A 60,334-nucleotide genomic window follows, 5' to 3' on the forward strand; every position below is an offset into this window, starting at 1 on the left:
TAGGCCCTTCACCAGCACCAAAGACAGCACTCCCATCAGCACTCCCATCAGCACTCAGCGCCGGCCCACAGCCCAGCTGCCTGCAGACCACCTGAGCCTCCATGATGTCCCACTGATTATCACAGATGGAGCCCCACTCAGCCTTATGATACACCTCCAGCCTCCCAGAGCAGCTTCCATTTCCTCCTCTCAGCCTGAGATGCAGGTAATCTACATCACATAAATCAGACAAGAGAGTCTCCAAATTCTCAACGATACACTGTAATATGCTGAAAATCTAGTTTCCCAAAATGACATGCCACAAAGTTGATCTCAGCTATATAATTCACATGAGAACAAACTGATCATGAAAATTGTGGCATAATGTAAAGCTTTTTTTATTAATTAATTAATTGATTTTTTTAATTAAATTAGAGAACACAAAGAACATTAATACATATAAAAAGTCAAACTGCTTTGCATGTCATTTAGAAAAAAAATAAACCTCTAAGCAAACAAGTAATACTCTGTTCTGTAAATTCATGAAATAAATTATCTTACTTGAGTACTGTTTCTGGGAGAGAGATGAAGTGCATGTCCGATGAGTGTATTGCCGGCTTTGGTCTGCCATGAAATGAACATTAAACCAAAAATAAACCAATGTTCTAGATCACTCTGTCTATAAGCAAACTGATTCTCATTCGAATACACACTCAAAAAAAGGACAAAGCATTAACCTTTTAATAGCCTTAACAATAATTTCAGTTAGTAGATTAGCAAGACCAGACCAAAACCTTCAGTAAAAATCATTATATATTACATATTTGTTGCATAATATAATCTATAGAGAGGAATTGCCTACGTGAACAGGTAATGCGAGCCACTTCATTGTTTTTATCACATTTGTTTTGTCCCCAGGGTGAAGATGCACAATGCCACAAAGTGGAGTCATGCTTCCTACATTTGACATGATCCAGCCAGTTAGGAGCTGATTCCACTCTTGTTCTGCCCCAGGACTCACTGCCAGATCTTCCACAGTTCAGCTCTCGACAAATCACACTTGCTGTTTCTTCAGACATTTCATTTACACACACATTACCCCAGGATCCATTGTAGAACACTTCCAGATTCCCCTCACAGCCCTCAGTGAGTCTGATCTCTTTAAACTCTGGTGAGAGAAGAATGATTTATTTAAATTAATACATTGCTATGTAGCATTATTTCTAATAGTACATGGTATTGAAATATGCTACTTTTAAAGTTTAACATGTGTTACTATGCATTTGAGCAACTTGTCACAGAGTTCGCATCTCAGTAGATTGAAATGTGCTGTATGTATCTATATAACATTTTCAAAGATCGTGTAACTTTATTATAAAAAAAGAATGAAAGATTATCAGTTTCAGGGTTATCTGTCAACTACACTCAAAATTTACAGTATTGAGCACACAACTCCTATGTCCTCCATGTGTTCACATTCATCCTTTCCGCACAGCTGAAATCTGCAGTTCCACAGGGACGTCTCGTTCCCCTCACACTCCACCTCATTCAGCCATATGGGTCCTGTTCCAGGTCCAAACCTAGCTGGTACCAGAGCACTGAGGGCCACTCCACACTGCAGCTGTCTGCACACCACCTGTGCATCCTTAATATCCCACAAGTCATCACACACTGTCCCCCATGAGCCGTTGTGGAAAACCTCCAGCCTTCCTGCACAGTCTCCCCCAGAACCAACCAGCCTGATAGAGCTGTGAGCTGCATTAAACTGACCTACACACAAACACACACACACACACACACACACACACATACACACACACACAGCAGTTCACCCTAAAATTACTCAAACATTACAGCTGTATTAGTATGAGACCAATGGATTGCTCAGCGCTCCTACACATAATGAAGAAAATCAATGTCCTGATTGTGAAGTGAACAACTAAGATTACAATATTTTTTGGGAAGAGTGTTTTTTGGAAGATTCTTAGAAATTTTTATTATTTAACTGATGCAATGTTTACCAGAGCAGGTGATTGAGATCTGTTCTCTGGAGCTGCAGTTGACTGCTTGTGCGCCGCTGCAGTTCCCCAGATGAGCTTCACTCCCAGAACAATTGAAACCCGTCACACACATGTGTCTGTGTTCAGGACTGAATTGAGAGAAGTTGGAGAAGCTGAACACAGAGCCACAGCCCAGCTGTCTGCAGACCTCAGAGGCCTCAGACTCACTCCAGGAGTCCAGCAGAACTCTCCTCCAGTCCTGTCCGAAGTACACCTCCACCTCCCCCTCACACTCCATCCCTCCAGACAACCGCACTCGCCCCTCATGAAACGCCAGAAAGGAACCTGAACAAGAATTATACAATGAAGAACCTTTTTTTGTTGTTTTGACAATGGATGAAACAGACTTAGTTAAACTATTTTATTTTTTTGAATGGCACAATTTAATGTAATTTCAACTGCTCACCACTGCAGATGACTCCAGCATCCTGTTCATGAGAGCATGCAGTTCGACTCCATGATGAAATGGGACATTTTGACAGGTGGGTTTCGTTCCCCTGACAATCAAAAACATCAGCCCAGATCTGGCCACTCCCCTCCCCAAACCAGTCTGACCCCAACACAGCCACAGCACTCCCACACTCCAGCTGACCACAAAGGACACTGGCAGCTCTCATATCCCAGCTTACATCACACACTGTGCCCCACTCACTGAGGTACTGGAGCTCCACTCGACCAGAACAGGAGTCAGAGCCGTTCACCAGCCGAACCCCTGTGTGACCTGAATCAACATCACATTACAGGAATGGCCATGAATAAGAGCAAATCACTGCTTATATAATGGGATAAATAATGGCATGTTTTACTGAAAGGTTTTAATCCTTTTAAAGGAGAGCTTAAATTTTAATACTTTACCGGCACACACCATGATGTTGGACAGAAGGAAATCTGAGATTCGTTGCCTCTACACTGAAGCTCCTCTGACCACACCTGACCCTCCCCTCTGTCAAAAGCAGCTTCTCCCAGCACCTCCACAGGAAGCCCACAGCCCAGCTCTCGATACACAACCTCTGCATCCTGCTGGTTGAAGTCCCCATCACACACTGTGCCCCAAATTTTCCCATGAAGCACCTCCACTCTCCCAGAGCACATATGGAAACCTTCAGTAAGTCTGGACTTTCTGTGACCTGTGAGTATAGAATTTCATTAAGAGTGTGCAAAGCATGAAAAAGTTTACTTAATTGGTTTGTGACATTTACTTAAAGCTGAGTGGTTCCAAATATTTTTTTTTTGGTTTCTGTATCAATTCTTGTGAGGCTCTTGTGAGGAAGACATTACTCTTCCTATCTTTATTTAACCAAAAATGTTTTAGGTGGTTTTTCATAGGATTCCAGCTCTGTGGTTCACTTTCTGCATTCACATTTAGTTGAAACTCTGTTTCAGTGTTCAGTTGAAGAAAGCAAAGTTCACTGCATCACTTCAACTGGATGCTTAAATAAGCTGGACAATGAAACTTGCGCCTAGATGAACTGATCTAATCTGATCTGATCTAATTAACTGTCTGTAGGGACTAAACTTAGAGAACTTGCTATTTATTTACTTATTTACTTACTTACTTACTTACTTACTTACTTACTTACTTACTTACCAGTATATGTTCCAGAACACTTAAACAAACAATATGCAAGCACACATAATAGAATAGCAATGCCACCTTCTCTTCATATATGCATCTTTTCTTTTTACTTCATCTTTTCTACATGATTTACTCAATAGTATATTTATATTATATATATTGACGAGAAGTGGGGGAACTTTTGGCTCTGCTTCCAAAACACCTAATCTAACTCATCTGCTAATTTACAGTCTCTTCCACCAAGAAAACACTAAAATGTGCAGGACAGGGGGTACTCCTAGATCAGGTTTAGGAACATCTGATTTAGAATAAACCTTCATGGTTACTTGATGATAAAAATTGTATGCTTTTTTTCACATTTTTGCATGAATTCTCGTATATACCAGTTTTTGGAGTGCTAATGCAAAAGATCCAATTTTAATACATGCAACATTTTATATTACATGTACAACAATAGACTGAATGTGATATCGTGATAATGATAATATTTCAGCAGGCTATTATACATTGATATGATGACTTACCTGAGCAAATGACTCCAGCATCTCGACTATGATCACAGTTATGTTTACCCCATCCTGTTGATGTACACTTCTTCAGTGTAGACTCTGACCCACTACAATCCACATTATCCATCCAGATTTATCTGGTACCGCGTCCAAAATGAGCACTTCTCGGAGCATCTACAGCGTCTCCACAGCCCAGCTCTCTACACACCACTGCAGCATCTCTCATACCCCAGTAATCACCACACACTGTTCCCCACTGTCCTCTAAGAAGAACTTCCACTCTTCCAGCACAGTGACTGCCACCATCCACCAACCTCACACTGTCTGTAAAGACAGAGAGAAACAAAGAAAGGGACAGACAGAGAAAGACAAAGCTGTCAACATTTTAAATGCAGCACATCAGTCAAAGAATATAAGAATAATGGGAAAAGATGCCCTTCTTACCAGCACACACCAGACCCACATCACTGTCATAGGAGCAGTTGTGATTAAGCGAAGATGATGTTGGACAGAAGTAAATCTGAGATTCATTGCCTCTACACTGAAGCTCCTCTGACCACACCTGACCCTTCCCTCTGCCAAAAACAGCTCCTCCCAGCACCTCCACAGGAAGCCCACAGTCCAGCTCTCGACACACAACCTCTGCATCCTGCTGGTCAAAGTCAGCATCACACACTGTGGACCAGGTCTCTCCATGAAGCACCTCCAGTCTCCCAGAGCAGGGAGAACAACCAACCAGCCTGAATCCTGAAACAAGAGTGGAGACACTACATCAATACAACAATTTAACAATTCATTAAAACTTAATATAATGTAAACTACAAACAGCTGTGAATCTTTTCATTTTCTAAAGGCAGTATTCAGAATAGAAATAAAAAATAATTTTTACATTTAAAAAAATACTTTTAAAATGCTTACCTGCTAAATAAAAAAATACAATCTTAATAAGAAACATCATCAATGCTTGATTATTAAGTATTAAAATCAATGCAAACATCTCTCAAGGGAACTCTACTTTCAGTCACTATCTTCTCAGTTGGTACTCGGAAGAGGCAAAGACTCTGATAGATCCCACTCTGAACTCAATCAGAAAATGAGACAAATCATGCAAAATGAACTTATGGAATAACTGAAATTTGGGAAAAGATGATACTTAAAACTCCTCCTTCTCACTTCCTACATCATTTAAATACCCCTTCTTCACTCCTCCCTTGTGACCTCTCCTTCTCCTCCTCTTTCTCCATTAGCATCCATTATACAGATATACGTATCTCTGTAGGTAAAACCAAATCAGGTAGTACTATTTATTCTAACTGTCTAACTTAAAAAAATATTAATGTTTTTTTTGAGCAAATAAACACTTACTGACCAGATGAACAGCTTTTTAAGTATTATTTTCTCAGGTCAGAAACTTTTGTACAGTACTACATATAAACTGTATTGGTATATAAGCAAATAATTAACAAAAAAGAAAAATTGATAGCAAAAAGACCAATAGAACATCATGGAAAAAGTAAAGCAAAGACTTAATAATGACATTTAAATTACACACTTTTTAGCAATACTTACCTGAGCAAATGACTCCTGCATCACTAGAGTGATCACATTTATGTTCACTCCACCCTGGTGATCTACAGTTCTTCAGTGAAGACTCTGATCCTCTGCAGTGCATGTAATTCATCCAGATTGGTCCTGATCCTGGTCCAAAGTGATCATCACTCAGTGCATCTACAGCTTCTCCACAGCCCAGCTCTCTACACACCACTGCAGCATCACTCATATCCCAGTTATCATCACACACTGTTCCCCACTGTCCTCTATGAAGAACCTCCACTCTCCCAGCACAGCGACTGCCACCATCCACCAACCTCACACTGTCTGTAGAATGGGAGGAGAAGAAGAGGACAGATACAGAAAGACAGACAGAATCAAAGCGAGAATATGTTAAACATAATTTATCACACATCAGACATAATAAATAAGGCATCATACATAACACATTAGTTTAGTTGAGCCAAAGCTTTTCAATGAGAAAGAAAAACACTGAACTAAATTCAGTTAACGTTTTATTGATGCGTTATTACCAAAGGCATCGTAGTGAGGATTTCCTGAGCAGATGACTCCAGCATCTTCACTATGATTGCAGTTATGTTTGCCCCACCCTTTTGATTTACAGTTCTTCAGTGTAGACTCTGACCCTTTACAGCCAACATCATCCATCCAGATTGGTCCTGATCCTGGTCCAAAAAAAGCTCTGGTCACTGCATGTACAGCCTCTCCACAGCCCAGCTCTCTACACACCACTTTAGCATCATTTCCACTCCACTCATCATCACACACTGTTCCCCACTCTCCTCTATGAAGAACCTCCACTCTCCCAACACAGCGACTTCTACCATCCACCAACCTCACACTGCCTGTAAAAAAAAGGGGGGGGGCAGAGACAGGCAGAGACAGGCAGAGAGAGAGTAAGAGAGAGAGAGAGATCTGAAACATACATTGTTTTCTAGCTCTAAAAACACAGAATTTTGTGGAAGCTGTCTTGACCACACTGATACCCTGTCCTTATTTTTTATCAAGCCAATAAATACATACATAAATAAAAATAATTCTCTCATGAAGAAACATGTAATCAGAATATTGTTGAAAAAATTATGAAGCATATTTATAATATAATGTAAGACAAATTTCCTCCCAGTTTTGTGAAAGAAATCATATGCAGGACAATATGTATGTGAAATTTTGTGACAATTTTGGTAACGCTGGAAACCAAAGATATACATAAATTGAGGGCGAACATCCAAAGCCATGTGATTAATTAATTGAGGATTTTTAGAGCACCTGTCTAGAGTTTGTTTTGTGAATCTCACTGATGTAGGCACAAGCATCGAGATTTTTTGTCCATAGTCATGTTATAATAAAGGCTTTTGTGTAGTTAAGAGTACCACATGTTTTTCATTTTTTTCTAGATTTTGAGTTTTTAATCAAGATTTCTAGAGATAAAATTATTTGATTACATATAAAAGTTATCTTACCAGCTGTAGTGAGTGTGATTGTGGAGGACAGAAGAATGAGAGCCACACAGATGTCCATCTCCCTCTGACCTGTACACAGTCTGTTCAACTCAGCAGCAGAACAAGCTTCACATCCACTCCTCCAGAGAGACTGAAGAAACTGAGAGAGAGAGAGAGAGAGAGAAAGAGAGAGAGAGAGAGAGAGAGAGCTCCCCACAGCCGCCAATCACACTCACTATTACTTTATTAGAAAGAGAAGAGGAAATCATCAAACATTTTCAGTGACAAATCAGAGGAGGCTTTTTTTTCTTTCTCCATATTTATCAAAAGAGTGTCAGCACTGATGAACAGAACTCCACCTCCGTCTCTAGAGGTGCGTGTGTGAGGAGAGACGCTCGCAGCAGTGTGGTGAGAAACACACCAACATACAGGAGACTGACTTCAGAGAGAGGAAACACTCCAGTGTAATACAGCATTAATGCTGCACCTGCAGAGAGCTGATCCACACACTGATAACCAGCTCACACACACACACACACACACACACACGTATACATACACACACCGCTCTGAGTTAGAATACAAATGCACAGGAGCACTACTTTATTACTCATAAATGTTTAAAACATATATATGTAAAATAGTATTATACTGATCTGAACTGAGCAGCCTTTTAATTATTTTGTAATAAACGCAAGAAATAACATAATAATTGAGAAGAATCACAGAATACACAGAATAATTTTATAAAAATAATATATTGTTTATCACAGTTCAATTGTTTTACACCAGTCATTTAGTTTAACTTTTCCACAAAATCTCAGATTGTTTTAGTCACTCTAATACATTTTATTCTCCACAAGATGGCGCGCAGCTTTGCATACCACACCTCCAAATTCCCCTCTGCAACATGGAGCAAGAGGTAGCCGCAACAATACCTTTTTATTGGAATGAGCTAAATCACTCTGTGGTCATGGCAAATAAACAAGAAACGTTGTTTTGCTTCTTTTTTCCCGCCTTTGAAAACTACATCACCTAAATGAATGTCACAAACTCCATCTGCTGGGCGTGTGAGGTAGTACACATAGTACTACCATGTACCATGTACTTTTGCGTTCCTCTTGGATTTTACTGTCTCATTTAACACACCTGCAGCTCATTCTCAGTGGGGGGTATTCTGCAAAGCAGGGTTTCTCAGTTTAGCCAGATAACTTAAACCCAAGGTCAACCCTGTCTAATAAGAAAAGAGCTGCGGGACATTCCAAACGGATAGTCCTCATATTTGGGCTTAAGTTATCTGGCTAACTGAGAAATCCTGCTATTTGAAATACACCCCCTGGATTACCACCCTCATATATACTCCTCTGTCTGTAGCTTTTATTAGGGCTTTACTCTGTTCTGTTGTGTTTACTAAACTAGTAGCTCATTAGTTGTTTAGTTCTCGGCTCATGTTGCAGTCCATCTGATTTAAGTCTGTGTTTTCTATACTTTGTTTTACTATGTACATGCCTACTGGACTCATGAGCCCGAGCTACTAGTGATGGTCATCAGTTTCCTACAATGACTGATTTCTGTCATATGTTTTTGTTAAAGCATATTCACACAAATAAACCTCTATCACCATGCAAATATCTTAATTTGATCATTTTAACACTAAATAAACATATCATTAACATTTGATTTTCTACACAGTACTCGGCAAGCGCGGAGCACCACGGGTATCTTAAAATCGGAAGAGGGGGTTCAGTCCCGAAGTGGCATCTGGCAGCAGGAAGTGGCAATTCCGCCATCCGGAAATGGCACGTACTGGCATGTGCCACTTAGCGAATGACACCTGTCACCGATAACTGGTAACGAGTGGCACATGCCGCTCGTGCCACTCGGTTAGTGGCACTCGCCAGTGGCACCTGCCACCCAGAAACGGCATGTGCCTCTCAAAACAGGCACAGACCAACAGCTCCTGTGAGTAAAGCAAAGGCTCTGGACAGCGGCTACTCGGCTCGGCTAACTAGCAGCACATCATTGCTCCACCATCGGCCATCAGAACCTGGGAACAGTCATGGAGGAATATTGACCTAATGACCTTGTCATTTTGTTGGTTGTGCTGTTGGGTGAACGATTCTAAGCGAACTGAGACGCTTTAGCCGAAGGCTATGCAACAATAGCAGTAACGCTATCTTGAATACAGACTCTTTGCGGACTTTTGTTGTGGCACGGAGAGCCGAGGAAAGCAGCTCGTGTTACAGATGTGCTCAAACTAATTACTGAATTCATTGTGGTGTTATTCATGCTAAATCTAAAGTATGTATAGACTATTCATCAGCATATTTATTAAACAGGACAAGAGGAACGCAGGCTTTTGTCTTGTTTTTATTGATTATGTTTTCAGGAGTGGCACTAGCCATTTACTGAGGGTAAAGCCATTGGCATGTGGCGCTCAGGAGTGGCACTAGCCATTTACTGAGGGTAAAGCCATTGGCATGTGCCGCTCAGGAGTGGCACTAGCCATTTACTGAGGGTAAAATCATTGGCATGTGCCCCTCAGGAGTGGCAATCGGTAGCAGAACTAGCTGCTGATCACACAGTGGACAACGTTCTAAGGTTTGAAAATAGTTCTTGATTAGCCTGCATCACACAGGTAAATGCACCAGTTGAAGGTTTGATCTCAAACGTAAGCAATATTGATGAATAACTGTATTCAGTAATTCTTGTGAATGTGTTCCTGTTACTAATTTCGGAGTTCCTGAGCTATTGCGTAAAACATTTACAGTTACAAATCTACCTCGCCACATTTGCAAGTATTGTACAGTGTTGTTCTCATGGTATATGGGGTCTTTAAAGTTTGAATTATGTAAGTAATCTTAAAGCATGTGCAATGTAAAATAAGAGGAACTGTAGTGCATTTTTTAAGGTACAATGTAAATTTAACCAATTGTGTACCTTAAATATGCTTTTCCCAGGTAAAGGTTATACATTTGTTCATTTGCATAATCTAAAACAGAACAATAAAATAAAAAAGCATGGAGACAAGACTGGGTACTGGGATTACGCTCCCTAAATAAATGGTACTCAAGACGTACCTTGAGGGTACCACCCCTGTGACAGTTCAGTATAAACCCCTGTGTGTTTAAAACATTATCCCCACTTTAACTGATGTAACGTCGAGAGCTCTTGACAGTATGGATGACCACGGTAATACATTTAATACATTCTACATTTATGTATTAATAAATCAATGAAATTACTTTGCTTCAATTATTTTTAAGCACACATTACTTATGTTTTGTTTATGTTTAAAGGATGACAAAGTACAATTTAAACTACAATACATAATAGAATACTGCAATACTTTAAACTACAATGTTAAGTTAAATTTATTGTTAACATGATAACCATGTGAACTTTATGATTAAGTAAGCATAATTTTTATAATGCACAGATAATTTTTAATAATAAGTTTATGTTGACATGAAAATTAGATTTACTTTTGTTTAGGTATAATTTTGTATGTGAAAAAATATATTAATGGAAGTGTACTTGTGAAGTTATATTAAAACATACTTTAAAATGCATTTCTTTAAAATATACAACACACTAAAGTATACTTTTAAATGTATTTCTTATAAATATATTTTGTAGAAATACAGAAAAAGTATATTTAATGTATATTTTCACAAAGAACATGAAAAGACAAAATTACTTTACTGTTCTTTACACAATTTGAATATACTTCTAGTGTTCTTAAGTATACTTCCTTTTCACAAGGGAAATCAAAGACTGTAAATCATCTCTGCCCAAACTGGGAAGCTACTGCAAGCTGAAGACAGTGGGCAACAATTTTATTGCCAAACTGATCTGAGGTCAGCTGAGAATCAATGTGTCACAGATTATTGAGTAGTTTTGGGATGAAAGCTTTTCTGCCTTGTAGGCTACAACATAATTAGGCCATTGCTGTGTCCACAATCTCATGACTGGAATCATGTAGACGAAAAAAAAAAAAAATTAGTCTACTGAGGTTCAGAACTCAGTGTTTTCATAGTTATGGCCATATGCATAAATATCTGTCTGTTCTGCCGTCTGTTTTAAAGACAATGTGAGGTTGGTTGATGGTGGCAGTCGCTGTGCTGGGAGAGTGGAGGTTCTTCATAGAGGACAGTGTTGTCATTTGTATTTCATTTAATAGTCGTGAATGTTTTTTTGTCATAATCATTTATATTTCAGAAACTGTCTTTTTTATTTAATTTGTTCACTTGTCTTAAAACTTTCAAGGACAGAGGAACAGTTTATCTTACATCTCTTTATCTTTAAAAACTTACGTGTTTCTAAACAAAATATTTCAAATTTTAAATTTTGCCTTTTAACAAAATAATTTTATTTAAACAGAATTAATTCGCTAATCAAAAATTTCATAATTTCTATTTTCAAATGTAATATATTAGGAGTCAGGCTGAATGGTGGTTCTCGCTGCTCTGGGAGAGTGGAGGTGCAACATCACCTTCACACAACTGCACCCATGACAGTGATGCAGGATTGGTGTGTACTGGTAAACAATGCATTTTTAATTGAGATTCACTTCAACAAGATTTATTTTTTAAATATAAATATTTTTCCACTGCTTGTCAAAGTAGATGGCATTGAATTACCTTTATCTATGATCATGATTTTGATTCAGGTCACACTCAGGCTCAGCTGGTAACCGGCTCTGACTCCTGTTCTTGTCGAGTGGAGCTCCAGTACCTCAGTGAGTGGGGCACAGTGTGTGATGTAAGCTGGGATATTAGAGCTGCCAGTGTCCTCTGTGGTCAACTGAAGTGTGGGAGTGCTGTGGTTGTGTTGGGGTCAGACTCGTTTGGGGAGGGTACTGGCCAGATCTGGGCTGATGTGCTTGATTGTCAGGGGAACGAAACCCACCTGTCAAAATGTCCCATTTCATCATGGAGTCGAACTGCATGCTCTCATCAACAGGATGCTGGATTCATCTGCAGTGGTGAGATCTCAGAATCATGTAGTCCATCTCACAGTAATATACACCATGTCAAAAATGCCTGTTGAAGTCTGAGGAACCTCCAATAAAATATGAAGTGTTGAGGAGAAGTTCAGAAAGTTAACTGATTATTTCCTCTGCAGGTTCCTCTCTGGTGTTTCATGAGGGGCGAGTGCGGTTGTCTGGAGGGATGGAGTGTGAGGGGGAGTTGGAGGTGTACTTCAGGCAGGACTGGAGGAGAGTTCTGCTGGACTCCTGGAGTGAGTCGGAGGCCTCTGTGGTCTGCAGACAGCTGAGCTGTGGCTCTGTGTTCAGCTTCTCCAGCTCCTCTACATCCAGTCCTGAACACAGACACATGTGTGTGACGGGTTTTAAATGTTCTGGGAGTGAAGCTCATCTGGGGAACTGCAGCAGCGCAGAAACAGTCAACTGCAGCTCCAGAGAACAGCTCTCAATCACCTGCTCTGGTAAAAATTACAATCAGACATCACTCTTATCTAAATCTGACATGTTCCAGTATTATTGCCCATTATTTATTGTCTGTACTATAGTATTGTTACACTCTGGGAAGAATTTCAGTTCTCTTATATCTGTGTTAATCTATGTCTGTGTGTGTGTGTGTGTGTGTGTGTGTGTGTGTGTGTGTGTGTGTCAGGCTGGTTGGTTCTGGGATGAGACTGTGCAGGAAGGCTGGAGGTTTTCCACAGCAGCTCTTGGGGGACAGTGAGTGATGACTTTTGGGATATTAAGGATGCACAGGTGGTGTGCCGACAGCTGCTGTGTGGAGTGGCCCTCAGTGCTCCAGTACCAGCGCGATTTGGAGCTGCAACTGGACCCATACGGCTGAATGAGGTGGAGTGTGAGGGGAACGAGGCGTCCCTGTGGAACTGCACATTTCAGCTGTGTGGAGAGGATGAATGTGGACACAAGGACGATGTAGGAGTCGTGTGTTCAGGTAAAGTGATACTAATGTTTGCAGAACTGCAGGTTTTAATGAAGTTTTTCAAAGAATGCTAGATACTGAATGAATGAACATACTAAAATATGCTCTTTAAAAACTGAGGATTAGACTTAGTTTAATCTTTCTCCCACCAGAGTTTAAAGAGATCAGACTCACTGATGGCTGTGAGGGGAATCTGGAAGTGTTCTACAATGGAACCTGGGGTAATGTGTGTTTAAATGGGATGGATGAAGAAACAATAAGTCTCATCTGCCAGGAGCTGAACTGTGGAAGATCTGGCAGTGAGTTCTGGGCCAAAGTAAGAATTGAATCAGCTCCTAACTGGCTGGATGATCTGAAATGTAGGAAACATGACTCCCCCTGGAAACAGAACTACTGTGATCAAAACAATGAGGTGGCTCACATTACCTGCTCAAGTAGGCAACTTTTTATGTTCTTATGAATTTTCCCTGTGTGTGCTGAAAATAAATCACATCAGGATTCATTAGATAAATTAAAGCACCAGTTGAACAGAATTGAAATATATAAGCAAACAGCTTTATATATTTAGTGGCTAATGAAAGACCTTCCGATATTCATAGAAGATCATCTGTTACGAAGCCATCTGAAAAGCTCCTCATCTCCTCATCACAGAAAGTGCTCAAGTAAGTACACTTGCAAACAAACACAGTCAATATTTCAATAAGTAAAATATGAAAGTGTCACACGTTAGACACGTTACTCCTTCACACAAATATTAATGGCCTTTGAATCAGTAAATTGTACAGAGAGTGAAAATGTACACTTTATAGCTGTATTGTTACTCTGTGTGCTTATGCTGGTTTATGATTGTCATCTTCTCTTGTGTTGTATGTGTGATGTAGAGCACCTCCCTCTGAGGCTGAGGTGAGGAAAGGCAAGTTGCTCTGGGAGGCTGGAGGTGTATCATAACACTGAGTGGGGCTCTCTTTGTGATGATCTCTGGAACATAAAGGATTCTCAGGTGGTCTGCAGGCAGCTGGGCTGTAGGCCGGAGCTGAGTTCTGATGGGAGTGCTGTCTTTGGTGTGTTTAAAGGGCCTATCTGGCTGAACAGAGTGAAGTGTAGAGGGAATGAGATTCACCTGTGGGACTGTCCTCATTCCCTGAAGAACCACACTGACTGCTCCCACAGTCAGGATGCTGGAGTCACCTGTGCAGGTCAGAGGAGTCTGCTGGATTTTTTAGTTTTTGACTTCAATCAAAACTCTTTTGTTACAGTTTTAAACATCTGGAAGTCTTTGTTAAATGATGCATTGATTAAATAATATACAATTATATTAAACTTTAATTGAAAAATGTATTGAAACCTCTGTTTCTGCATTTACAGACATATCTGTGCCTTCTACCTTTATACCCATCACAACAGCCACTCCTTGTTCCACCAGTTGTTCCATCTATCTATCAAGTGTCTCTCCTGGTTCTGGGAGTGGTGCTCTTCCTGGCCTTAGTGCTTCTGGTTGTGCTGTTTTACCAGAACAGAGTGCTCAGGAGAGGTAGAGAGATTCAGAGATCATCTACAATCCACTTTCTGTACATTCTCTAAACATCATTAGTCCTTCAATCTGTCATCAGTCTTCTCTTCTACTGAACTGGCTCCATGTTTCTCCCTGTCTCCCTCACAGTGCTCTCCAAGAGGCGTAAGGCTCTGACTGAGGCAGTCTACGAGGAGATCGACCACAGATCCATCACTAAGAGAAATTCCTTGATTCAAAAAGGTGAATGATATGAAGAGTGTTCTACAGGAAGCATTAGCATTCATGAAGTATTAAAATATATTTACATTTGAGATCCCAGAACACACTGCAATGCATGCTCATTTGTCCATTGATCTAAGCTATATGTAATCTTTTCAATGAATGATTTCTTCAGTATAGCTGAATCAGTTAAATAGGAGTTAAGTGTATAAGTGTATAGACAAAATGTGCAGTTAGAGTAGGTCTACATGTAGTGTAGTGTGCTTGTTCTGTGGATAAGCATCTATTATGCAGCTGAAGTTATGTATGTTGACTGACTGAGTGTCCGAGTGACCTTGTTTGAGACAGTGTCAAAGTGACCGAGTAAGTGTTCAAATGAGCAAGTCACATGTCTTTTGAACATTGAGATCTTTGCAATCAATTTAATATCATAATATAAAGATTGCAATTTGTTTGTAAAGTCAGTCTGTTTTTATTTGATTTAGGTGAATCAGCAAAAGAGGACACAGCAGAGAACTATGATGATGTCATCACTACTGGACAGATCTCTGATAGCGTAGCAGGTGTGTTTCTGTTTTGGTTTTAGTTTAGAAAGAAGTAGAAATTAAGTAGAGATAAAAATTCTTTGAGAGTAGAATAATCAAATGCATGTGATTGTATTTACTTTATGTTGGTGTTTACAGTATATGTTTATCATACCTGTGGAATCCAAAATTAATTTGTTTTATTACTTATTGAATTATCAGACTCTAAACCTATTCAAAGTCAATAGTTCTGAGTGCTAATGTTAGCCACAAAAGCTTATGTTTGTATTAGGCTTATATGATTATATTATTTAATGATCATAGCTGAAAAACCTGAAACAACTGTGTATAATTTGATTGTTGATCCTTGATACACGTCTCCATGTTTTGGTGTAGAGGACGTAGCAGAGAATTATGATGACGTCAGCACTGCTGATCGGAACCTAGCTTTTGTAACAGGTTTGACTTACAGGGCTACTTTTCCAGACATGGATTAAGCCTAGTCTTAGATTACATTGCAATATGAATGGTGAATCACTGTTGAAAACTCTTTTAGTCTAGACTTGGGCCTAATCTGTGTTTGGGCAACTGGGCCTTCATGTAATAGTACTGTAATTGCATGAACACAGTCACTGATGATACTGATGCTGATTTAATGATATTTATCTCTACATTTTCACAGAAGACATAACAGATATCTATGATGATGCTGTTACCACTGAACCAAACTACAACATTATGACAGGTTGTTTTTTTTCTTAATATTGACAATTCATTTTCAACCGCAGTGTCAGCACAGAAAAAACATCAGGTTTGTTGGTTATTAATATAATTTGTTTTCCCATGTCATAGTAGTGGACACACCAGAGAACTATGATTATGTAGGAGGGGTAAAAGGTGAGTGGCTGATCTTGTTGTGTGTGTACATGAGTGTGGGAAGTCTGTTTACATTATCTATAGCATATGATGGAAATGCCAGTGTCCTCAATATTGTGATGTGGGGCAGAGGTTTTATTTACTTCTATACTCTGAAGTACAAACTCTTACACAGCAGAGTTTAAAGGTTCTTCCTGAAAGCTTGAAAATGACTAGTGCAACCCTGCCGTCTAGACAGGACTGGAAGTAAACTTTCCTCTCTACCTGTTTAAGGGAGGTTCACACTGCATTTTTCTGTTGTCGGAAGACTCTAGCTTTTCTAGCAATAGGCAAGCATCAGTATCAATACTGGTAACAAACTGTCCAGTAGGTGAATATAGCATCCTCAATTCACATTTTTTTAGGTTTGAAGGAGATAATATTCTTAAAATACAACAGAATGCACATGTGCTAAAAGAATTGCTAAAGCTCGTACATATAGTCTATAACTGTGCATCCATTACGTATCATGTAACAAAGAGACGGATACAGACGAGGCTCACTTAATAACTGTTACACTGAACTCAAAAAGTAAAACATACTCAAAGTGCTAATAGCTGGCGCTATTAAATCTCTTAGAACGTCTCTTACATGTAAACACATTTTGATACTCATTCACACTGTCAAAATAAAATTATAGAACTCTCTCAAACAAGTTTTAACGTTTTCTTCACAGAGTTTAAGATCTAGGAGCTTAGCTAAAACACAAGTAACTAAAAAGTAAAAAAAAAACTTTGCACGTCTACATTTCTATAACCTACTAAACCTCGACTCAATGCACGCAAGTTGACACAAATGTACTAATATATGTACCCGTATGCTGTACTAACTAGTTCAGGAGAATTTTAGTCCATTTTTAAAACAGTGCTCACCTGAAAAACGGTTAAAAAGGATGAGATGGAAGACATGGCTTGCTTTCACAAATGCCTCTCTGGTCTGAGAGGAAATTTCAAGACTACCGTAGATAATCATAGCACAGCCAGTGCACTGCCCCCTTCTGGTAGCATCACGGAATAGCAGGGGTACCTGCATTCTGTTACCAAGCTTAGAATGGGAGTGCATTGAGAAGAGGATAAAAATGGCAGATTTGACTAAATTTAACTAACAATAATAATATAAAGGAAACACACAAACACAAAAGTAACCACACTTTGTGGGTGTCACATATAACATAAGCCTAGTGTACTCTGCTGCACTAATGAGCAAACAACACAAGCTGGAAATGAACGATGATCTGCTTACACAGCGAAGTATTGCATCTGATTGCCCCAGGCATACATATCGCAATAGTAGCCTGTTTTTAAGCACACACAAACACAGCCACTTCCCCTGATCATGTAGACTAACAAAACAGAGCCAAAAAAGTTGACATTTGCAGTACTAAAGTCTGTATATGCCAACTTTACTCTGTTTGACTCAAAAGAATTGACAGGTAAAAACATAAATATATTGATTTTACAAATTGTCATCGCAAAATAGGCTGTAGAGAGGGCATGTCATCCTACCAGTGCAGCACCACCTGGTTTTAGTTTCAGGGCATCATGTGGCACAAGTTAGTAAAGCCACTGTAGCACATTTTCTCAGTGTTTTTGCCCGGAACTCAGGTGCACTGTGTATTGTTTTTAATAAAACACCTTTATTGGGAATTGTCCACAGACAAGTCTGTCTGTAGAGGCTGCGTTTCATGTGCAGTGTGAGCACCCAAGTTACAGCATTTCAATCATAGCTTTTTTGTATTGTGTGCATATAAATTGTAGGCTCTGTCTAAACATGATGGGCTAAGAAAGGTAACAGAGGTACACTTGTATGGTAAAGTAAAAATCAGTACAAGCTTTACTAGTATAGGAATTATATGAACACAAGGTAGTAAGAACTGCTGCACATTTTTTTTGCACATACTGAAGTGTCTGAAGAAATTTTTCAGGTAAACCAGCATAAAGACCTTTACAATAGTCCAACCTGCATGAAATAAATGCATGTACAAGTTTCTCAGCATCAGAAGGTGATCGAAATGCCCTAAGCCTGGCAAAATTACGAACATAGCCCATGCTATATTTCCTAATAATATTCCCCAGAGGTAAAATTTAAATACTGAACAATAATGATCCAAAGATTGATCCTTGTGGGATACCCTGACAGACTTGTGTGGTGTGAGATGTATTACTGCCCAACAGCACAAACTGAGAATGAATAGAAAGGTATGATTCAAACCAAGTGTGGGCAGTACTACAGGGAGATTCATTCGAAAGCTGTAATGTATGCTGTAATAACTCTCGCTATGACGAAGCAATCTGAATGAAACAGTGTGCAATGTGCTCCTCAGTATATGGAGCTTTAAACAAGCTGGGATGCCCCTGCGTCGGAGCGATGAGGTAGGCGCCGGACAGCCATCACAACGTTTAACCTTGCCCCCGTACCCCTTATGTGTTAGGCAGAAAATGGAGATCACTTCCAGCATCACCTATAATGCAAATGATTGTACATACATGAAGGTATGTAGCATATTTTTTTGGTTCAGATTACTTCATCCTAACTGGAGTTACAGCAAAATATTCAGGGCCTCTTTCAAGTGAATCTCCCTGTATATATTTCCAATCAAAGGCAGTGCTTAGGTCTAACAAAATGAGGATGTCAATGGGCACCAAGAGATCATTCATAACCTTCACCAAGGCAGTTTCAGTACTGCTCTCTGCTCTAAAATCTAATTTAAATGGTTCATATTGTAGTATGTAGTATGTCTGTAGTATGTCCTGTGGAACATGAGTGATGACAGCTAGTTTCAGTTCAGATGGGACATAACCATAACAATAGATGTACTATGAGGACTAAGTGAAGACAGACATTTTTAAAGAAATTTATAGAAATGGGGTCAAGAAAACAAGAAGTGGACTGCAATTTGGAGACATACTGCACAGTTACTGTAGAGAAACTAGCAACAGTAGCCAAATGAGAACAAGAAGGGCTAATATCTATTAAGCAAGAAAAAAAATGCAGAGCAAATGAAAGCATTGATATAATCCAATTTATCAGTGATCCAGTTTATCAGAGCCGATCAGCAACAGAGTGAAACATAACAGCCTTCTGAGCCTCTTGGAGTGCTAAACTACTATTAACTAGCAAATGTACTATTAGCAAAAATAAGATACATTTTAAAAAATGCTTTTTGTTTGTCATATGATTAAGATGTCAGCGCAGAACAAAATACTGATGATGCCCATGACTGCCTCAAGTTTAACCTTTTTCAACTCAGGGTGCCTATAATAATGATCCAAGGATTGATCCTTGTGGGATACCCTGACAGACTTGTGTGGTGTGAGATGTATTACTGCCCAACCATTTAGGAACAATTTAAATTAAACCAGACAAGGAGAATCTGTGAAACAAAGTTGGTTGAAGCCCTCAGGGAGCTGTAGCTGATCTGTTTCAGCAGCACAGACATCAAGGAGCTGCAGGACCCTGGACAGCGTCCAGTAAAAAGCTGGTGAAGCTGAACATGGAGACACTCCTGAACTCAGCTAAGTCACTGATTTCCTCACAGACCAGAGAAGAAGAAGAGCAGCTGTTCTGAAGAAGGAAATGCTCTTACATTGTCCCTCTTTTTCTCAGAGACAGAAAGCCTGGAATATAAGAACCAGGAAAGCAGAACCACACCTATAACATTCTGCCACACACCACCTCACACACACCCAACCAGCTCTACCACACACCCCCTCACACACACACCTAACCAGCTCTACCACACACATCCTCACACCTCTAATCAGCTCTATCAAACACGCCCTCACACACATCACACATGCCTAACCAGCTCCACTAAACACATACACACACCTCACACACACAACCTGCAATACCATACACGTCTTCACGTACACCTAACCAGCTCTACCACACACCTCTCACACACCCCTAAGCAACTATAGAACACACACCCTCACACACACCTAGCCAGCTATACCACACACATTCTCACACACACTTAACCAATTCTATAATACACACACTCACACACACCCATATCTAACTAGCTCTACTACACACACTCAGACACACACACACAAACACTTAACCAGCTCTACCAAACACATCCTCACACACACCTACCAACTCAACCACACATACCCAACCTGCAATACCATACACACCTTCATGTACACCTAATGAGCTTAACCACACATACTCTCACACACCCCTAAGCAACTATACAACACACACCCTCACACACACATAGCCAGCTATACCACACACATCCTCACAAACACTTAATACACTCTATAATACATACCCTCACACACCCATACCTAACTAGCTCATCCACACACACCTTCACACCCACCTAACCACCTCTTCCACATACACTCTCATACATCCCCACACACACACACACACATACACACACACAAACACTTAACCAGCTCTACCTGACACACCCTCACACACATACACCTACCACACAACCCTCACACAACCTGAACCTGTTTAACATCACTGAGCTTTAACCAATTTTAGCTCACTGACAGCTGAAGTTGTCATCCTGTTTCTCTTTTGTAAAAGTTCCAGCTAAATGTTTTTTGTTTTGTTTTGTCCTCATGGAATATTCACACACATTAAAAATTTCAAAATATAACATGAAAGGGAGGATTATTTTCACATTCAATATCAGTCTGTGTGTGTGTCTGTGTGTGTGTTTGATATCATGATAAACAATACTTCTGAGCGTTTTTTGAATATCATCAATACTTAAAGAACACTGATGAACTGTATGTTTCCTTACATAGAGAGTGTCATCAGTCCTGTTTAACTTGATTTAATGTAGTGCAATATGTGTAAGGCTGAATAAAAATCAATCGTAAAAAAGATCTATATAAAGAGATTTTTTACACATATCGTATGAAAGATTGTTTGATTTTTTAAAGTTTTTGATGCCAGTTTTTATTATATACAGCACTTCTGATACGTTTTGTCTGTGTTTTCAAATATTGTGCTACTTATCATGCATCTTGATATGATATTTTTGCTATAAAGCCCTCATCTAAAAATAATGATAATGATACGCAGATCTGTTTATCTGCTTGATAAGCATCTGTTTGTTAGTTCTAGCGGTTCTGTAAAAAATGCAAGAACATGACTTCATTGGTTAGGTTTACATAGTTTGCTGTAATACTGTACACAGTACATGTACTGTAACATCAATATTATATTACATGTGCTTCCCAGAACTATGCCTATGTTTTGTATTCATTGAGGAACACAGACCTAATATTGTTGGACTACATTCTGTTGTACTTGTTCTTGTCCTCATCCTGCTCCTTCTCCTCTTCCTCCCACTCTCACTCTCACTGCCTCCATGTTTGCAAAGTTCTCATAAAAGTGGTGAGCTTACCTGAGGGCTATCTGCAGTGTGAAGTCTCAGAACCATTGGTGTTTCATTACTGTGCGAGTGTATTCAGGTGTCTGTGGGTGTTGCAAATGTTTTTTGTTTTTAAATAAAAGTGTTTTCCCAATGATTGCAAGAGCTTCAATTCTTGAACGCAGTGCCTAATGTAAGAAACTGTGTATAGTGTTTTGCATAAGTGTGTTGGAGAACTGCAATCAAAGTGCAAAGCAGGAAATGCTTTTGTACTTTTGGTGCTTTTGTTTAAATCATGGTTACAAAAATTAAGGTTTTGATGTTTTGTCTAAGCATTTAATTTCAGTGTGTAAGCATTCAGCAAAAAATGTATTATCATGTACTTTCTTTCATTTATTACAAAGTAATTACAAATTAGCTTGTTCCTCAGTTCAGATCAGTATCATTACATATTTAAATTTTCTTTGTTTTTAACCATTTTAAGTGTAGTATTCTTGTGTATCTGTATTTTGACTCTAGGCATGTGTTATTAGTTTATCAGTGTGCGTGTGTGTACGCATGTGTGTAAGAGAATGTGTGTTAGACAGAGAGTGTGTGTGTTCGTGAGTTGTTTATCAATGTGCTTATGTGTGTGTGTGTGTGTGTGTGTGTGTGTGTGTGTGTGTGTGTGTGAGTTGTTTGTCAATGTGTTTGTGGGTGTCTGTGTGTTTGAGTAAGTGAATAATTGAATGAGTGACAACAATGAAACTTTCATTTAAGTACTCAGACACAGCCATAGAGTTAGTAGATCAGTCAGTAAGTGAGTAAACAAGTGAGCAAGCAAGTGATAAAGGAGCAAGAGTGCAAATGAGTGAGTGGGTCAGTGAGTGAGCAGATCTGTGAGTGATTGAGCGAGAATTCCAGCATGATGGCTAATTATTGAGTGGATGTGTAAGCAAGTGAGTGACTGAATGAGTAAGTGAGTAAATAAGCAAATGTGTGAATGACTGATTGGGTCAGCAAGTCAGTGAGTTAAAATCATTTCTTGATCATTATTTTCTCAGTGTATTAATATTAAGAGTAAACCAGTTAAATGAGAGTTTAGTGCATATTATGTAATATGCAGTTACAGTAGATGTACATGTAGTGTAGTCTGTTAATTCTGTGTAAACTATGTAATTCCTGTAAAACTTCCATTTGTGAACATACAGAGAAACCACACAGCTGCAGGTGTGTGTGAGTGTGTGTGTGTGTGTGTGTGTGAGAGAGAGAGAGAGAGAGAGAAAGAGAGAGAGAGAGAGAGAGAGAGAGAGAGAGAGAGAGAGAGAGAGAGAGAGAGAGAAAGAGAGAGAAAGAGAGAGGAAGAAGGAAAGAGAGTGTGGGGGATGACACTGTATGTGCATGTGTGTGTGTCTGTGTGTTTATGTGTATGTTTGTGTGTATGTGTGTGTGAGAGAGTAGGTTATCAATGTGTGCCTGTGTGTATGTGTGTGTGTGTGTGAGTAGGTGATTAGAGTGTGAGTGTAAGCAGTGTGTGTGTGTATGTTTGAGAGTAGGTTATCAGTGTACATGTGTGTGTGTCTATCTATGTGGGTGCATGAGTAGTGTGTGTGAGTGTGAGTAGGTTATCAATATGTGTGTGAGTAGGTTATCAGTGTGTGTGTGTGTGTGTGAGAGAGAGAGAGAGAAAGTAGGTTATCTGTGTGTGTGTGTGTGTGTGTGTGTGTGTGTGTGTGTGTGTGTGTGTGCATGTGAGTGTGTGTGTGTGTGTGTGTGTGTGTGTGTGTGTGTGTGTGAGATGGTTATCAGTGTGTGGATCAGCTCTCTGCAGGTGCAGCATTAATGCTGTATTACACTGGAGTGTTTCCTCTCTCTGAAGTCAGTCTCTTGTATGTTAGTGTGTTTCTCACTACACTGCTGCGAGCGTCTCTCCTCACACACACACCTCTAGAGACGGAGGTGGAGTTCTGTTCATCAGCGCTGACGCTCTTTTGATAAATATGGAGAAAGAAAAAAATGCCTCCTCTGATTTGTCACTGAAAATGTTTGATGATTTCCTCTCCTCTTTCTAATAAAGTCATAGTGAGTGTGATTGGTGGCTGTGGGGAGCTCTCTCTCTCTCTCTCTCTCTTTCTCTCTCAGTTTCGTCAGTTTCTCTGGGGGGAGTGGAGGTGAAGTTTGTTCTGCTGCTGAGTTGAACGGACTGTGTGCAGGTCAGCCGCAGATGGACAGCTGTGTGGCTCTCATTCTTCTGTCCTCCACTATCACACTCACCACTGCTGGTAAGTATTCACTGTCACTATTAAAGAATAATTAAGATCAAATTTTAACTCTCATTTGCTCTCTCTCCATTTGTTGAAACTAAAAGACTTGTTACTAGATTAGTTACTGATTTCTTAATGTATTTCTACTTTTTTGTGTCCCCTTAAGTAAAGTGGAAAATATACAAACATTAACAATTAATGTGTATTCTAAATATTTCTATACAATAAACAAACCGAAATCAGCTGTTGCTTTGTGTGTTTATGCCAGCAGCTCTATGTCTAAGATCAAGATTCGTTTGCAGGACAATGTGTTTTTACGTAGTACGGATCTATTTAGTGCAGATTTATGGACAAACTTCAGAACACAGCAACTGCTGAATTGTTTTTGGAAAATAGTAACTTTGTACTATTGGTAAATTTCACTGCACTCAATTTATCACTCAGTCCTATTCCGAAGTATGTCTACTGTATGACACAGAAGTAGGCTCCATTACATGTTTAACCAAAACAATTTTATAGGCTGGCCAAAAGCTACAGACAGGTTGCTATTGGAACTGAGGCTGATGAATTTAAACTACACTGACTTTTTCTAATCATGCGTTGAGATGAATTCAACTGTACTGAAACTCTGAACACTGATGACTGAATGCAGTGTTAATATAGTTTTTGCTATTTATTTTATTCTTTCATTTAGAGCTTGTGTGTGCATTCGTGAACTACTTTTAACTATATGTAGCATTGCTATGATGCTGATGTGGGATTTAATTTAGTAAACCTTGAGTTCTTGAAGTTCTTGATCCAAGTGAGATAACCCAACTGAGAGAGCTGATACCAAACTGTCAGAAAATGATCATTACACTGAGTTAAAGAAATGGCTCAGCGTGGTTCCACATTAACATTACAGCTTATCAATGGAGAGAAGGGGTCTTAATAGTGGAGAAATATTGGTTATAGTTTATGTAGATCTTTTCTTATACAAACAAAACTCACATACAGTTTAGCAATTAAGTTGTTGGTTGGACATTGGTGCGAATATCAATGAATAAATATCAATCAATAAAATTAAATTAAATTAGCTATCACTATCTCTTCCTTCACTCTATTTCTACTTCTTGTCTGTCCTGTCCATTAAATCCGCTCTGTTGTTTCATATGTTTTGATTGGTTGGAGGTGGGATTATTTTTTAGATTTGGATTGAAGATCTGACAGTGGCGTGCCCTGCGCTAGATTATTTACAATTACAGGCTTTTTTGAAATTATGAATGAGCAAATAAACTACAGCAGTAACCACGATAACACAGCTCTGATTGGTCAGACTGCTTATTAATGAATCCAAGAAAAATAAATCTAACTTGCTCATTTTAAAACTTTATGCAGTGTCACAGTCAGTCAGCTTCATGTGATAGACGGTGTTAACGTGCATGTGTACATTTTCAAATCTTGACTTGTTTTATCATATGTAAAAATCAAACTCATGGACTAAAACACATCACACTCTTCACACTTGTGCAAACGTACTGATACATATTCTCCAAAGTGCGGTGAACCAGCACAAATACATCCACATTCAGTGCCACAACAGAGTTCAAGAATCACTGCAGTGATATAAGTTGTTAATTTTTTGTATATTACACTTAATGCAGAAAGCCTGCTGTTTTCATCTGTACTGACTCTCCTCAAGTGGCAGCTGTACAACGTCCCGTGTGTGCTCTCAGCAACCTGATTGGGAAACTATGGAGAGAGTCATATCTCAAGATTTCTTGAGTAATTTTTTCCACAGAGGGCTTACACATACATCCTGACTAACAGCAAAGTGTGTGTAGCCTGATCCTAAACATGAAATCATAGTATAATTAGTGTATTTGTAGTGAAGATCATTGCTTTACTTGGAGGGACACATAAAGTGGTAATTAATGGTTATGGGAAAAGGAGTAATTAATACTGAAAATGTGAAGACAGATCTGAGGATAGTGAGGCAGTTGAAAATGTGGAGGTGAAGAAGAGTGTCCAGAAAAGACCGAGGACTGTGTTAGACACAACATTGCAGTGGACAAAAAAAGGGGTAATAAATCATTAGATGATGATGATTAACAGATAATTAACGGCACTAACACATAAGCACTCTTTCATTCTGATGTTACTTTTTGTATATGAGTAAACACACTCATCCACTTATTAGCCACCACCTAAATAATACCTCCTTTGTGGTGGTCCAGTGGGGGTCCAGGCCATTGAAGAACGGGGTGAAAGGGGGCTAACAAACTGTGCAGTGAAACAGATGGACTACAGTCTGTAATTGTGAAAGTAGCTACATGGAAACTGACCTGATACGTGTGTGTATGTGTGTGTGTGTGTGTGTGTGTGTGTGTGTGTGTGTGTGTTTAGGGTGAATTTCAAGTATTATTATGTGCCAGTTTCATAAAATGTCTAACATGTATTTCCCACACATGCTACAGTTCCTTTCCGCTCACATGTTTATGTATACAGAGCTGTGAAAAAAGTTTCTTGCATTTTTGCTAATTTGCCACATTTAAATGTTTTAGATTATCCAATGAATTTAATATAAGATGAAGACAACAAATGAACACAAAATGCAGCTTTTAAATGATCAGTCCATTTATTGAAGATTTATTCAAAACCTCTATCACCCATGTGAAAAAGTAAAAGCCCCCTCTAAACCTAATAACTGTTTTGCCACCCTTGGCAGTAACAACTGCAATCAAATGTTTGCAATAACTTGCAATGAGTCTTTTACATTGCTGTGGAGGAACTTCGGCCCACTCTTGTTTGCAGATTTTTTTTAATTTGACTACATTGGAGGGTGTTCAAATATGAACTGTCTGTTTAAGGTCTTGCCACAGCAACTCAAAGGGATTCAAGTCAGGACTTTGACACGGCCCCTCCAAAGCCTTAATTTTGTTTCTTTTGAGCCATTCAGAGGTGGACTTTCTTATGTTCTGCGGCATAACCCAACTGTGCTTGAGCTTTAGGTTACGAACTGACGGGTGGACATTCTCCTTCAGGATTTTCTGATAGAGCAGAATTCATGGTTCCATCAGTTATGACAAGTCATCCAGATCCTGCAAAAGCAAAGCAGCACCAGACCATCACACTACCACCACCATGTTTGACTGTTGGTATGATGTTCTTATGGTGGAATATGGTTTTAGCTTTACATCAGATGTAACGGGACCCATGTCTTCCAACATGTTTGACGTTTGACTCAGTCCATAGAATATTATCCCAAAAGTTTTGGGGGTCATCTAGATGTTTTTTGGCAAAAATGAGACGAGCCTTTGTGTTTATTTGGTCAGCAGTGGTTTGCACATTGCAACTCTGCAATGGATACCTTTCTGCCGAGTGTCTTTCTTATTGTGGAATCCTGTACACTGACCTTAACTGAGGCAAGTGAGGTCTGCAGTTCTTTAGATGTTTTTTCTGGGTTCTTTTGTGACCTCCTGGATGAGTCGCTGATGTACTCTTGGTGAAATTTTGGTAGGTTGGCCACTCATGGGAAGGTTCACCACTGTTCCAAGTTTTCTCCATTTGTGGATAATGGCTCTCACTGTGGTTCACTGGGGTCTGAGAGCCTTAGCAATGGCTTTGTAACCCTTTCCAGATTGGTAGATTTTGATGACTTTGTTTCTGTATTTGAATCTCTTTAGAATGTGGCATCATGTGCTGCTTTGTAAGACCTTCTAGTCTGCGTGTCATTGCCAGACAGGTTTTATTTAAGTGATGTTTATATTCAAGAGATCTGACAGTAATATGCCTGGGTGTGGCTAGTGAAATTGAACCCAGTAGTCAATTGAATTAGGTTAACTGGGCGATTTAGTAGCTAAAGGGGCAACTACATTTTTACATAGGGTAAGACTGAACAGCATTTTTCCTTCAATAAATGAACAGTTGTGATTACTTGGGTCATAGACTATCTATCTATCTATCTATCTATCTATCTATCTATCTACAGTGCTGTTAAAAAGTATTATTGTTACACATGTTTCATCAAAGATCAAAAGCAACTTTATTTTTCCTTGTGCTTACATATGTTTAGATGGACTAGATTGTGTAAAGAATTGCAAGGTCACCAGATATACACTAATTTCTCTCTCTCACTCTCATTCTGTTGTACAGTCAGTGTCAGGTTGGTGGATGGTGGCAGTCGCTGTGCTGGGAGAGTGGAGGTTCTTCATAGAGGACAGTGGGGAACAGTGTGTGATAATGACTGGGATATGAGTGATGCTGCAGTGGTGTGTAGAGAGCTGGGCTGTGGAGATGCTGTAGATGCACTGAGTAGAGCTCACTTTGGACCAGGATCAGGACTAATCTGGATGGATGAAGTGGACTGTAGTGAGTCAGAGTATACATTTAAGAACTGTATATCGTCAGATTGGGGTGAGCATAACTGCAATCATTCTGAAGATGCTGGAGTCATCTGCTCAGGAAGTCCTCTACTTGATGCCATTGGTAGTAACTCCTCCATTACTTATGAATTAAACAGCTTTTACTAGCTTTAACAGATGTTTTACAGCTTTAACTCTGCTTGTTTTATTATACTTGTTTTAATCCTGAATATCTTTGTGAATTTTGAAACCGCAAAATTCAATGGGCTGTAGATGCACCAAAATCATGTTAAAATGAACTCTTTAAGTGTTAAAACTGCCAGTTTTACAGTGTGTCATCTTTGCTACCACATTAAATTCTTACTGATGTATAACATATGATGCCTTATTGGATGTCTGATGTGATACATGTGATGCCTAATACATTAACCTTGGTGATTTTCATCTGTATGTATGTATATATTCCCCCTCCCCCTCCCCCCTGCCACCCTTTCAACTCAATGCCTGTTGTACAGACAGTGTGAGGTTGGTGAATGGTAGCAGTCGCTGTGCTGGGAGAGTGGAGGTTCTTCATAGAGGACAGTGGGGAACAGTGTGTGGTGATTACTGGGATATGAGTGATGCTGCAGTGGTGTGTAGAGAGCTGCGCTGTGGAGAGGCTGTAGATGCACTGAATAGAGCTCACTTTGGACCAGGATCAGGACCAATCTGGATGGATAATGTGGACTGTAGTGGATCAGAGTCTACACTGAAGAACAGTAGATCACCTGGAGGGGAGAAACATGACTGTGATCATTCTAAAGATGTGGGAGTGATTTGCTCAGGTAAGTTCTGCTGAAAAATTAAACATGTTCACTACTCAAATGTCACTAAATTTTCTTTTCTTTAAAATATGTATAGCTTAAGAAAGTATGTTAATATGCTAATGTGTTAATGAATGTTAATGTAAAATATAAATACGTTAAAATTCATTACTGCATGATAAATGACATGAGAAACTACAATACTGTACGATCCCTACTTTTATTTTAGGAGTCAGGCTGGTTGGTGGTTCTCACTGCTCTGGGAGAGTGGAGGTGCTTCATGGAGAGACCTGGTCCACAGTGTGTGATGCTGACTTTGACCAGCAGGATGCAGAGGTTGTGTGTCAAGAGCTGGGCTGTGGGCTTCCTGTGGAGGTGCTGGGAGCAGCTGCTTTTGGCAGAGGGGAGGGTCAGGTGTGGTCAGAGGAGCTTCAGTGTAGAGGCAACGAATCTCAGATTTCCTTCTGTCCAACATCATCTTCACTCAAACACAACTGCTCCCATGACAGTGATGTGGGACTGGAGTGTGCAGGTAAGAGCTGCAACTTTTCCTGTTAGTCTTAGACTCTATGTGCTGTGTTGAACTGTGATGAAATTAAAATAATATTCTGTCAATTGTTTCCTCTCTCTCTCTCTCTCTCTCTCTCTCTCTTGCTGTTGTACAGACAGTGTGAGGTTGGTAGATGGTGGCAGTCGCTGTGCTGGGAGAGTGGAGGTTCTTCATAGAGGACAGTGGGGAACAGTGTGTGATGATTACTGGGATATGAGAGATGCTGCAGTGGTGTGTAGAGAGCTGCGCTGTGGAGATGCTGTAGATGCACTGAGAGGTGCTCAATTTGGACCAGGATCAGGACCAATCTGGATGGATGATGTGCACTGCAGTGGATCAGAGTCTACCCTGAAACAATGTAGATCACCAGGATGGGGTAAACATAACTGTGATCACAAACGACATGCTGGAGTCATCTGCTCTGGTAAGCTACAGGCAATTATTACATTCATGGAAGAAAGTCTGTGATAATATATTTACTCTTCATAATATCATCACCACACCAGATAAAAGTAATGGAAATTCTGAGTGTAATTATCTTTAGATCTTATTTACCTTTGATTCTCAAAGCGGGATGTGAAAAAGCAATAGGCTAATATTCTCTATAGTACAATGTAAACACATCAGTACCCAAATGAATGGAAAGCAAGCAGGCAATATAAGCTTTCCCCAGCTGTGAAAAAAAAAAAAAGTTTTCACATAATTCCTGAGCTTATATCAGTAATGTCTGGCAGGGGTGTTGGCTAGGCCTGTAAAGATGTATGGCTAAGCATAGTTTATAGTAGAATTGTTTTGGGATATAGTCCCCCAGATATTTTTTTTTTCAATTAACCTGTAAAATGTGCAGGTGCTACTTCTTTTATTTAAGGATTTACACATCAACAAAATGTGCAGCGACTCAGCTTTCACTGGGTCTCAAGCAACTATTTCCCCACATCAACCATCTCTACTAAAAATGTCCTCTCTAAGATTCTACTACCAGAGGAACATTTTATCTACAGTTTGTATGTATTTTAGAAGCAGAGCAGTCTTCAGTAAAATTCCTCTTACCTAAAAACAAGTAAGAAACAATATAAGAGATCTTGCTAAAACAAAGTATTCCATCTGGGTAATTTTGTGTTCTCATAAACATCGTTGGAGGTCTGCAGCCCAACAGAATATTGGGTAAACATTTTAGATGAGCTCAGGTTGGACAGGGTTTCAAATGAGTTTGTTTTTAATCAATGCTGTAAAAACTAATTTGGAGTTTTAACTTACAGCATGTAATCTGGCCACCTTAAAGTTTAAATATTGTTCTTCTGTAAAGAGTTGACAGCATAAAACACACATTGTTCTGTTAACTAACTGTTAAATGTTAAGTGAACTTGTAATGTTAAAACAGCCAGTTTGCTCGCATTGTTAACTTAATATGATTACTGTTTTACAAAGGAGTACATTTGCCTTTTTTACAGAGGTTTCAAGGGTGCATTCTCTCTCTCTCTCTCTCTCTCTCTCTCTCTCTCTCTTTCTCACACACACACATCCTCTCTCTCTCTCTACCACACTGCACTTTTGAATATCTTTCTTTCTCCTTCTTTCCCTCACTCTCTCTCTCTCACTGTCTCATGCTAAATATTTTGTATTTTGGAAAGTAATAGAATAATAATAGAAATAATAGTAATAGAATACAGTAATAGAATAATAATAGAATTGTATTCTATTACTTTGGAAAGTAATAGAATACAATCTGGTGTGAAGTGGCAATAAAATAAATTCAATTAAACTTAAATACACAGACTTAAATTCCTTGTTTTCTAAAAAGTTAATATAATTATTGCAACAATTCAGTTAGAACACAGGTTTGGTTGCTCACAGGGCACATCTGATTTTATTTTTTAAGTAAAAGAATCATGTAGCCAAACTAGGTATTAGATAGGAACTGTTTACACTGGGATTTCTTAAGGACACATTAGGAAATGGTTATTAAAACACACAGACAGACATGAAATTACAATATATTGTTTATTTGTTAATATGTACTTATTCCATGGTTAGTGCTCTTCAAAGTAAATGCTTACTGATAAATGGTTTTACATATCATCTTCTCAAATGTGTTTAGTCTTTAGTTTAAGAATCTATATTTTAATAAAAAATAATATCATAATAGAAAAAATAACCAATACTACATAAAATAATAGTAATTTTAACATTATGTATTCTTTTAGAAGTCAAGCTGGTTCATAAATGACATGAGAAACAAAAGTACTGTACAATCCCCACTTTTATTTTAGGAGTCAGGCTGGTTGGTGGTTCTCACTGCTCTGGGAGAGTGGAGGTGCTTCATGGAGAAACCTGGTCCACAGTGTGTGATGCTGACTTTGACCAGCAGGATGCAGAGGTTGTGTGTCGAGAGCTGGGCTGTGGGCTTCCTGTGGAGATGCTGAGAGCAGCTGCTTTTGGCAGAGGGGAGGGTCAGGTGTGGTCAGAGGAGCTTCAGTGTAGAGGCAACGAATCTCAGATTTACTTCTGTCCAACATCACCTTCACTCAAACACAACTGCTCCCATGACAGTGATGTGGGACTGGTGTGTGCTGGTAAGAAATATAGAGTTTCCTGTTATTCTTAAATTATGTGAGCTGTGATGGACCATGTTTTAAAATACTCTGTCATCCCCCCTCTAACATACAGACAGTATCAGGTTGGTAGATGGTGGCAGTCGCTGTGCTGGGAGAGTGGAGGTTCTTCACAGAGGACAGTGGGGAACAGTGTGTGGTGATTACTGGGATATGAGTGATGCTGCAGTGGTGTGTAGAGAGCTGCGCTGTGGAGAGGCTGTAGCTGCACTGAGTGATGCTCACTTTGGACCAGGATCAGGACCGATCTGGTTGGATAATGTGGACTGTAGTGGATCAGAGTCTAAACTCAAGAACTGTAGATCACCAGAATGGGGTAAAAATAACTGCGGTCATGATGAAGATGCTGGAGTCATCTGCTCAGGTAAGCTGCAGTCAGTCATCACTGTGAACTGTATCATTGTCTTCACAGCGTATTCATTTTATAAAAGAATATAAATGAAAATTATAAATTTTGTAAATATGTTTTGAAAATAAATGAATATTGTAAATAAAATAATAGGCCTATATTATGCATCAGTGTTTCTCAATATTGGTAAAGGACACAATTTTTACAAAATGTAAAACATTGGGTAACAAGTAACCACACAACTTAATACAAAATTAATAAAACACAACATGACCAAAAGTATGTGGCCACCAGAACATCATATTTATATGTGCTTGCTGAATATATGATTCCAAAATCCTAATTATTATACTAGCCATAAAATTATAATTTAAACTGTGGAAAATAATCATTAAATAAATAATATGTAATAAATTGTTTGTATATGTTTATATAATGTTGGCATGCCCATTAAACTACTTAAGAATTTCTATACTTTTAATGCATATTAGAGGTTTTTTTGAAAATAATTGAATATGAAATGAATAACTTTGCAAATTAGAAACACCTGCATGGCCTCTTGTTTTCCAAATGCTGCCTAGCTCCTATTACCCTGCAAACTGCAAAACAACAAAATGAAAGAAAAAAAAATAGCGCAGAGGAATAAAGTTCTGTGTATTTGAATGGAATGAGCAGATGAAATCTAGTAGAGATGTTGATGTTAATGTGAACAACAATAACAAAACAACAACAACAACAGCAATAATAATAATAATAATAATAATAACAATAATAATAATAATAATAATAATTATTGTTATTTTTATTATTATTATTATTATTAGTAGTAGTAGTAGTAGTAGTAGTATTACTATAATTATTATTATATCCTGAAACAGACATCCAAATCTAACCTTCTTTCTTTTTTTTTATAGCCAATATGAAATTTAAGCTTACAGTCAGTACAACCCTGTTTCCAAAAAAGTTGGGACACTGTGCAAAACGTAAACAAAACAGAATGCATTGATGTGCAAATGAATTAAACTGTATATTTAACTGAAAATTTTACAAAGACAGCATATCAAAGGTTGAATCTGTGAAAAAACAAATATTGTTTTTGAATAATTTATACTAATTTTACATTTGATGTCAGCAACATATTTAAAAAAAAAACGTAAATGTGGCATCAAAAGACTGGTAAAATATAATGCTAAAAACATCTAGTGCAGGTCAAGAATAACATTTTTCAATGTAAAATAGCAAAGCACTTGGCAATTTCATCATCTACAGCAGGGCAACACTAGAGGTTTATGAATAAGGGTGCTAAGCCTGAACTATGGGGGTCTGGGGGCATGTTCCCCCAGGATAACTTTTTAATGGCCCCAAAATATCTGTTCCTCATTAACGTTTAGAGTATCAACGGGCAGATAATGTATCAAAAATGGTTACTTGGTCAAACTGGCACACAGTAGATCTGTCTTTTTGTAGTTTGTATTAATCACAGAGCTGGTTTAACAAACACTATACCCACCCACTTACAACAGACTCAGATCAAGCAAAACTACTGAAATCAAGCAATGCTATCTCTGCTCTCTTAAATAAGCTGCAAGGTCCTAAATATACTATTCAAATACACAGATTATACATCTGTTCAGCCTCAGTTGGTACAATCAGAAAACTGTGATTTTGCTCTGTAGGTATGTTTAATAAGCTAGGTAACAGAATTTCATGGTCATGGTGACAAATATTTTCTCTGTTAAGATTAATTAAACATGGAATTAATTTTAACTAAAAGTTTAACCAACTCTCTCAACATTTTCCACTTGATCACTAACCTCCATCAGACCTGCTCCTTCAGTCATGTCAGTCTCCTACAGTTTATTTCTCTCCCTTTCTTCCTTTGTTTGCTAATAAATTATTTTAATTGATCTCAGATTTACAAGAACTCAAGAAAATATTGAGAGATCATTTTTTAACCTTTCTTTGTTTCTTTGTTTCTTTCTTTCTTTCTTTCTTTCTTTCTTTCTTTCTTTCTTTCTCTCTCTCTCTCTCTCTCTCTCTCTCTCTCTCTCTCTCTCTCTCTCACACACACACACACAGACTCTCTCTCTCTACCATGTCGCATATTTTGCATATCTTTCTTTCTCCTTCTTTCCCTCACTCTCTCTCTCTCACTGTCTCACGCTCAACATTTTGTATTTTGGAAAGTAATAGAATACAGTCATCATGGTGGTCTATTCATTGTTATATGTATTGCCTGCTAAAAGGCTGAGAACACTTTGGGGCAGATTTACTGTTTGCTCTGTCACAGGTTCTATTTTGACATCAAAAAGCAATTGTTGTGATAGATGCAACAACCCTTTAGCACCAAAATAAGACCAGAATAAGACCAGTGGGGGGTCACTGCTTGTTTCCACTTTTGTCTCATGTTATATAGTTAAAGATTATTACATTTCTTCTACCTGGAGGAAACTGATTTTCATACAAAAAGCTTTAAGCCAAATAGTGGTTAAGTTGTGCCAGTCATATCACGTTAGTTAATCTTAGTACATAACCCATTAAACTGGCCAGCCTCACTGGTGTGAAGTGTCAATGAAATAAATTCAATTAAACTTAAATACACAGACCTAAATTCCTTGTTTTGTAAAAAGTTAATATAATTATTGCAACAATTCAGTTAGAACACAGGTTTGGTTGCTCACAGGGCACATCTGGTTTTATTTTTTAAGTAAAAGAATTGTGTAGCCAAACTAGGTATTAGATAGGAACTGTCAACACTGGGATTCCTTAAGGACACATTAGGAAATGGTTATTAAAATACACAGACAGACATGAAATTACGATTTATTGTTTATTTGTTAACATGCACTTATTCCGCTCTTAGTGCTTTTTAAACAAGTAAATGCTTACTGATAAATGGTTTTACATATCATCTTCTCAAATGTGTTTAAGCTAATCAATAAAGTATCTATCTATCTATCTATCTATCTATCTATCTATCTATCTATCTGTCTGTCTGTCTGTCTGTCTGTCTGTCTGTCTGTCTAGCTAGCTAGCTATAAAAATAATATCATAATAGAAAATGTATCCAATACTACATAAAATAATAGTAATTTTAACATTATGTATTCTTTTAGAAGTCAAGCTGGTTGGTGGTTCTCACTGCTCTGGGAGAGTGGAGGTGCTTCATGGAGAGACCTGGTCCACAGTGTGTGATGCTGACTTTGACCAGCAGGATGCAGAGGTTGTGTGTCGAGAGCTGGGCTGTGGGCTTCCTGTGGAGGTGCTGGGAGCAGCTGCTTTTGGCAGAGGGGAGGGTCAGGTGTGGTCAGAGGAGCTTCAGTGCAGAGGCAACGAATCTCAGATTTACTTCTGTCCAACATCATCTTCACTCAGACAGAACTGCTCCCATGACAGTGATGTGGGACTGGTGTGTGCTGGTAAGAAATATAGAGTTTTCTGTTATTCTTAGATTATGTGAGCTGTGATGGGCCATGTTTTAAAATACTCTGTCATCCCCCCTCTAATGTACAGACAGTGTGAGGTTGGTGAATGGTAGCAGTCGCTGTGCTGGGAGAGTGGAGGTTCTTCATAGAGGACAGTGGGGAACAGTGTGTGATGATAACTGGGATATGAGAGATGCTGCAGTGGTGTGTAGAGAGCTGGGCTGTGGAGAGGCTGTAGCTGCACTGAGTAATGCTCACTTTGGACCAGGATCAGGACCGATCTGGGTGGATAATTTGGAATGTAGTGGATCAACATCTAAACTCAAGAACTGTAGATCACCAGGATGGGGTAAAAATAACTGCGGTCATGATGAAGATGCTGGAGTCATCTGCTCAGGTAAGCTGCAGTCAGTCATCACTGTGAACTGTATCATTGTCTTCACAGCGTATTCATTTTATAAAAGAATATAAATGAATATTATAAATTTGTAAATAAAATAATAGGCCTATATTATGCATCAGTGTTTCTCAATATTGGTAAATGACACAATTTTTACAAAATGTAAAACATTGGGTAACAAAGAAGATTAGATTCTTTATGTCTGCTACTCTAACACCACTGATTTGCTCAGATATGGGTTTTTCTTTTCTTAACTTCTGTCAGTGGCTAGTTGAAATTGAAAACCTTTTAGTAGTTAGCCACAATTGAATCTAAGCTAGCACTAGCACCAACTGCTAACTAGGGCAGTATCGTGGAGCAAGAGTAGCTTGTAACAGGTCCACACATCACAGCCTCGTTTCATTTTAGTCTCTGTTCTCTAAACTCTAAACTTATTCCACTGTTGGTGCTTTTTAAACAAGTAAATCCTTACTGATAAATGGTTTTACATATTATCTTCTCAAATCTGTTCAGGCTTTAATTCAAGAATATATATTTTAATAAAATATAATATCATAATAGAAAAATTAACCAATACTACATAAAATAATAGTAATTTTAACATTATGTATTCTTTTAGAAGTCAAGCTGGTTCATAAATTGTAACTACAGTACTGTACAATCCCCACTTTTATTTTAGGAGTCAGGCTGGTTGGTGGTTCTCACTGCTCTGGGAGAGTGGAGGTGCTTCATGGAGAGACCTGGTCCACAGTGTGTGATGCTGACTTTGACCAGCAGGATGCAGAGGTTGTGTGTCGAGAGCTGGGCTGTGGGCTTCCTGTGGAGATGCTGAGAGCAGCTGCTTTTGGCAGAGGGGAGGGTCAGGTGTGGTCAGAGGAGCTTCAGTGTAGAGGCAACGAATCTCAGATTCACTTTTGTCCAACATCACCTTCACTCAAACAAAATTGCTCCCATGACAGTGATGTGGGACTGGAGTGTGCTGGTAAGAAATATAGAGTTTCCTGTTATTCTTAGATTATGTGAGCTGTGATGGGCTGTTTTTTAAAATACTCATCCCCCCTCTAACATACAGACAGTGTGAGGTTGGTACATGGTGGCAGTCGCTGTGCTGGGAGAGTGGAGGTTCTTCATAGAGGACAGTGGGGAACAGTGTGTGGTGATTACTGGGATATGAGAGATGCTGCAGTGGTGTGTAGAGAGCTGCGCTGTGGAGAGGCTGTAGATGCACTGAGTGATGCGCACTTTGGACCAGGATCAGGACCAATCTGGATGGATAATGTGGACTGTAGTGGATCAGAGTCTAAACTCAAGAATTGCAGATCACCAGGATGGGGTAAAAATAACTGCGGTCATTACATAGATGCTGGAGTCATCTGCTCAGGTAAGCTGCAGTCAGTCATCACATTCATTAAATATAGTTTATTATATTGTATTGTTGTCATCGCAGATTTAATTTTATAAAAGAATATAAATTAATATTAGAAATTTTATAAATACACATTGAAGGTAAATAAATATTATAAATAACATTACAGGCCTATAATATACACCATACAACATTTTTTTTATAAATTGTAAAACATTGGGTAACAAGTAACCACACAACTTAATTCAAAATGAATAATACACAACATGACCAAAAGTATGGCCACGAGAACATCACATCCTATGTGCTTGCTGAATATATGATTCCAAAATCCTAATTATTAAACTAGCCATAAAATAAGATTTTAAACTGTGGAAAATAATCATTAAATAAATAACATATAATAAATGGTTTGTATATGTTTGTATAATGTTGGTATGCCCACAAAACTACTTAAAAATCTTTATAACTTTATGCTCATTATGATTTTTTGAATATGCATAACTCTGCAAATTAGAAACAACTGCATGGCTTCTTGATTTCCAAACCCTACCTCACCCCTATTACCCTGCAAACTGCAAAACAACAAAATGAAAAAAAAGTGGTGCAGGGGAATAAATCCCTGTGTATTTGAACATAATGAACATACTTCAGGAAAACACAGTAGTAGCAGCAATAGTAGTTCCAGTGCAAGTAGAGCATCAAAAAGAGGTGCATGTGTGTGTATCAGAGGCCAAAAATCCTAAATAACCTCTCACACTCACTATCACAGTCACTATCAAACCCTCTCCCACTCACGATCAAACCCTCTCACACTCACCATCAAACCCTCTCCCACTCACCATCAAACCTTCTCACACTCCCTATCAAACTCTCTCACATACACACTATCAAACTCTCTCACACTCACCATCAAACCCTCTCACACTCACCATCAAACCTTCTCACACTCACTGTCAAACTCTCTCACACACACACTATCAAACTCTCTCACACTCACTATCAAACCCTCTCACACTCACTATCAAACTGTCACACATTCACTATCAAACCCTCTCAAACTCACTATCAAGCTCTCTCACACTCACCATCAAACCCTCTCACACTCCCTATCAAACTCTCTCATGCTCACTATCAAACCCTCTCACACACTTTCAAACTCTCTCACACTCACTATCAAACCCTCTCCCACTCATTATCAAACCCTCTCCCACTCACCATCAAACTCTTTCCCACTCACTATCAAAACCTCTCCCACTCACTGTCAAACCCTCTCACAATCACAATCAAACTCTCTCACACTCACCATCAAACCATCTCACACTTGACATTAAACCTCTCACACTATCAAACTCTCTCAGACTCACCATCAAACCCTCTCACACTCGTCATTAAACCTCTCACACTCACTATTAAACTCTCTCACACTCACTATCAAACCCTCTCACACTCACCATTAAAACTCTAAGGCATTCCTGACAGTGAGTATGAGAGCACTTGATAGCGTGTATGAGAGAACTTGATGGGCTGATTTGCCTAGAGAGCTTTCATTGAAACTAGCAGTTTCTGATTCGCTCAGTCAAATATGCCCATCCCCCATTGGCTCTTATAAACAGATAGTTCTTCAAAGGTCCTTTAGTAAAGACAGTGGTTCTATGTAAAACTAGGAACAAAATAACATAAGTAACAAAAAACCATTTACATAATTAAAGAGCTCTTTGCATGGTGAAATGGTTCTTCAGATTAAAAGACAATGCGCTGTAGATATGAATGAAGTTTTTTTGGTGCTATAGCGGTACGTGTATTCTCAAGTTTGATGAGTGTGAGAGAGTTTGATAGTGAGTGTGAGAGGGTTTGATAGTGAGTGTGAGAGGATTTGATAGTGAGTGTGAGAGGGTTTGATAGTGAGTGTGAGAGGGTTTGATGGTGAGTGTGAGAGGGTTTGATAGTGAGTGTGAGAGGGTTTGATAGTGTGAGAGGATTTGATAGTGAGTGTGAGAGGGTTTGATAGTGAGTGTAAGAAGGTTTCATAGTGAGTGTAAGAGGGTTTGATAGTGACTGTGGGAGGGTTTGATGGTGAGTGTGAGAGATTTTGATAGTGAGTGTGAGAGGTTTAATGGCAAGTGTGAGAGGTTTGATGGTGAGTGTGAGAGAGTTTGATAGTGTGAGAGGTTTAATGTCAAGTGTGAGATGGTTTGATGGTGAGTGTGAGAGAGTTTGATTGTGATTGTGAGAGGGTTTGATAGTGAGTGTGAGAGGTTTATTGGCGAGTGTGAAAGGGTTTGATGGTGAGTGTGAGAGAGTTTGATGGCGAGTGTGAGAGAGTTTGATAGTGAGTGTGAGAGGGTTTGATAGTGAGTGTAAGAAGGTTTGATGGTGAGTGTGAGAGGGTTTGATAGTGAGTGTAAGATGGTTTGATAGTGAGTGTGAGAGGGTTTGATAGTAACTGTGGGAGGGTTTGATGGTGAGTGTGAGAGGTTTATTGGCGAGTGTTAGAGGTTTGATGGTGAGTGTGAGAGAGTTTGATAGTGAGTGTGAGAGGTTTAATGATGAGTGTGAGAGGGTTTGATGGTGAGTGTGAGAGAGTTTGATTGTGATTGTGAGAGGGTTTGATGGTGAGTGTGAGAGGTTTATTGGCGAGTGTGAAAGGGTTTGATGGTGAGTGTGAGAGAGTTTAATGGTGAGTGTGAGAGGTTTAATGACGAGTGTGAGAGGGTTTGATGGTGAGTGTGAGAGAGTTTTATAGTGAGTGTGAGAGGGTTTGATAGTGAGTGTAAGAAGGTTTGATGGTGAGTGGGAGAGGGTTTGATGGTGAGTGGGAGACGGTTTGATAGTGAGTGTAAGAAGGTTTGATAGTGAGTGTGAGAGGGTTTGATAGTGAGTGTGAGAGGGTTTGATCGTGAGTGGGAGAGGTTTGTTTGAGTTTTAATGGCAAGTGTGAGAGGTTTGATCGTGAGTGTGAAAGAGTTTTATAGTGAGTGTGAGAGGTTTAATGGTGAGTGTTTGATACTGAATGTGAGAGGTTTGATACTGAATTTGAGAGCTTAGTTAGAATTTTGGCCTAAACAGCCTCTAATATGCGTGTGTGTATGAGTTTAGAGTATGTGTGTGAGGGTAGAGTATGTGTGTGAGGGGGTTTTCAGTTCAGTCCTTGTGAGTTTAAAAACCTGATTGCTTGCCGAACAAAGCTGTTCCATGGCATGTGTGCTCTGGTACCTTCTACTAGACAGCAGCAGTGAGAAAAGTCTGTGTGAGGGATGGATGGGGTCATCCACGATGCTGGTGGCTTTGCGATTGCCATGTGCGGTGTAAATGTCCATGATGGAGGGGAGAGAGACCCCGATGGTCTTCTCAGCTGCCCTCATTATTCGCTGTAGGGTCTTGCGGTCAGAGGCATTGCAATTCCCAAACCAGGCAATGATGCAGCTGCTCAAGATGCTCTCCATGGTCCCCCTGTAGAACCGGGTGAGGTTGGCAGGGGGTAGATGAGCTTTCTTCAGTCTCTGCAGGAAGTAGAGGTGCTGCTGGGCTCTCTTGGCTGTGGAGCTGGTCTTGAGGGACCAATTGAGGTTCTCTGTGATGTGGACACGGCGGAACTTGATGCTCCTGACGATTTCCACAGCAGGGCCAGTGATGTTCAGTGGGGGGGTGAACACATTCAGAGTCAGCAGAGTAAACAGCAGTGGACTAAGCACACAACCAGTGCTCAGTATGGTGGTGCTGGAAATGTTGTTACCGATCCTGACTGACTGAGAGACCTCAGTCAAATCCAGACCTCAGACCTCCAGACCTCAGGAAATCCAGGACCATGTTACAGAGGGAGGTGTTCAGGCCCAGCAGGCTTAGTTTTCCAATCAGGTGCTGAATGCTGAACTGATGTCTATTAACAGCATTCTGATGTAGGTGACTTTATTGTCCAGGTGGGTGTGAGTCAGCTGGAGTGTGGTGGAGATCGTCTGTTGAGTGGTCTTTTCTGGATCCAAGCTCATTTAAAATTAGGCATGAAGTGAAGTGGAGAAGTTTCCTGTGATCCAATGAATCAATTTTTTTTGGAATTCTTTTTGGAAATCATTTATGTGGCATCCTCTGGGCTAAAGAGGAGAGGAACCACTCAGCTTGTTATCAGCACACAGTTCATAAGCTAGCATTCATGATGGTATGGGGGTGCATTAGTGCACATGGCTTGGGTGATTTGCACATTTGTGAAGGCACCATTATTGCTGAACGACAGATACAGGTTTTGGGGCAACATATGCTGCCATCCTCTTTCAGGGAAGGCCTAACTTATTTCAGTAAGATATGCCTAACCACATTCTGCATGTACAACAACAAGATGGCTCCGAATTAAAAGAGTCCGCTAATCTGCTAAACTGGCCTGCCTACAGTCCAGACCTGTCACCCAGTGAAAACATTTGGTGTATTATGAACCCAGCAGTCACTCAGAAATGACTTGCAAGATGATCCAAAAGTAGCAAGAACAACAGTTACACAGAGAACAATAAGCAATGAACTGCACTGCAATCATCTCTGTTCCTACACCCCATACAAAACCCCTATGTAAAAAAAGAAGCAGAGAGATGCGGGTCTAAAATTTGCACATGAGCACTTATACAAATCAAAATTTTTTGGAACAATGTACTCTGAGCAAATGAAACAACACAGAACTCTGGCAATAACTCTGCTTATCATGTTTGTATAAATGAGGTTTGATCTCAAGAACAGCATACCCACAGCAGAGTATAGAGGTGGAGGCATCATAATATGGGGCTGCTTCTCTGCAAACGGTTATTTTGAAGGTGGTTGCATGGCCAAGCCAATCCTCTGACTTGAATCCCATTGAAAAATTTATTTAGGATTTCGAAACTGCAAGTCCAACAAAGGAACCCTTGAAACCCTGGGAAAGCGCAGAAGATTTGCCAAGAAGAATTGGCCAAAACTGAAACACAGTGCAGCACAAAAACTAATTACAGTATTTTTTTGTGAAAGTATATCTTTGTTTATGTTTATGAATACACACATTTTTGTTCATATTCATAAATACAATTTCATAACATTATGTGGAAGTATATTTGATAACAAAAAACAAAAGTGTCTCAATACTTTCTAACATCTAAGACAGAATAGGCCTAAAAATGGATTTTACATTGGGAAAAAATGGAACTCATATTATAGCTTGAAATATTGCATGCAGAAATTAATAATAAATTCATGAAATTTATAGGGTTGGTATAAATGCAGGTCCTCTACATAAAACCTAAATTTGGCAAAAATAATTTTCTTGTGCGGATTTACTAACACAAAGTTTATTTACAGTGAAATATTCAGTCATACTATAAGCACTTAAACTCAATATTTAGGATGATTTGGACAAAACTAAAAAAAATACTTAGAGCTGAACATGGAAATTTTGTGTGATTTTCTCAAATAAGGAAAGCAGTTTACTTTAATTTTTGTAGAAATCTATGTTGTGAATGGTAAGACTGTAGGTTATTGGTGTAAAATTGCCCAAAACTTCAGTACTGCTGTGATCTTATAAATATAAGTAACTACATGTCGCTGTTGTCAGAACAAACCTTATATCTTTAAAATGGTAACTTTTCAGGAGAGGGAAAAAACCTTTATTTTTAATAAAAGTCAATGGAACCAGACTTTTTCCACTTTTTCTAATTTTTGGCTGTTTCGTTTGGACTGGTCATCATGTTTTACACACAATATAAAGGCCAACAGGCATTTTCAAATTATATCAAAAACTGAAAAATGACAAAAATAAAAATACAAGGGTTTGTCCCGACAATTCTGCATCATCAGTAGTTTTACAGACTGTGAACACATTTATTTTAATCAATCATTATAAATGAATCATGCTGTTATGAAATAAACAACAACATTGATATTAATGATACGTAATTATCTTGGTTTTCATTAATACTGAAATATTTCACAAATGTTTATAAAATATGCTTAAATAATATAATATTTTATATTATTTATTTTATTTGATCATTTGGGAAAATTGTGTATTTTTATGTAATTATTTATATTTGATAGTGGCCTCATTTCCAAAATATTATGGCGCAAGACTTAATACAGCTGTTCAAGGGAGTGTATATGGCGCCCTTAAATTTAGGGGCCAAATCTTGGATAACAAAAGAATACATCTCAAGGACTCCCGAGTGACGCAACTGTCTAAGTGTTGGCCCTATCATCAGGAGATCGCGAGCTCGATCCCTGGTGATGCTACAGCCATCCATAGCCGGGAGACCAAGAGAGCACAACTGGCCTCGCTCTCTCTGGGTGGGTAGGATGGCCCCCCCTTCTCCCCCATCACTCAACGCAATGCTAGTCAGTGCAGGCGTCTGTTAGCTGACTTAACAAAACTGGCAGTTGGCGCTTTCCTTCGAGCGCGTCACACTGTGTTGGATGCTTTACAGTGATGCAATGTATGCTGTGGGAAGACATCTGATTTTCTAAAAGGATACATTTTATAAGCTATTCACAGTCTCAATGTAATTAAAATACTCACAGGTCACAGAAAGTCCAAACTTACTGACGGTTTTCACCGCTGCTCTGGGAGAGTGGAGGTGCTTAATGGAGAGACCTGGTCCACAGTGTGTGATGCTGACTTTGACCAGCAGGATGCAGAGGTTGTGTGTCGAGAGCTGGGCTGTGGGCTTCCTGTGGAGGTGCTGGGAGCAGCTGCTTTTGGCAAAGGGGAGGGTCAGGTGTGGTCAGAGGAGCTTCAGTGTAGAGGCAACGAATCTCAGATTTACTTCTGTCCAACATCATCTTTACTCAAACACAACTGCTCCCATGACAGTGATGTGGGACTGGTGTGTGCTGGTAAAGTATTATTCTTTCAGATAGATTATCTGAACATTGTTACTGCTTGTCACAATACATGGCACTGAATTTCCCTCATTCATGTCAATTCTTGTAATGTTTCATTCATTCAGGTCACATTCAGACTCGACTAGTTAACGGCTTTGACTCCTGTTCTGGTCGAGTGGAGCTCCAGTACCTCAGTGAGTGGGGCACAGTGTGTGATGTAAGCTGGGATATGAGAGCTGCCAGTGTCCTCTGTGGTCATCTGAAGTGTGGGAGTGCTGTGGCTGTGTTGGGGTCAGACTGGTTTGGGGAGGGGACTGGCCAGATCTGGGCTGATGTGTTTGATTGTCAGGGGAACGAAACCCACCTGTCAAAATGTCCCATTTCATCATGGAGTCGAACTGCATGCTCTCATAAACAGGATGCTGGAGTCATCTGCAGTGGTGAGATCTCAAAACTTGTTTAGAACAAATTATACCATGTTAGGAAATGACTGGGAAAATCTATAGCACCCTCAATTATTATAACATATTATAGTTAAGTGATAGTTTTCCTCTTCAGATTCCTCTCTGGCGTTTAATGAGGGGCGAGTCCGGTTGTCTGGAGGGATGGAGTGTGAGGGGGAGGTGCAGGTGTACTTCAGGCAGGACTGGAGGAGAGTTCTGCTGGACTCCTGGAGTGAGTCTGAGGCCTCTGTGGTCTGCAGACAGCTGGGCTGTGGCTCTGTGATCAGTTTTTCCAGCTCCTCTACATCCAGTCCTGAACACAGACACATGTGTGTGAAGGGTTTCAATTGTTCTGGGAGTGAAGCTCATCTGGGGAACTGCAGCGGCGCACAAGCAGTCAGCTGCAGCTCCAGAGAACAGCTCTCAGTCACCTGCTCTGGTAACCATTTTGTACATGAATAGGAACAACAGATAACAATAGTTTCACTAAATATAATCTAGAATTTGCTGTAATTGTGCAAACTTCAGCTCAAAATAATGAGAATAACCATCATGTGGAACAACTAAAATCTTTGTCTTGATCTCAGTCTTTTGTGTGTGTGTGTGTGTGTGTGTGTGTGTGTAGGTAAGTTTAACTCAGCTCACAGCTCCATCAGGCTGGTTGGTTCTGGGGGAGACTGTGCAGGAAGGCTGGAGGTTTTCCACAGTGGCTCATGGGGGACAGTGAGTGATGACTTGTGGGATATTAAGGATGCACAGGTGGTCTGCAGACAGCTGCAGTGTGGAGTGGCCCTCAGTGTTCTGGTACCAGCCCAGTTTGGACCTGGAACTGGAGCTATATGGCTGAATGAGGTGGAGTGTGAGGGGAACGAGACGTCCCTGTGGAACTGCAGATTTCAGCTGTGTGGAGAGGATGAATGTGGACACAAGGAGGATGTAGGAGTCGTGTGTTCAGGTAGAGTGTGCTGATTGTTACTTTTCTTTATTTTTGAGCCTGTTTATGCTCACAGTTCTAACATATACAGTATTCACTGAGAAAAAAAAGGTACATAAGATAAAATGTATAAACCAATGCTTAATGTAAATATGAAAATTTGTTATAACTTTATGCTGTCTGTTAGGGTAAAATAGACACTCAAATGCAAATTAACTGAAAGGTCATTGTTTAGCTGCTTCCCCCACCAAACGGCAAGCTTCTGTCTTTAGTATTCTTAAACAATTAGTGATGCAGCACTGTTCTGCCTCAGGCTGGTGCTGTTGCAAATTGGTTCTCCCAGTTGGTGCTTCATAGCCTAGCAACTGAAACCATGCCCAGGATATCCCACACCATATTTGTAAATCTGAACACTTGCCCAATTTGGAGTTTAGAGGAAAGTATAAGTTCTTACTCATTTCTCAAACTAAAGACAAATGAGGAGATATGTAAGATCTCATTTAATATGTGGAACACTACAATACCAAGCAAGAGAAGACCAGTTCCTACTGTCCTGTTATCACAGTATTTTTTGAGACATGATAGTACAACTTATTTTATTTTACTATTTCAACTAATAATGCACAATTATTTGGAGGGGGAAGCAAAGTAACATTTAGGGAGCAGCCACCCTTAAACTGGCCTATAGACACCCTAGGAATTAACATTTCCTGAAACATGTTAAAAAGCATGTTAATTATAAAGACTCATGTTAAGTGTTCTTTCTTTCGCAGAGTTTAAAGAGTTCAGACTCACTGAGGGCTGTGAGGGGAATCTGGAAGTGTTCTACAATGGAACCTGGGGTAATGTGTGTGTAAATGGAATGACTGAAGAAACAGCAAGTTTGATCTGTCAGGAGCTGAACTGTGGAAGATCTGGCAGTGAGAAACCTGCCAGAGCAAGAGTGGAATCAGCTCCTAACTGGCTGGATGATCTGAAATGTAGGAAACATGACTCCACTCTGTGGCATTGTCCATCTTCACCCTGGAGACAGAACAACTGTGATAATCGCAATGAGGTGGCTCACATTACCTGCTCAGGTAGGCAACTTGTAGGGAATTTCTGTGCTGACATGAACATAATGTGTAGAATTGGTGTTTGTTCTGGAGTGTCAAAATGTATAAACAGAATACATTAATGTCTAACAGCTAAATATAAATTAATTATTTTGACATATTCAAAGATCAGGGAAGTCAAGTGCTGCAAAGTCGTGTGAAATGCTCCTTATCTCCACATCAGAGATATTGCTCAAGTAAGGACACTTACAAACAAATAAAGTCAATATTTTCAATACTTAATACAGGATTAATCACCAGTGTTACTCCTGCTTTTCACACATTTAAAGGCTTTTGTATCATAATATACAATAAAGAATTAAATAATAGTTTCATTCCTTATAGCTGTACTTAAAATTATTCTGTGACTATCCTGCAAAGTCAGTGTTTCTGTATCTCCTTGTGTGATGTGTGTGATGTAGATCACCTGCTTCTCAGGCTGAATGGAGGTAATGGAAGCTGCTCTAGGAGGCTGGAGGTGTATCATAATAAAACATGGGGCTCCATCTGTGCTGATCTGTGGGACATCAGGGAGGCTCAGGTGGTCTGCAGGCAGCTGGGCTGTGGGTCGGCGCTGAGTGCTGATAGGAGTGCTGTCTTTGGTGCTGGTGGAGGGACTATCTGGCTGAACAGAGTGAAGTGTAGAGGGAATGAGATTCACCTGTGGGACTGTCCTCATTCCCTGAATAACCACACTGACTGCTCCCACAGGCCGGACACTGGAGTCACCTGTGCAGGTCAGAGGAGTCTGCTGAACTTTGGAGTTTCTATCTTCAATCAAAACAATTTTACATGGGTCTTAATATACAATGTCCGTTAAGCTGCACTATTTAAGTTTTAGATTTGGAGGACTGGTGGAAACGTAATTCCATGCATGTGCAGAAGAACCTTGTGTAACATTGGTTGTGCTTCTGACACTCCCTGAGTGGAGGAATCTGATGATTACAGGCATGTTAGAAAAGTATTCAAAGAGGACTCAGTCAAAACTTTGTGAATGGCATGACTTCTGAGAATATAAGTGAATTCAGTACAATGTTAAGTACAATGTTGACTTTGCATTTAAGACCTAAACATTGAACTGGGCCTTCTTCTTAACCCTGATCGTGTGACACTAATACGTATATTGTGTGTTCCTAAAAATTCTTGTGAAATTGTGCATTGTTTCTTTATTTACAGGCATATCTGTGCCATCTACTAAGGTACCTGTAAAATCAACCACCACAGGTACTTTTTGTCATTTTTCTAAATGTTTTCTAACAGATTGTTCAGTTCTCTACACAGTTTCTGTTATTTTTGTGTCCAGTTGATCAGGCAGCAAAGAGAACAACTCCTCCACAAACTCTTTTACTAGCTGTTCCGTCCATCTATCCAGTGCCTCTCCTGGTTCTGGGAGTGCTGCTCTTCCTGGCCTTAGTGCTTCTGGTTGTGCTGTTTTACCAGAACAGAGTGCTCAGGAGAGGTAGAGAGATTCAGAGATCATCTACAATCTACTTTCTGTACATTCTCTAAACATCATTAGTCCTTCAGTCTGTCATCAGTCTCCTCTTCTACTGAACTGACTCCATGTTTTTCTCTGTCTCCCTCACAGTGCTCTCTAAGAGGAGGCGTAAGACTCTGACTGAGGCAGTCTATGAGGAGATTGACCACAGATCCATCACTAAAAGAAATGACTCGACTCAAAGGGGTGAGTGATACATGGAGTATTCTACAAGAAGTTCATTATATTACAGGTTTTTACAATTGCTGACAGGCATTTTCAGCACTAAGTCCTCCTTTTCAATACTCTTTACACAGTTAGCACAACAACAATGTGTTTGGACCAAATGTTTTTTGCCCATGTTTGAATACAGAATGCATTCAGTAAACAATTTCCAAAGTTCCTTAATTCTCTTCTCTCTCAGTATCAGCTTTTAACAAAATTATGTATTTCTGTAGTTCAGCTTGCAGATGCTTGTGTACAGTGTTACACAACTGTTACACTGAAGTCCAGGACACAACATGAAAAAAAACTGCATGTCAATTTGTCATACACAAATACTGTATCGGACACCAATCTAAGCCCAAAAAATAATGGTTACAGAGACAACTGATTCCTATCTGAGCTGACATCTTACCCAGGTGTTGATCTATAAAAAGGGGAGACTTCTGGAGTTAATTTGTTCATGATGGTGGTCCACTATGCGCCCAGCACATAATAAGCAAGTGTGATGTGATTGAGAGCATGTGGCCAAATGATGTACGTCAGGTAGAGTGACAATGAACAGTGTATGTGACTTTTTCTATGTCTTCTTTGTTTTCTTTCTCTTACTATATTTGTTCCAATACAATTTAGATACAGTTCTATTTAGTAATGTTTTTTGATGTAATGAGTAAAAAAAAGTCAGTTTGCCAGTTCACCCTAAAAAATATTTTATGTGGTAACATATAATTTAATTGGTTTTCTTCAACTCAATTAAATATTTTTAATGACATAATGCAAGGCAAAGTTTTAGTTTACTGAAGATGAACAAAAGTAATAGTCAATCAATTCAAACTTCAAATCAACATCTGCCCTGTTTGACTCTTTACAGTCTTATTTATCAGCCAAGGAATAATAAACTAATTATAAAATAAAATAAAACTGCAGAGTAAATAAACTCTTTAATACTTAATTGATTCAAACAAAATAGTGAATTTACCACAATGCCAACAGTGGTTAGTGTGTCTGAGGTGATTGTGCTGTGAGTGACACAGTATTCCTGTTGTAAGAACACTAGTGTTGATGTTTTATTGGAATTAACGTATTTTGCAATGTTTCTGCAGTGTTTTTATAGCTGTAGAGCATTTTGAGTACAAGTGCTGTGCTGGGCAGCAGGTTTCTGCAGAGAGGAGTGTGAAGAGTTCTGAAAAAGTGAACTTAGCACTGAAAAATGCTTCTTAGTGATTGTAAAAAATGAGAGTTTAGTGTATGTTAGATGAAATGTGCAGTTAGAGTAGATCTACATGTAGTGTAGTGTGTTATTTCTGCTGATAAGCATCTATTCGGCAGCTGAAGTTAAACTGTATAATTCCTGTAAAACGGACATACAGACAAACCACACAGCTGCAGGTGTGTTTGTGTGTGTGTGAGAGAGAGAGAGAGAGACAGAGAAGGGGCAATACTGTGTGTGTGTGTGCGTGTGTGTTTGTGTGTGTGTGTTTTTGCATGGTCACCAGGTGAGTGACCGAGTGATGAATGAATGACAAAGTGATTAAGTTACAGAGTGACTGAGTGAGTGTTCAGTTAGTGATCCAGTAACAGAATAACTGAAAGAGTGACTGCGTAAGTAACCAAATTAGTGGCTGAATGAGTGAATGACTGAGCAATGAGTGAGTGACCAAGTTAGTGATTGAGTGACTAAGTGACTGAGTAAGAAACCAAGTCAACAACTGAACGAGTGTCTGAGTGAATGATCAAGTGATCGACCAAGTGAGTGACTGATTGAATTTGTGACAGAATGAGTGACCAAATGATTAAGTGACCGAGTTACCAATTGACCAAGTGAGTGACCACATGATGAGTGAGTGACCAAGTGAATGACCAAGTGATTGAGTGATCAAGTTCACAACCAAGTAAGTGAGTGAGGGAGTGAGTATCCAATTTAGTTATTGTAACCTGGGGACCAAATGAGTTAGTGAATGATCAAAAAAGTGACACTGGGGTGTGTGTTTGTGTGTGTGTATGTGCGTATGTGGGGGGTGTGAGTTGTTTATGAGTGTATACATGTGTATAGTTTATCTGTGTATGTATTTGTGAGTTTATAGTTTGTCTGTGTGTGTGTGAGAGAGAGAGAGAGAGAGAGAGAGAGAGAGAGAGAGAGTCAGTGTATTTGTGTAGTTGATTGATAGTAATTGACCAAACAAGTTATCAGTCGATCATACTGCTCTTAAACAGCTATAGCTTTAAAAGGGAGGATCTCTGGTTTAATCTGTATTCTCCATCATACCTTTACATCCCTGCACACAGGAAATGCAGTTCATATACAGTTTTTGCCTTTATGTTCCTTTACTGGAGCAGACTGAGCCAGCTCCAGATTTTTAAACTCTTTCTGCAGGCCCTCTAGTGGCCATTCCGCCAGCAGAGTGAAAATCACATTCACCTGGAATCAATCAGTCTAATGCTGATAGCTGAGAAAGCAAGACGTAGCGAGGCTTAGAGCGAGTTGTAAGACAAAACTCTCTGTAGGTACAGCGTAGCTGTGCCCAACTACATCTTAATAATAATGCACAATGACTTGTACATAAGCTGTCTTCTTTCATAGCAATGAATGCTACAATGTAATCAAAATACTTTTTTGCATAACTCTGTTATCAATTTAACTAGGACACTGCTGGCTCTCTGTGTGCAAAATGTTACTCTGTGTTATACTGCTAGCGAGCAATGAGGGGTGAAGGGGGGGTGAGAACCCCCTGCTGTGAAAACAATTCACTGTTCTCCACAAAGACAGCTGGGCTGAGATAAAATGGATGGCACCATTTTGACCCGTTGACCGGTTTGCTCACCTTCGAATATGAAAATTCAGTTCACTTCCAATTTTGTTAATCCTAAATTGACATACTCCATCAACAATACTGAACAAAAAAAGACTTATATTATAGCCTAGTTTGTTAGTGATAGCTAGCTAGTCTAGAAGGCTTAGTAGATTTATTTGCTTTGTTAAATATAGAAAACAGCCTCTTAGTGTTTAACCAGGATTGCCAGTCTGGTTTTTTGCTCTGTTGTCACTCTAAAGGCATTTGTTTTAGAGTAGGAAGTTCCATTCTAGACCTCTCATTGTGCTTCTCACTCTCAGCCTTCTATATATGAATATATATAGAATATATGAGCGGGTAAGCACATTTTCAAAACATTCTGTAGATTATGTTGTACAGCCTATGCATACTATATGTGTTTCAAGTTTCATAAGTGATTGAGTGAGTGAATGACTGAATGAATAAGTGAGCAAGTAAATGAGTAAGTGAGCAAATGAGTCAATGAGTGAGTGAGTTCATGAGTAAGTGAGTGAGAGAGATTCTGAATGAGTGAGTTAGTGGTCAGTCTCATTACTCTTAGTGATGCTTGGTCGATCCTTCACCCTTATGTTCTTCAGGCCCTGACTTTATAGTAAACTCTAGAGCAAAATCCAACACCTTTAGAAGTACCAGTTCTTTAAAAGGAATTGAGAAATCAAGGAGATGAGATTAATTCTGAGCAACGATTCACAGATGCATCTTATATCGAAGGCTTTTTTCATTGTAGGGCATGATGAAGGCCTGTAATGAATACAATGAATCATTTCATACTGTCAAAGGATGGTCATAGTTAATTAAATTGCTGTGGCTGAATTTCAACAAAATAGTTATTTGATGATAAGATGATAAAGTGTTGTGTAAGCTCAGACATCAACGATTAAGCATGTCACATAATTTTAATTTAGTTTTTAAAAAGTAGATCAGTAGATTAATGATCATACAGTACGGCTAATTAAAAAAAAGACATCTAAATCAGATCCACACTTGTTTCATATAACAAATGCTTTTAAAACATCCACGAATGAGCAGTGCCTTAGCTGAAAAGTACTCAAGACACATCCTCTCAAGAGTCACAAATAATCAAACTGCTGCGTACTGATTGGCAAAACTGTACTTTTAATATTATCTATCTATATTTTGTGAATTTGGGCTGCACAGTGAAGCATCAAATGAGAATATTTAACAGCTAACGTTAAAATGCTGTAGGCTACAAAACACAAAATGAAATAGTTGTTACACGTCTCACCTGTCGCTGCCCTGCTTAATGAAACAGTAATACTGAACACCTAGCAGCTTCTTCTTCAAGTGAAGACTTTTCTTTTTACACCCCTTCTCTCTCCACGCTACCTTTTCTCCTCTTCTCCATTTGGTGAGATGCGATGAGCATAGACTCGTTAGCTTTATTCCCTGCACTCAAGCGGGTAATGAGTGTTTTTTTTTTTACATGCTACATCACTGCAGAAAGACGTGAATCACGAAACAGACTGCAGAGTCAGTGTGTTCACAAGCTGTACTGTGTTGTTTAGTTCATCATACGTTGTAACATCATCTAGCCAGACTGTCCAGGCCAGCTGACAGGACAGGCCACTGGGAAATCTTTTACTTCTGCTTGAGACGTGTACAGTACTTATGAAAAAACAATTTACTTTTGAATCAGTTACATTTTAGTTCTTTACATTTTTCTAGTACTGTTCAGTTTTTTAGTGTTTCAGAGTAAAATTGCCTTTAATAGTGAATCTAATTTATTTCTTTGATTAAAAAATATGTATATATTTGATTTTGAATCTCTAGATCAGAAGTGCCTGTCAGAATGATTTCCTGCATAATTTTAATGGATTTACACACTGAAATTTATACATTAAAATATCTCTGAATGAGAATTTTTTTTCCCCAAATGTAACTAAAAATGATATATTTCACTCATTTTTTCAGAAAAGTCTCTGACTGGAGTAAATGCAGAATATTACGATGATGTCACCACCAGTGGTCTGATAAGTGAGTTCCTAAATTAATCACCTGATTTTATCTTTAAACATCAAACCACAATGTAAAAATATGATCGCACTGTTTGTAAAGTCAGTCTGCTTTAAATTGTTGTAGGTGAATCAGCAAAAGAGGACACAGCAGAGAACTATGATGATGTCATCACTGCTGGACAGATCTCTGATAGCGGAGCAGGTGTGTTTCTGTTTTGGGGTTTTAGTTTAGAAAAAGTAGAAATGAAAAATCATTACAAATGTTATGAAAATAGAATAATCTGAAAATAGAATAGAATAATAATAAAATAGAATAATCTGTATTTGAATGACTTTCTGGATAATTTGTAGACCTTTACTGACCCTTGCAGCAGTGGTCCACACAAGTGCAGGCAGTATTTTTTTTATCGGCAAAATCTGACTAAAATAGCATTTTAGATGGATAAGGATTCATTTTTATTGAGTTATGTTTAGTAAACAAATTGATTTTAATTTTTTAAACAAAAACAACTCAAATTTAACTTAAATATTGAATTTAATCAAATACATATATTCACTGATGGTCTGAACCTTACAAATACAACTGTGTAAAATATATTTTAATGTCTTTTAAATATCTCTATTTGTAGAAGAAGATGAAGTAACAGAGGATTATGATGATGTCATCACTGCTGATCAGAGCTCGGCTGTTGTAACAGGTTTGACTTGTAATGTAACAATACTGTAATCTCAAACATGAACACAGTCACTGATGATACTGATGCTGATTTAATGACATTTATCTCTACATTTTGACAGAAGACATGACAGATAACTATGATGATGCTGTTACCGCGGGACCAAACTCCAACATTATGACAGGCATGTTTTTTTTTTGTTTTTTTTAATGTGGACAAATAATTTTAAGCTTAAGCATCAACTCAGTTAAAACACCAGGTTCTCATGTTTGTAACAGACCCAGCAAAGAACTGTGATGGTGTCATCATTGATGGACAGGATGTCAGAGGGGTTAAAGGTAAGTGACTGCATTCTAGATGAATATGAACGAGGAGAGTGAAGTGCGCACATATTTATTCATGTGCAGACAGTTCAGGTGACTATTTTATAAATTGTTTTAGTTGAAAACTCAAAAGTGCAGTTTGTATCAGTGAGTAAGAAGTGTGAAGAAAATTGGACATGATTAGTGCAACACTGCCATCTAGACAGGATTGGAAGTAATCAGTCCTCTCTACATCTGTGTGTTCTAAGAATGATGGGACAGTGCAGACACTCAAAACTAAAACAGAGTTGATTTCTCTGCTCAAACACACAGACTAAACATAGTAGTTAATAGATGAGTTCAATTAGATTTGTTTAATCACCAAATTGAAAAACAGGGAAATCTGTGCTGGACTCCAGCCATCCAGGACCAGAGTTGAAGAGTCCTGGACTAATGACTACTATGAAGGTGAATCAGACTGAAATAAAGTCATTCAGTATCCACTGGCAGCTCTCTAGCTTCTTCTCCACCTAGAACGTGTTAGCATTATGGTGGTGCTTTGGTAAATATGGAAAAGAAGCTTTTAAAGAACGACTTGATCTGAATTGCAGCCTGCATATCAAATAGACGTATTCTGGTATGGCTCTATTTTTTTTAATACATTACCTATAAGAAAGATGTGGTTTTTAATAGTATCAGTATAAGAGTTTTAATGCACTTGTTTTACAGATTATGATGACATGGAGGAGGAGGCTCAGACAGAGATGAATCATGTGACTGAGAGCTCACAGCTAGAGCCTTTCCTCAGGAAACTGCATTCAAACCTCTTCAAACACAAGAAATGACATGAATTTTTTTTTTTTGGAGCATAAATGGGATACAGGGTTGAACACCCTTCAAGTATTTGTGAACAAATTCCAAATTTTTTTTTTTTTTTTACATTTTCTTTGAGTTCTACCAGATTTTGTCACCTAGAAACATTTACTGATGTATCAAATTAGTCTTTTTCATTAAAGTAAGATTATGATCTTACTTTGATCTCTTTATCCAAATTTTTAATCTGCATGAAAACAATTTGTTTTTGGTGTGATAAAGGTCATCAGTTGAATGGTTTTAGGAGAAATTATCCATTTGTTGCCAAAAGCATTCATTTTAATTACAATTTAAGGATATGGTTGTTTTGTGGCAAAAGGGCTTTAATACAAAAATAATAATAATTTTTACTGTAAATAATTTGTGAGGATAAAGGACCAAAACATGTTCTGGTCAGAAGTGAAGCTGTTTAACAGAAATAAATTTGTATTATAATTGTCTATTTTCAGTGTTTGCATGTAAAATCAGGAAGGCCGTAATAAATGTTTATAAAGCAATTATAAAACATAGATAACTCATTTAATATTTAGCCTTTTCAAATAAAAGTTGATCAAAAACAAAATTTTGCATAAATTTTAATCTCAAAAACATGGTTCCACTTTTCACAATGTACTCTGGAATAAAAGACTCCAGACCTCTCTGATGCTACTTGCAAGCCTGTAATGACTGTGTGATTATTATGCTATTAATTTTAGATTATATCCACACAGGAATGATAATGACTGTACGTTGAATTCTATAAGTTGAGTTTCTTATGATTGAAGTGTGTAATATGTGAAATATATTATTGTGGTCTGAGAGATAATTCTGTACTCCTCTCTGGTCTGTGCTGATCATTAAACACAGAGTATAAAGATACAGAGAGAATAAAACTGGAATGTTCTGAGGTCACAGAGAGAATCCAGGAGAGAGGACACTTACACTGCGCCTCAACCTTAATGAAGGCCAACAGAACAGTAACACATTTCCATATTTTTCTTATATGTAATTTTTTTTCTTTTTCTACTATTTCTGTTTTGATCATAAAACTGATCTTTGAATAAATCAAACAAAGGTGATTTGGCACTGTGGGTTTTTATTACAAAAAACTTTTACATTACTTTTTAATTAACTTCTTTCCTAGAAATTAGAAGTTTTCTTCTTCTTTTGGAACTTATAGTATATACCTTCCTTTGCCTAAAATTATACCATTTATTTTGGAGTAAATTTGCACAGTTCCTGTTTTATCCAACTACTGTAAACACCATAGAAAACACCTTGAATGGTTTTCAAAGACTATTAAGGTTTAATGCAAAATAGCTTAGTGCTCAGGCTGCAGAAATAGTCTGCTCAAAGTTTTCAAAGCTCCCTTGGAGGCTCGAAACAGCAGAATAACTCACTGCAGTCTCTCTGAAGAAGTGACAGTGCTCTGGCCCAGTACTGTGAATGCCACATGCCACTTTATGAAGTGGTCCACGGCCATGAAGACATAACACTGAATGGCCCAGTACATCAACCCCAGGGCTACAGGACAAGGAGCACTGTCCTCCCAGCAGAGATTTATGAGACTACTGTAGACCGCCAAGCTGCTCTACTGAGAACAGTGGACAGTCTTCAAGTGACAATGTCCAACCACTACAGACTCTGCACAATGACAAACCAGCAACTGCAACAGCTCACTGTCGTTTCCCTGCTCTCACTGAAACTCCTCTGTGCCAATACTGTAGGAGCTCAGCGCTGCTGTAGCTGATGTCTCTGCTGCCGGATATACCACTGAAATCACTGCTACACACCACTCTGCTGTCTCTGCCTCTATCATCATTGCCTTCACCCCCGCTGTCATCAATGACCCCCACCCCCACAGCAGCCTGTTCACTCTGGCTCTCAGTGTCTACAGTGTACTGATCCTATTAAGGTTGCAATATCTCATGTTATCCTGTAACTAAGCTATAATTCTAACCTCTAATGTTCTCTAATGTTTGAGTAACATTGTATAGCATCCAATACTCTTGATAAATTAGTGAACGATTCTGTAGATCGGTTATCACAGTAATGTTAGAACACACTGGATTGTGAACTGAAAAATCTTCAGTGAAATGTTTTAAATCCACATGGACTGTGCCAACAGACTGCAGTGAACATGATCTAAATAAATTACAATTACAATTTTACACATTAACACTTTCTTTGAACTGTTCCTCTTATTAAGTTATTCCATCAAAATGATTATGATCTTACTTTGATCTCCTAACCCAACTTTCTTATCCTCATGAAAACATTTTGTGTCTGATGTGATAAAGGTCATCAGTTAACAGATTTTCTGAGAGATTATTCATTTTTTCCCAAAGGTTTCTTTTTCAATTACAATTTAAGGAAATTATTATTTTCAGTGTTATAACTTACAACGTGACTGTATTAGTTTTGATAATCCATTTAATATAATAAAATAATAAAATAAAATAATCAGTACTAAAACATAGATTACTCACCTACTATTTTACTACATTATAAAAATAGTACAAAGATATTTAACTGGGTTTTTCAACTCAAATAAATACTGTGAATAAAACAATGCAAAAAGGCAAAAAGGTTAGGTTAAATAAACAAATACTATATTTACAAATTAAATCTCTCTTATTCCAATATTTTGAATGAAACAATGCAAAGCAAAAAACAGGAATAATAATGACTGCATGTTGAATTTTGTATCAGGAGTTTCTTATGATTTAAGTATGTATGGAATCTATGACTGTGGTGTGAGAGATGATTCTGTACTCCTCTCTTCTCTGAGCTGATCATTAAACTCAGAATTTAAAGACACATATAAAGATGAAATTTCCTGAGGTTTCAGAGTTTTAATACTTTTTCCCTTTTTGTTTTTACCTTTTGATTTTTTCTGTTTTAAATATAAACTGTTCTTTGAATAAATCAGATAAGGACTATTTGGCACTGTGGATTTTTATTATAAAAGAATTTCTACATCACCTTTTAAAGGAGCAGTAAGTGATGTTTGTGACCACAAACACAAAATGCTCTGTATAAAAGTGATTTGTTGTTCTCTTTAAGTTTCGTTCATAACATAAACACATCTGAGACGAAGACTCACACTGCTTCATAAGCTTGTTTGAACCATTTTATCAGAAGAAGGCAGAGGTCCACACAAGGGTGATATCATAAACAATAAAAGAAAAATAGCACAAAAACATAGCTTGAAATTTCTGAAGATACTTAACATTAAAAAAATACTGACATTCAAACAATGATGAGAAGGTTTTGAACCAAGTTTACTGTGTCTGAACACTCCTCACTTCCTTCTGAGGACAGTCGACTTGAAAATATTACTCAACAGTGTCTGTGATGATTGATAAAGCAGCTGACAGATTAACCACTTTATGAAGGCTTTCTGCTGAACCCTCTGCTCTGCATTGTAGGTGCTGAGATGAACACTCGGCCAGTTGCTGCACTTAAGCCCTGCAGACAAGGAGGCTATAGCAGCAAGATGAAAGCACAGGCTCTTCCATGATACCTACATATACAACAAAAGCACTGTTTTTTTTTTTTATAATATTGTGATGTTAAAACTCTTTAAACTCTGAATGAACAGTTTGTCACTTTATAAATAAATAACTGAATTGTACTGAAGTCGATCGTTGCTTTACTAAAATGTTAACAGGTTCCATCCTTCTGATTGCTTCCTGTGTAAAAGAAGGCAAATTCATCTCTGTCATGAAGTCGATTAGTGTACTTAAACAGCTTTGCTTGGTAATAAAAATATTTTATAAAGCTTAATCAATAAGGGCCGAGATGAGATTAAATCTGATTAAATATGTTGATTAAAAACAGCAGATTATTCAGGTTTGTTTTCAGCTGCAACTTTGAAGCATGTGCTCTGAATTTAGATTTTTACAATGATCGTTTCTAATCTCTAACTGAAAATATTAAAAGCAAAAAGGAAACTGTTGTAAATATGGATAAAAGCAAAACTATATTTAATTCCTTATAAGTTTCACGACACGCTTTCATAACCTAAGAATAACTCTAAACTCGCTAGTTTGCATTGTAGTCTGGGTATTTATTAAATAATAAACCTCAGTATGTCATAAGTCTGAAATTTTAAGAGGTTAATCTAGTTTAATGCCCCTATGAGTTTTGTATGCATCACCAATCAATATTAAGAATCAGATTTCAGTGATCTGCTTCACAATCAAATTTATGACATACAGATGAGTTTGATATCTTTATTAAGATCTTTACACACAGCACAAGGCAAAGGCTTCTTTCAAGTTCCAGAAGCAGCCATTTGAGACCGGTCACTGATAGCTGCTGTAACATCTTTCAGACCTTCTGATGCCAGAATCAGCCCCTCAACTTCGTTCAATACTCGACTAAAGTGAAATCAAGTCCCAGACCATCTAGATGACAGATGACCATCTAAAACAGTGAATGTAAACTGAACTTCAGAAAAACATTATTAATGATTAAAGATATTAATGAATAATGGATTCTAGCAATGTTTCTTAGTAACATAGTAACTGTTTAATAAGTGTACACTGTACTGTGAACATGTGTTAGTGACATCATCAATGGAAAGTTAAGTAGTAAGGAAGATCACGAATGATTTACTGTTGGATGTAAATACATTTACTTACTTGGAGCACTTGTTTTTAACCCTGGCCAGTAATGGTATATTCTAGGGGAGGAGCACCCCGAATATAAGCGCCATTACTGGGGGGTACGGGAGAGATCCCTTCTTTCAGCGTGGTGGAAGAGTGAAGGTGGTACAAATACAGACCCATATGACTTTGCAGTCATTGGTCAATACAATAGTGGTAGAGCCTATTTTCATTTGTTTTTGTTTATCGTGTGCGCATGTAAATATGTAAATATGTAAATAATCCTGAGTGTTGGAGTGTAAATAAAGGTGACGGGGAGAAAGACTCTTGAATTAGCTGTATTTATTCCAGTGACTTGGACCACTTGCCCGACGCTACCCATAAGGTGTGTCCCCTGTCACAGCGAAC

The 60,334-nt window shown here is 38.6% G+C and overlaps 3 protein-coding genes across 3 annotated transcripts; 2 read left to right on the forward strand and 1 right to left on the reverse strand.

The window, feature by feature from the left end:
- Positions 1-1,411: 1,411 nt before the first annotated feature.
- On the reverse strand, positions 1,412-7,217 carry LOC118811225 (scavenger receptor cysteine-rich type 1 protein M130-like). The gene is given in 8 exon segments (XM_036575386.1): positions 1,412-1,749; positions 2,001-2,324; positions 2,446-2,811; positions 2,903-3,166; positions 4,269-4,448; positions 5,694-6,002; positions 6,209-6,541; positions 7,160-7,217. Coding segments are annotated over 8 exon segments (2,172 nt in total).
- A 16,530-nt stretch (positions 7,218-23,747) lies between these two features.
- LOC118812530 (deleted in malignant brain tumors 1 protein-like) lies at positions 23,748-29,120 on the forward strand. The gene is made up of 3 exons (XM_036577610.1): positions 23,748-23,847; positions 27,964-28,275; positions 28,688-29,120. The coding sequence occupies exons 1-3, from the start codon at positions 23,790-23,792 to the stop codon at positions 29,008-29,010; spliced, it is 693 nt and encodes a 230-aa protein (XP_036433503.1). The 5' UTR covers positions 23,748-23,789; the 3' UTR covers positions 29,011-29,120.
- Positions 29,121-31,833: 2,713 nt separating this feature from the next.
- On the forward strand, positions 31,834-36,586 carry LOC118811227 (soluble scavenger receptor cysteine-rich domain-containing protein SSC5D-like; the record flags this gene model as incomplete). Its single annotated transcript, XM_036575387.1, is given in 5 exon segments — positions 31,834-32,135; positions 32,197-32,501; positions 35,603-35,905; positions 36,000-36,308; positions 36,576-36,586. Coding segments are annotated over 5 exon segments (1,230 nt in total), but the record flags the coding sequence as incomplete, so codon positions are not given.
- Positions 36,587-60,334: the final 23,748 nt, after the last annotated feature.

The sequence above is a fragment of the Colossoma macropomum genome, unplaced genomic scaffold, assembly GCF_904425465.1.
Source record: "Colossoma macropomum unplaced genomic scaffold, Colossoma_macropomum, whole genome shotgun sequence".
Taxonomy (NCBI): domain Eukaryota; kingdom Metazoa; phylum Chordata; class Actinopteri; order Characiformes; family Serrasalmidae; genus Colossoma; species Colossoma macropomum.

What these genes read in the sequence shown, in the direction of transcription:
- LOC118812530 (XM_036577610.1), top strand. Translation starts at nt 23,790, where the DNA reads ATGGACAGCTGTGTGGCTCTCATTCTTCTGTCCTCCACTATCACACTC. An exon ending in TATCACACTCACCACTGCTG is followed by an intron (nt 23,848 to 27,963) that starts GTAAGTATTCAC and finishes TCTGTTGTACAG; the next exon opens with TCAGTGTCAGGTTGGTGGAT. An exon ending in TGGAGTCATCTGCTCAGGAA is followed by an intron (nt 28,276 to 28,687) that starts GTCCTCTACTTG and finishes CCTGTTGTACAG; the next exon opens with ACAGTGTGAGGTTGGTGAAT.